This window comes from Capra hircus, chromosome 3 (genome assembly GCF_001704415.2).
Source record: "Capra hircus breed San Clemente chromosome 3, ASM170441v1, whole genome shotgun sequence".
Taxonomy (NCBI): Eukaryota; Metazoa; Chordata; class Mammalia; order Artiodactyla; family Bovidae; genus Capra; species Capra hircus.
In genome coordinates this window covers 98,699,265-98,771,353 of record NC_030810.1, presented here as the reverse complement: position 1 = coordinate 98,771,353, position 72,089 = coordinate 98,699,265, and the positions used below count along the sequence as shown (strand labels likewise).

General features: G+C 41.9%; 1 long non-coding RNA gene across 1 annotated transcript; it reads left to right on the top strand.

Annotated features, from left to right (window-relative positions):
• On the top strand, positions 32,325–56,377 carry LOC102189262. The gene is made up of 3 exons (XR_001295446.2): positions 32,325–32,421; positions 50,743–50,935; positions 56,261–56,377. It is a non-coding gene; the product is annotated as an uncharacterized LOC102189262 (long non-coding RNA).

The window sequence follows — 72,089 nt, the reverse complement described above, 5'->3', positions numbered from 1 at the left end:
AGTATTTCCTTTGCTCTCAGACACTATAATCAGACAGCCTGTCTCTGAACCTCCCACTCTCTAGCTCTGTGATGTTTGGCAGATTAATTCTTTGAAGTCTCAGTGTTATCATCTGTAGATGGGGATGACTGTTCTGGGGATTTAACAAGATAAGTCTCTGTAGAGTACTTGGCCCGATGGCTGGCACATGAATGGCCACTCTCATTATCTGGAAATGCAGTAGAGTGTCACAGCTAAGCCAGCTGGCTCAAATCTGGACTCTGCCACGTACTAGATGTGTGATATCAAGCAAACCATTTAATCTCTCTGTGCCTCAGTTTCCTGATCTATAAAATGAAGTTTAATAATAGCACCTGTGTAATAGGGTAATTGAGCGACTTCATTTTCACTTTTCACTTTCATGCATTGGAGAAGGAAATGGCAACCCACTCCAGTATTCTTGCCTGGAGAATCCCACGGACGGGGGAGCCTGCTGGGCTGCCATCTATGGGGTCGCACAGAGTCGGACACGACTGAAGCGACTTAGCAGCAGCAGTAGCAATAGGGTAATTGTTAGGACTGAATAGTTAATGCATGTAAAGTACTGAACACAGTTCCTGGCACAGAGTAAGTACCCAAAGGAGGCCAGCCTTCATTGCCTGTGGAGCTGTGGGTTAGATCATCCAAACTCTTTTGAATGCCACGATGTATGTTTTAGGGGAATTCTTTTGGCTTCATTTGCACTAAGATGAATCTGTGTTTGTTGCTTATACAAGTATTAAAGGCTGGGGCTGGGGACTCAGTACACAGCCGAGGGAACCTTGTTAAAGATACAAGGTTTGATGCAGAGAGTTCAGAAAACATCATTTTGAGCTGTTCGCATGGCACTTTTTCATGGTCAAACTATCAGTGGTCCTGGATAGTTTATGTCTTACTATATATCAATGTGTGAAGACAAATCTTATTGCCATACCAGTTTTGCAAGTGGACAAAGAGGTGAAAGAGACAGATTATGTGCCCTGCTCCAAACTTGCAGAGGCAGGATCTCTGCTCCACCCACACAGCAATTGCATTTAAAAATAAAATTAATCAAAGCAACTTTTGGCACTGGCTGACAGGACAGGTCATGGACAGTGTGTATGACATGTCATTCAGCCGTGTTGGCAGCCTCGGGCACAGCTGCAGTGCATCTAGGGTAAGGCCAGGAATGGAGCACATCTCAGGGCTTCTATCACACCTCCCTCAATACTTGTTTATTTTGAGAGTCTCTAACAGGAAAATGTTAAAAAAAAAAAAAAAAAAAACAAAGAAAGAAAAAGCTATGGGGGAGGAATCAGAAAAGACCACTCTAGAGAAATCTAAAAATTTCTTAAAATTAAAAAAATATGTATAATGAATTTTAGGGTGCTTCCTAAGTCCTGGGCCACTTTGATAAGACAGTCTGTAAATGATATTGCTATCTTCTAGAAGGAAGATCTTGAAGAATAGAAAGATCAGAATGGGGGTGATGGGTCATCAGTCATTCTAAAAAAGTGAGCAGAATATTTAAAATAGATAACCAATGAGGACTTACTGTACAGCATAGGAAGCTCTGCTCAATGTTATGTGGCAACCTGGATGAGAGGGGTTTGGGGAAGAATGGATACATGTATATGTACAGCTGAATCCCTTTGCTGTCTACCTGAAACTATCACAGCAATGTTAATCGGCTATACTTCCAACACAAAATAATTTTTTTTTAAAGTGAGCAGAATTAATCTGGAGAAACAACCTATTAGAGTTGACAGCTGTTTAAGTAAAACTGATGAAATGGAACTGGGAAGAAAATACTCAGCTGGCTTCTTAAATGAGATGATAATTCATTAGCGGAGAGAGTTAGGGGGTGTCTACAGTCCTATGATCTGTGGAGCAGTAACTGGGATTATCCAAAAAGATACTTACTTTTGGCTTTGGGAAATGTCATGACATTTGTCTTGACATTAGATTAATTTTCCAACTAAACTTGTTAGCCCGATAAAAAATAGTTTATTAGAGATTGATGGGCATATGGGTATTGTAACTTCTTTTCATTCACCAAATATTTATTGAGTACCCACTTTATACCAGGCACTGGGCTAGAAGCTAGAAATACAATGTTACATCAGTTAACACATGGTGTCAGTCCTCCTGAAGATTGACTTGAACCAAATAATATGGATAAGTAACAGACTAATTAGTATTTTCTCAATGGAGGAGACAGGGGGAGAGTTGAATATGCAAATAATTAAGAATTGGCCTTCCCAGAAGGTTAGAAATATGAAAGCCCTTTGAAAACTGTAAAGTGTTTACTGAATGATAGAGCAGTTCCCTGCGTCTGGACTCATGATAAGTCTCTGAATGGCCACCAGGTTGTTCCTGGTTAAAATCTGGGCCATTGTTTGTGCTGGAACTTTCTCTCTTGAAGGAGGCTAACTTTCTTCTCCAAATGGTGAATAAGAAAGACCCCAGGATTGGGTGGGATTAGGTTGAGAAATGATTCTGTCCATTACTGGAGCAGAGATACGGGTTCAGCTCTGCGAATTCATCACCTGGTTTGGCTGGAAATCTGACACAAAAAGAAAGCACGACAACATCTTGACCAAAGTTATAAGTAAGAAGGTCTGCTACTGTCCATCACTCATGCTATCAGGAACTGACACAATGTAGGTCTCATTTGCCATAACATTCTAAGAGTGAGACATCTGTGGATATGAACTTCAATGTTATTGTGAGGATGAAAAAAGTATATACTTATAATTGAAGAGTTTTTTTCTCTAATAGTTAGCACTTACTAAATGTACATTATATGGCTCGCACCTTTACATTTATCATTTCATTAAATCATGTAAGCCCTGCAAAGTAGCTCTTTTATTCCCATTGTACAGATGGGGGGAATGAAGTTTAAATATATTGGTTCACTCGTCCAAGGTCACAACACTAAGAGGTGGCAGAATCAGGATTTATACCCAAGTCCCCCTGAACTTTAAAGCTTGTGTTTTTTTCCATCACGTGATACTTTGGAGAATGCAGAGATAGAGATAAGAGCTGGAGTTCAAGACTCTGGTAACATTATTTGCTTTCCCTTGTTAAAGAGACAAGCAGGGGAGGGGAAGGAAGAGTCTACAACTAAGCTTTAAACTGGGGATTTGTGGAAGCAGATCCTACATCATTTTAAGCTCAGCATGTTTTATTAGGTGGGCACTGGAATGAAAGACTAGGAAATAAGATGTCTGCTCTGACATGGGGGTGGAAGATCCTGTACTCTTACATGCCCATTAAAGTGAGAGATAAAATGTAATCAGTCAGGAGAGGGCTCGGATAAAACAAACCGAGACACATAACTGGGCAAATATACAAGAGCATGAAAGGGACCAAGACCCAGAGGATCACAGAAAGAAGGGACACATAGCTCATCACTAAGCTGGAGTTATTTCTGTTTAGAGAGACACCAAAGTCCTCCCCTTCCCCTTGTCCCTTAGTCTTGGGAATGTGAAACTCTGGGGGTCATTCACGCTAACTCATCTCCTTTATGGCTCCCTGTATAATTAGATCCAGCCTTTTAAGGAAGAGAGCCCTGGCAGATATGTCTCATGGTTTATGCATAACCCGATTCCTTTCATGTTTCCTGCTGTAAATTTTTGCTTATAAATTGCATTTTTGAAACCCTATTGTAGCCATTCCTGGGGGTGGGGAATTCCTTTGTAACCAGACCAGTCGGCTGCTATTTGGCTGACTGCTAAAGTAGATTGGAAGAAGAGGCTGTAGAAGTACTGTGCAGGGAGAGCAAGGTAAGAACCTTGAGAAGATTATAGTGTCTGGGGATTTCTGGTCTCCAGTCTTCCTTCATTTTGTACTGTCCATAAGAAATCAACCTTGGACTGCCTTCTCCTCTGACTTCTCCCCAGATGCCTTATAAAATGTTAAACTTCCAACTGTATGATTTTGCCTGTTGCCATATCTTCTATTCTTAGAAATAAAAAAGCTTTTGCCCTGAAGGGATCTTTCTTCTCCCTCGTGTTAGTTTTAAGTTTAATAATTTTTATAACCTCTTTAAACTGGCCTTTTTTCCACTAGCATAGTCAAATAGAGTTCATGATTATACCTGCTTAGGAGTTAATTAGCTTAGTTTAAGAGTGGACTTAATGTGGCTCTAACTTTAAGAACCACTGAAATAATAACCACAGTGATGATAGCACTGAATATAATCAATGAAAGAAAATTGCAATAGGGGATAGTGGTGATACATTTGTAGTATTTAGTTTAACACACTTAGCTGTTGGTCTGACAAAGATCTAAAATCCATCATTCTTAACAATCTATTCAAAGTCTAAAGTGTTTACAATGAAGATGATCATCCTGGTCTCTTGAAAAACTTGATAAAAGAAAAAGTCAATTATCCCCTTGTTTGGTTGGTTGGGATAATCCCATCCTATGCATATCTCTATTATGGAATTTATTAAATTGCATTATAATTATTGATTAGTTTAACTAGCCCCTCCAATAAAATGCAAGTTCCTTGAGGGCATATTAATTAAAATTCATATCAATAAAATTTTACTAATCTTTGATTAAGTGGTGTCCAAAAATTCACTAACAAAAAATGGGGGGTCAAATTAATAAGGTTAATGAAATAGAAGAAATAATTGGGGCTAACCAGCTCAGTTAGCCAGCAGGGAGTTCCCATCCAAATTTATTAACACCTGGCTGAGTTTTGGCAATCCCTGGTGTCAGTTATCTTTTCTGTCTTAAATATTGCTGGGGATGCTTCTGTGATTTATTGTTGGAATTTCTAGGACAAAAACAGTAATTCTAGCAATCTCAGGGTCAGTAGTACCCATTTGTTGGCCTACTTCAAGAAAATACATCCGGAAGATACTGGGGATGTTGAGATTCACTCTCCACTTCTCTGCTTCCAAAGGCATATGTATAAATATATATATATATACTGGATAAGGAAATGGCAACCCACTCCAGTATTCTTGCCTGGAGAACCCCATGGACATAGGAGTCTGGCAGGCTACAGTCCATAGGGTTGCAAAGAATCAGACACAACTTAGCAACTAAAACAAACAGACTACTATATGTGAGAATAGGGGCTGGATGGCGGATAGGAGCCATGTTCAATTGTCTTAATTCTAGTTTATGTCATTGCAGGAATCTTGTTGTATTGAGTGCTCAAAAATTGTTTATTGAATGAATAAATATAGTTTGTCTCACTTACCATCACCAGGCAGTAACCTGAACTTCTTTGAAACTTAGATTAAAAAAAAAAGATATAAGTAAGCAACAGAAGGACTTCCCTGGGGGCTCAGCTGTAAAGAATCTGCCCCTAATGTAGGAGACATGGGTTCGATCCCTGGACTGTGGAGATCCCCTGGGGAAGGAAATGGCAACCCTCTCTAGTACTCTTGCCTGGAGAATCCCATGGACAGAGGAGCCTGGTGGGCTACAGTCCATGGGTCACAAAAGAGGCAGACATGACTTATTGACTAAATAACAACCAGTAGACGGAATCAACATTTGGGCCCATTACATCTTGAGTATCTAGAGTACAGACTAGTCAATAATGTACAATGACATGCTGCTGCTGCTAAGTTGCTTCAGTCATGTCCGACTCTGTGCGACCCCATAGATGGCAGCCCACCAGGCTCCCCCGTCCCTGGGATTCTCCAAGCAAGAACACTGGAGTGGGTTGCCATTTCCTTCTCCAATGCATGAAAGTGAAAAGTGAAAGTGAAGTCGCTCAGTTGTGTCTGACTCTTAACGACCCCATGGACTGCAGCCCACCAGGCTCCTCCATCTATGGGATTTTCCAGGCAAGAGTACTGGAGTGGGGTGCCATTGCCTTCTCCGACAATGACATACTAGCAAGTCTAAATTTAAAAACCTGAAAGACCTGCACTGCATTTATACCTGATTAGCCTAAATTCCATACTCAAAACTGTGCTTAATTTTAGCTTAAAGACAGGTTTGCATTTGGGTGAAATTGAAGATGGCTGTGGTTGTGACTCTGAATTGAATAATTGGTGCTGGAATAGAGCAAAGTGTACTAAAGCTTCCAACATTGTTGGTGGCAGAAGCAGAAAATAAATAGCAATGAAGGAGAAAATAGACCTTTACTTTTCAAATATATATTATTAGATCCTGGGGCCAAGAATTCATCAGATTATCTTGGCAAAGACTGTACAGGCATTTGTACATAGTGTATTGAAGAAGACATGTTCAGATGTACTGGAACAGTATTATCATAACAGATCAACTAATCCTGGCCAAAGATGAACTAATCTAACAATAATAATGAAAGTTAGTATTAATGATTAGCAGATAAATCGTCTGTGGCTTAAGAAGAAAAGTGAGAAAAAATGTGATGGTTGAAAAATGTGGAAGGATTTCTAATTATCACCTGAGTGACTACGGTGGTTTTGCCTCCACCAGGTGAGCAGCTTTGGAAACTGGGGTTTCATTACATGATACTATCAATTTATACAATATTCCTTTAGAATCATCCACATATTTATCGTTTCTGTTTCCTCTTTTCCTTTTTGCATCTCCAATATACTATCTGGGATAATTTTATTTCTCCCTAAAAAACTACCTTTATTTTTTCTCTCAGTGCTAGCCTACTTTTGATGAAATCTCTCTTTTTCGTTTGTTTGAAAATGGTGAACTTAAGCTTCACTTATGATAATTTTTTCTGATGGGTTATCAAATTCTAGACTGCAGTTATTTTTCTTCAGCATTTTAAAATATGTCATTGCCTTCTGGTTTCTATAGTCTCTGTTGGGAAGTCATCTGTCAATTTTATTTTGCTTCTTTGTAGGTAATGTGATTTCATTTTCCCCTTCCCTTGCCCCCTGCCCCATATTCTTTTCGTTTTTCCTTGGTCTTGGTTTTCAACAGTTTTGCGGTAATGTGCCTAGTTGTGGGTGTGTTTGGTTGGTTTGTTTTTGTATTTTGTTGCTTGGATTCACAGAGATTCTCGGTGCGGGGCTTGATGCCTTTAATGAGTTGTGGAAAATTCTCAGCTGATATCTCTTCAAATACTGCTTCTTTCCCATTCACTCTCTCACTTCCTTAAACACAAATATTGTGTCTGTTGGACCTTTCACCGTGTCCATATGTCTCATGCTCTTTTCTGTACTTCTCTCTCTTTTTCTCTGTGTCTGGATATTTTCTATTGATTTTTTTTTTCTGGTTTGTGAATCTACTTTCAACTGTCTAATGTGCTGTCAAATCTATCTGTTGAATTCTGAATTTAAGTTATTGTATTTATTTCAGTTTTAGAATTTCCATTCGATTCTTTAAAAAATATTTTCCAGTTGTCTGAGGAAACTTTTCCATCTTATCTATTTTTGAGTATATTATTCACAGTTATTTTAATTTGATAATGTCAGGATCTGAATCTCTCATGGATTTTGGTCTGGGTCTCTCTGGGTCTCTCATTTTCTGTTTTTTTTTTTCCCCTCTTGTTTTTCACACATTCAGTCTTGTCTCCTGTTGCTTCTGTAACTTTTGTTTGAATCCTGGGCATTGTGTATAAAATATCAGAAGCTCTTACTGACATTCTTTTGCTTCAGAGAATAAATACATTTGCTTGTAGCAGAAGTCTAGAGGGAAATTATCCCAATCCAACTGATGACTGAATTCACTGAGATTTATCCTTTTTGAGATTTATCATTTTTTTGTCTATTTCTAGTTGACATTCACTCCTAAAATGTTACCTTTTAGAGGTCCTAAGTGAAAGCCTAGGGTTTTATCAGAGTTCCTCTTCCTTGGTGGATCCTGACTCCAGTCTTTGCTCTCCCAGTGTTTAAGGCTGCCAGAGGCTCTGCTCATTCTCCCAGCCTCATAGTCCCCACTTTTAAATCAACAAATGTGTCTAAGATAGTAAAGTTGAAAGTTGTGCTCATTTCTTCATTGTCAAAGTCTTTGTCTTCAAGTGTTTGATGTCTTGGTAGCTCTCTGAACCTTCAAATTGATGCTTTTACTTCAAATATTTTATCCGGATTTTCTAGCTGGAAGAATTGATCTGTACAGATTCCAGTCACAGCAGGAAATCTCAATTATGTACATTTTAAATATGAATTTTCCAGGAACCTCTGATGTGGTCAGTCTGTATTAGCAAACTTGGCTTATAATGCTCATATTATATTAAGAATAAACAACAACAACAGTAACAACTGAGTTTGGATTAGGTGCCCAGGGTAGCATGAGGATGATTTTTCATGATGCACTGATACAGTGATCCCCTTACCCCTGGTCCAAGGCAATACTGCAAGGAAAGAAACATCCACCTTCCTTTCTCTACCTTTTTCTCAGAAAATCTCTAATCTCTCCATCAGGGTAGAATCCCTGCTTGAATTGTTCTTGTAGCTGTAGCACATATAGTATCATGCACAAGGTTTGTGCACCTGTTCAAGGTCTTGCCCTTCCATCGCTTTCAGTTAGTTGGTAGCTTGAGCAAAATCTCATTATCCAGTACAACAGTCTGGTGGTTTGCAGACTTGTGTTCTTGTCACTATGAGACATGGAGAAAACCATTTCCTTTCTCTGGGACTCAGTTTCCTTATCCACAAAATGAGGGGTGTGGAACAGATGCTTTCAAAGGGTTCCACCAGCTTAAATTATAAATATTTATAAATATAACCAACCTAGCAGTATTTCAATCTTTAAAATAATTTTAAAATACGAAGTTCTAAGTGACAAGATATGTGTGGAATGATTCTGAAAGAGTGAGTCCTTCCCCTAGGAAGTTGCTCCCGTCGTCACCATTTCTACTACTTCTACCTGGAAGGAAGAACATTTAACTGGGTGCTTGCTGTTCCTCAGACATGGGCTAGTGATTTTCAGCCTTCATTCTCCACTAGAAGCTCCTGTAGAAATTTATACATTGCCAAGACCCCATCCCTAGAGGCTTCTTTTTCAGGACCTATGTGGGGTAAGGGATTAGTATTTTTCAAAAGCTCCCATATTCTAATTCTAATGTATAATCAGGGTTTATAAGCACTGAGCTTGGCACAGTGATGCCTACTGCATCCTTACAGCAACCAGATGAGATAAATGGTATCAACTCTATGTTACCAGTATGAAAATTGAGTTTCATCAAAGGGAAGCATAGGGGTCACAGCTACACAGGCAGTAAGTATGACCTTTTGGTTGCAAGTTCAGAGTGCTTTCCTCACTCAGCAAACAGAGACTGAACATTCTGGAAGTTCAAGCATCTAAGTTAGGTACTTGGAGGGACGCAAAGATGACAGAGGTATGGCCTCTGCTTTCCAGGTGGAAAGAACCCTGGGCCAAATGTCTATTAGTTAACTAGCTAGGATTTTTATACACATTGTCTATTTTAAGTCTAAGAATTATTCTCTAATGAGGAATATTGTCAACCCAAATTTAATACGTGGAAACAGAGAGTCAGAGAAATTCAGCAATTCAACAATTTGCCTAACTCCAAATAGAAGTAGTATGTGATAGAGACTGAATTTGAATCCAGATCTATCTGTTTCCAAAAACTGTTTCACCAGGACTTGTATGTAGTAAAGCGGATGGGAAACATACACTAATAACTGTGCTATGAACTGGCATATGATTAAGTGTAATAATGGAGCACACAACCTGGGTTTGAAAAGGCTTCTTGAGGGATATAGCAGTGCTTTGGTATTTGACTTCTGAGGGATTTCCACCTGTGCCTTCTCTTATAAAATATCTTCCAGGATGTTTTAAAGAGTATGATAAAGGTAATCATGTCAGTGGTTTCCTACAGAATTGGTAAGAAGGATAACACTAATACCCAATTAGCAAATGGAAAATATATTCCCCAATATATCAGAGGGTGATTCTGGCATCAGAAAGCAAGTCAGTGTCACCTGGATTAGGGGCTTAATCTGTACTGCCTCTGGCCCTGGAAGGAGGCTGGACCCAGCTCAAATGAAGACTTTAATTAGCAGTAGATCCATCGCCTCATCAGGAGCACTGTCGCCCAGCCACTAGGAGATATGTTGCTTGGCCTTGAAGGCTCAGGGTCCTGCTATTCTCTAACCTGTGTAGCTAGGACCTTCCACGTTCCAGGGCAAGATGTGTCTTCCCTGAGTGGGAGGGCATGCCATGGATGCCTTCTGGCCAGCGGAGCCTAGAGAATTGCAAACTCAATTACTATATACACTTTGTGTATGATCATACTACAGTACAGAGGGAAAGAGCAGAAGTCTTAGAATTAGATCTGGGCTTGAATCCTCATCTTGCTCCTTACTAACAAATTATATTTACTCTCTGGGCTTCAGTTTTCTCATTTTAAAGTGCTAATAACAATACATAGCCTTAAGATTATTGGAAGGAATGAATAATATAATGTACTTAAGATACCTAGGCCGATAGGTCCATAACACATAGTAGATATTCAGTAAATATTAATGGTAATAAAGGTTATTTTTCAAAGTTTGGCTTTTGGTCCTGGGAAATCATCTTGCTCAGTTTCCCTTTTAAACAGAAGGATAAAGAGATTTTTCCCATCTTGTAAACTTTGCTTACTTGAGATTAGGAAGTAGCATGAAGATCTTGAATGAGATATTCTAAGTTGACATAGTCCCCAATATGTTCAGATGATAATTGGTTCACAAGAATAGAAAAGATTTCAAGTGACTAGACAGTTCATTCCTCTGTCTACAGGCATTCCCTGATTACATTTTAAAGTGTCCCAGGTAGATGAGAATCTATCTTATATTAAAAGATTTACAGGAGCGGGATACAAATTACAAAACTGCTGTGTTTAACAACTAAGCAAACCCTTTCTTAGAGCTTATCTACACCCTTAGTGCTAGAGCCCAGAATTATTTCTTCTCATCCCTTTGCTGATGGGTAAATTCCTTAAGGACAGAAACTGTGTTATTTTGCTCACTATGGTATTCCCAGCGCTCAGCACATCATAGGCATTTGGTATTTGTTAAATGAATGAATGAAAGAGAATCCCAAAATTCTGAAATTGAATTATAGAATGCTGCAATTTGATGAAAACATAGATGTTGACTGGCTCATTCCCAGCCCAAGACAGAACCATCTTCTCCAGCCTCTAGACAAGGACTCTTCCTGCTCCTATTTGGATACTTCAGTGACCATTATTAACTCACGTTTAGAGACAAACAACTCTGATATTAAAATAAATTTTTACTTAAGTAGAGCTCAACATTTATGTAGTTGTTATTAGGTATCTGTGCATTTTCTTTTCATGAGCCCCTCCAGACTTCTTATCTTCTAGTATAACAATATGTTAACCTTTTCTCATGGCTTTATTTTTCTACCTCCTTGTTCTGGGCATCTAATCTCTCTCCTCTTCAAGGTCTTTAATGCCTTTTTAGCTGGGAAACTGTGAAGTAGACTAAAGTATACTAAGAAATGTTTCCAGAGATTTAATCTGCAATCTGAACAGGCTGGTCCAGTTTCAATGTTCATCAATTCAATTGCTGTTCAGGAAATTACAGTCAATTTTTTGAAAACCCAAAATAAATAGAAAATCTTAAAGCAGCCAGAAGTGGGGAGGGGGGAAATTAGATGCAGGAGAACAAAGAAACAAACTAGAGCTGACTTCTCATAGGAGACAAAGGAGGCTAGAAGAAAATGGAATGACATGTGGGAAAAAACCATCCCTGTCAACCCAGAGTTCAATATTTTGTGATAATATCCCTCAAATCTTAGGTGGGATAAAGCACTTTTAGATAGAGAAAAGCTGAGAGAATTTGTTCCCAGAATTTATTAGGCTAAAGGAAAATGATACCAGATGAAAATTCAGATCAACTAAAATGAAAGACAAAATAAATATGTATTTAAATCAGAGGACTATCTTATTTTTAATATTTATTTTAATTACTTTGTTTATTTGACTGTGCTGGATCTTAGTTGTGACACACGGAATCTTCCATCTTCATTGCAGTGTGGGTTGTGGTTATATCTAGAGTAACTGCTAAGAGAAAAAATCCAAAGTGATAAAATTTAAAAGCCAATAGAGGAAATAAATGGGAATATGGAAAATGTTCCATTAATTAAAAAAAAAAAGCTAGAAGGCTGATAAGGAGAAATACAGGGGAAAAAATCTAGATGGGACAAATAGAAAAGAAATAGCAAGATTGGGCTTAAACCCAATGATCCTAATAGTTACATTAAATGAATATGGACTAAATACTTTATTTAAAAGATAGATTTTTCAGATGAGTAAAAAAATATCAAGACTCAAGTATATATGGTATCTAGAGGAGACACATTTTAAATACAAAGAACACACATATTGGTTTACAGTCAAAGGAAGGGAAAAAAGATATATAATTAAACAGTAGTACAAGCAATTTGATATGGCTATATTAACATTAGCAGACTTAAGTCAAGGAGTATTTTCAGAGATTAAGAGGGCTGTTTAAAAAAAAAAAAAAAAAGACGGCTGTTTCACAATGATAAAAGCGTCAGTTCATCAGGAAAACATACCATCTCTAAATATACATCTAATAACAGAAGGAAATGTGACAGAACTAAAAGGACAGACAAATATCCAATTATAGTGGGAGATTTTTTTGTTTTAGGCTACACCACATGTCATATGGGGTCTTAGTTCCCTGACCAAGGAGCCAATCTGTACTCCCTGCAGTTGAAGTGTGGAGTCTTAATGACTAGGCCACCAGGGAAATCTCTACAATGGGAGATTTTAATAACATTCTTTAAGTAATTTATAGGACAAGTAAATTTTAAAAATCAGTAAGGATAAAAAGCTTAGAACAACACAGTCAATAACTTGACTTAGTGACATTTATAGAACACTTTACCCTATGATAGCAGAAAAAACATTCTTTTCAAGAGCCCAGGGAATATTCAACTCTCAGTACTTTCAAAAGACTCCTATCCCATAGAATGTATTCTCTGACTATAATAAAATTAAATTTAAAACCAATAAAAAAGTATCAAGAAAACTTCTCAAATATTTGAAAATTAAACAACACATTTATAAATAACCTGTGTCTCAGAGAGGAAGTCACAAGAGATACCGGAAAGTAGTTTTCACTGAATGAAACAAAATGTTGGTATACATCTACAGAAAGGCTTGAAGGAAAATTTAAAGCTTTAAATACTTTTTTTTTAAGAAAAGAAAAAATGTTTAAAATCAGTGATTTCCATGTCTACCTTAAGAAGCTAGAAAAAGAACAAATTAAACACAAAGGAAATAGAAGGCAGGAAATAATGAAGAACTAAAGTTAATTAAATAGAAAAAAAGACAAACAATGGAAAAATTAATAAAGCTAAAAGTTGGTTCTTTGAAAAGATTAATAAAATTCATAAATCCTTAGTAAGGCTCATCAATTAAGAAAACTCCAAAATCAAGAATGAAAGAAAGAATATAAATATAGATGCTACAGATATTAAAAGGACAATAAAGAAAAATTTTATAAATAATTTTATGTCAATAAATATGATAATTGAGATTAAAATAGACAAATCCATTAAAAACATAACAAAATTGACTCAGGAAAAACAAAAAATTGAAAAAAAAGAAAAAAGTTCTAATTTTAAGCCTTTTCATGAAGAAGACAGCCCATCCATATGATTTTATGAAGAATTTTGTTAATTATCTAAGCAGAAAAAATGCTATTCCCTACATAAATTCTTTCTGAAAACGGAGGAGGTGAGAAAGCTTCCCAAATAATTCTACGAAATCAGCATTATACTGATTCCAAAATCAGAAAAGAGGACTTTATGAGCAAACTGAAGACTGTTTTCTTTAAAGAACATAGATATAGATATAAAAAAACAACTCCTCAACAAATTACTGTCATGCTAAATCTAACAATGCATGAAAGGAATAATTTTTAAAATTTTATTAAGGATAATTTATTAAGACCAAGTGGAGTTTATCACAAATAGTGCAAGGATAGTTTAATGTTTGAAAATCAATCAGTGTAATTCACCACATTTAGAGAATAAAGAAGAAAAGCCATATGATCAACTCTATAAATACAGGGGGAAAAAATTTGGAAAAAATCCAACACTCATTCCTGATCAAATTTCTCACCAGAGAGGAACATAACCTTTTCAATCTGATAATAGACATCAATGAAAAATTCTACAACTAATATCATATTTAATAGTAAAACATTGAATGCTTTTCTCTTTAGATCAGGAAAATGCTCTTTCTACTTCTATTCAGTAATGTATTGAAGGCCCTAGGCAGTACAGTATTGCAAGCAAAAGAAATAGAGTATAAACTTTGTAAAAGAAGTAAAACTACCTTTATTCTCCAATGGCATTATTACTGTGGAATCTAAACAAACAAAGAACAAACAAACAAAGAAAAAACCCTATTGGAACTAATAAGTGCACTTAAAAAGTTATGGACAACAAAACCAATATGCAAAGATCAGTTATATGTGCCTATGCTAGCACCAAAAATTTGGACAATAAAATTTGAAAGTATTATTATAATAGTGTCAAAAGCATCAAATACTTAAGAATAAATTTAATAAAAGTGCAAAATATCTACTCTGAGAAGTACAAAACATCATTGAAAGAAATTAATGAAGACCTAAACAGAGAACTTGGAGAAGGCAATGGCAACCCACTCCAGTATTCTTGCTTGGAGAATCCCAGGGACGGGGGAGCCTGGCGGGCTGCCGTCTAAGGGGTTGCACAGAGTCGGACGCAACTGAAGTGACTTAGCAGCAGCAGCAGCAAACAGAGAACTAATGGATTCGAAGAATCAGTATTGCTAAGGTGCTCATTCTTTGCAAATTCATCTATAGACTTCAGTTCAGTTCAGTTCAGTTCAGTTCAGTTGCTCAGTCGTATCCGACTCTTTGCGACCCCATGAATCACAGCATGCCAGGTCTCCCTGTCCATCACCAACTCCTGGAGTTCACTCAAACTCATGTCCATTGAGTCGGTGATGCCATCCAGCCATCTCATCCTCTGTCGTCCCCTTCTCCTCCTGCCCCCAATCCCTCCCAGCATCAGAGTCTTTTCCAATGAGTCAACTCTTCGTATGAGGTGGCCAAAGTATTGGAGTTTCAGCTTCAGTATTAGTCCTTCCAATGAACACCGAGGACTGATCTCCTTTAGGATGGACTGGTTGGATCTCCTTGCAGTCCAAGGGACTCTCAAGAGTCTTCTCTAACACCACAGTTCAAAAGCATCAATTCTTCGGCACTCAGCCTTCTTTACAGTCCAACTCTCACATCCATACATGACCACTGGAAAAACCATAGCCTTAACTAGACGGATCTTTGTTGGCAAAGTAATATCTCTGCTTTTCAATATGCTATCTAGGTTGGTCATAACTTTCTTTTCAAGGAATAAGTGTCTTTTAATATCATGGCTGCAGTCACCATCTGCAGTGATTTTGGAGCCCCAAAATAAAGTCTGACACTGTTTCCACTGTTTCCCCATCTATTTCCCATGAAGTGATGGGACCAGATGCCATGATCTTTGTTTTCTGAATGTTGAGCTTTAAGCCAACTTTTTCACTCTCCTCTTCACTTTCATCAAGAGGCTTTTTAGTTCCTCTTCACTTTCTGCCATAAGGGTGGTGTTATCTGCATATCTGAGGTTATTGATATTTCTCCCGGCAATCTTGATTCCAGCTTGTGCTTCTTCCAGCCCAGCGTTTCTCATGATGTACTCTGCATATAAGTTAAATAAGCAGGGTCTATAGACTTACTGTAATCCTAATCAAAATTCCAACGGGTTTTTAAAAAATGTAAAGTGGTTTTATGTTAATTCTAAAACTTATGTAGAAATACAGAAGACTAGAACAATCAAGATAATCTTAAAAAAGGAACAAATTTGGGGAATTCCCATTATCTGATTAAATAAATATTTTACAATTATAATATTTAACACAGTGAATTGATGTAAACATAGAAAAATAGATCAATAGAACAGAATATAGAGTTTAGAAAGAGATCCATATGTATATAGTCAGTTGATTTTTGACAAATCAGTTCAGTAGAGGAAAGAAAAACCTTTTCCAACATAGTGCTGGAACAACTGGATAAACATGTGAAAAAAAATTTACTCTTACCTCATATTACATACAAAATTAATCTGAGATGTACCGTAGACCTCAACATGAAAGTTAAAACTGTAAAAATTCTAGAAGAAAACCTGAGAGGATATTTCTTGTGACCTTGGAGTGGAGAATATTTCTTAGAGAGGTTACAAAAAGCACTAACCAAATAGAAACAAACTGTTGATAAATCAGATTTATCAAAATTCAAAACTACTTATCAAAAGACATCATTGAAATGAAAAGGCAAACTACAATCTAGGGAAGAATATTTGATAAACATATCTGACAAATAATTTCTTTCCAATATATATAAAGAACTCAATCTAACAATTGCCAGAATGGGCAAAAGACACTTCAGGAAAAAAAAGTTTAACTGGCTAACATACACATGAAAATGCGCTAAATATCAGTAGTCATTAGTAAAATGCAAGTTAAAACTGCAATGAAATGTTACTATGTACTGACTGGAATGGCTAAAATGATAAAGACTGACAACACCAAATGTTGGCAAGAATGTGGAGCAACTGGAACTCACATACACTGGTAGTGGGAGTGTCAGATGGTACAACCACTTTGAATTAGTGTTTGGAAGTTTTTTAAGAACTTAAACTTACTCTGTAAGCCAGCAATTTAATGCTTCAGTATTAACCCAAGAAAAATAAAATCATGTTGGCGAAAAGACTTTTGCAAGACTGTTCATAGTAGCTTTATTCATAAAAGACCAAACCCACAAACAACCTAAGTGTCCTTCAACAGGAGAATGACTAAATAAATGCTTGTATTTCCATACAATGGAATTCTAGTCACACTTCCCATGTGGCTCAGTGATAAAGTATCTGCCTGCCAATGCAGGAGCCACAGGAGACACTGATTTGATCCCTGGGTTTTGAAGATCCCCTGGAAAAGAAAATGGCAACCCACCCCAGTATTCTTGCCTGGGAAATCCCTTGGACAGAGGAGCCTGGTGGGATCGTCCATAGGGTTGCAGAGGTGGACACAACTGAGTGACTGAGCACACACACAATGAAAAGGAACAAACTAGATACACACAACATAAATGAATCACAAAAGCATTATCCTAAGTCAAAGAAGCCAGGCACAAAGGACTATGATTGTAAGATTCTGCTTATATGAAAATTAGTAATAGAACAGTCCAAATTAAAGTGATGGAAATCAGATCCATGATTGCCAGGGGTCTGAGTATATGGTCAGAGGAGGGGATTGACTGTGAAGAGGCTGGAGGAACTCTTTGAGGTGAGGGAAATGTTTCATATTTTGATTGCAGTAGTGAATATATGACAGTATATCCTTTTTGAAACTTAGAGGATTATATTCTTTAGTGGGTGAAATTTATTGTGTGTAAATTATACCTCACTTAGAGATTATTTAAAAACACAATCTTGTGAGGATAAGAATGTTACCCCTATTTTACGGATGGGAAAAATAAGATCAGAGAGGTATTAACTTGCTTAAGTTCATACAGCAGATAGGTAGTAAAGCCAGAGTTTAAGTGTCTATATGTCTTTTATGCCAAAGGTCAAGATCCTTATGTCCATAAAGAACTTAAAAATGATTTTGTGTGTGTGTGTTTGTGTTTATACATGGAGGCATCTTCTGCTTCTTCTACTAGCATGCAAGCTCTTCAAAGGCAGGGGATTTCCTATATTCCTATTTTTCTGGGTCTAGCATGCAGACTGCTCTGTAGCAGTCAGGCTGTCTGTAGACCTGAGCTTACCCATCACTCCTGTGTGCAGTGACTTTGAATGGATTACAGGTGTGTCTGAGGAACTGCTCCCCTTGTCCTACGGGCATCTGGGTTCCTGGGCTAGTTGCCCTGGCTGAGATCAGCTTCATGTATTTAACCCTGGGTGCAATGGAAATATTTTTTCTTTTATTCCATGAAAAAGATTAAGAAGCACTGACTTAGGAAGTGCTGCTGAAGTTGAAAAGTAAAGAGAGGGTGACTCTGACTGAGATGCTCTGGGTCAAGGACCCATGGGGAAAAGCTTACTAATCAGAGAGGAAGGGAAGAGAAGGGTAGAAGGTAGAAGGGGAAGAGAAGGTTGGATTGGAGTAAGACTGTGTTTGACACATCCTTGGGGACAGTGAGCAGAGTGGCCAGGTTAGAGCTGGGTTAACAGAGATGTGTTTGAATGAGCTAGATGGATGCTTTTCTGGTGAGGGTCTAGCATTGGGTCTAAGGAGTTAGAATGTAGTTTGAAGTACAAGCTCCTTGTTCAGCTTTCACACGAGATTTAATATGTGAGGCTGGGGTAGGGAAGGAAAAGTGTGTGTTTTTAAGAATAACATGCTATTCCTGGACTTTGTGGCTGAGGGTCCTGCCGGCTGCTGGGACGAGCCAGCCCTTCAACCTGGAGCCTCTTATGTAGTCCGGCTTTCCTTTCACACAGCATTTGTTCCCAGCCCCTGGCTGCCTCCCCCCAGGGAGGACATCCGTGGGGACAGTTCCTGTTTCCCTGCCTTTGCAGCCCTTGCCTTCCTGAATGCGATATGATTGTTTCTCTGGGCACAGTGAAAAGATGCCAGTGGAGAACGGAAGTATCTCATGCTTCAGCAATTTTTTTTTTTTTTTTAAGCAAAAAAGAAAAGGCTATTGAACTTGGGAACCCTGGACCTGGAGTCCTCTCTTCCTGGTGTGGGAGCGGGAACATTGTACCGAGTCTATCAATCAGCTCTGTGGGCCAGATATCCAACATGGGAACGATTTGACTCCCATCCATCAGCTAAGCAGTGACAATAGTATTAAATTCCTTCTTGCTCTCAAACTGCTATATTTATGCTTTTCCCCTTGGGGATCTTGGGGCATGGAAATGGAGGACTTCATCCTCTGACCCCTCCCCCCTCCTCACTTTCCACATCTTTATCCTCTGTAAATATTCTTTCTTTTTTTTTAGCTTTATTTAAAGGAATTTAAAAAATAATTTTATTTAGTTTTGGCTGTGTTAGGTCATCATTGCTGCACAGGCTTTTCTGTAGTTGTGGTGAGTGGGGCTACTCTCTAGTTGTGACGTGCAGACTTCTCATTGCAATGTTTTCTCTTGTTTCAGAACACAGGCTCTAAGGGCTGCAGGCTTCAGAAGTTGTGGCTCCAGGGCTCTAGACACAGGTTCAATAGTTGTGGCAGAAAGGCTCACTTGCTCTATGGTATATGGGATCTTCCCAGATTAAGGATCGTACTTGTGTCTCCTGCATTGGCAGGTGGATTCTTCACCACTGAGCCACAAGGGAAGCCCTAAAAAAATTCTTTTTATTTTTGATTATCTTTTTTGAAATTAACTTTTATTGGAGTATGGTTGCTTTATGATGTTGTGTTAGTCTTTGCTGTATAGCAAAGTGAATCAGCTATTTGTTTGCATATATCCCCTCTCTTTTGGATTTCCTTTCCATTTAGGTCACCACAGAGCATTGGGTAGAATTCCCTCTGCTATACAGCAGGTTCTTGCTAGTTACCTATTTTATATGTGCATGTGTGCTAAGTTACTTCAGTCATGTCTGACTCTTTGTGATCCTATGGACTGTAGCCCACCAGGCCCCAATGTCCATGGGGTTTTCCAAGCAAGAATACTGAAGTGGGTTGCCATGCCCTTCTCCAGGGGATCTTCCTGATCCAGGGATAGAACCCAGATCTCCTGCACTGGAGGCAGATTCTTTACCACTAGCGCCACCTGGGAAGCCCACCTATTTTATACATAGTATCGGTGGTTTATATATGTCAATCCCAATTTCCTGATTCATTCCACCCGCCTTCCATCCATTAAAAATATTCTTTCATCCACTTTTATTCACTTGTTCAACAAATATTTCTTGAATATCTATTATGCATGAGATACTGAGGTAAGTATTGAGAATAAAGCATTGCTTGAGACCCCCATCCTTGACCTCATGCATTTACAGTTCAGTGAACTGTGTGTTTACAGTGCGTTTACAGAGCTTCTACTGTATGAAGGTAGTTATCGTAGACATGGAAAGAGAAAATACAGAAAAAGAGATATCATATAGGAGTATACCTCAAAGCTTTTGAAGTCTGGGTTTCTGTCTAACTGATCTTTAGCCCTCTTACACTACATATGAGCATGGCATGTAGTAGGCACACTATGATTGTTTGCTGAATTAGTAAAGATCAGCAAACAATCATAGTTTTTTAAGAAGTCACATAGCATAAAAAGAACATAGGCTTTGAGTTTCGCAGACCTGAATTTGATGTCCAGCTCTACCACTGCTGTGACCTTGAATATGTTGCATAACCTCTCTGGGTCTTAATTTCCTCTTGTGAAAAATGAGGATAATACTATTGCTAACATAATAATATTATTGCATAGTAATAATATTATTGCATAGTAATAATACCATTACTATGGGAATTTGGTAAGGATCAATGAGTATGTAAAGTATATAAGGACAGAAAGTATCTGGCACATAGTGATTAATAAATAGCTTGGTGGCTCAGGTGGTAAAGTGTCTGTCTATAATGCGGGAGACCTGGGTTCGATCCCTGGGTTGGGAAGCTTGCCCTGGAGAAGGAAATGGCAATCCACTTTAGTACTATTGCCTGGAAAATCCCATGAACAGAGGAGCCTGGTAGGCTACAGTCCATGGGGTCACAAAGAGTCGGACACAACTGAGTGACTTCACCTTCACTTACTTTATACAATTCTTTGGTGTCATCAACAATGAGTAATAAAGGTGAAATGAACAGTAGTGATAAAAACTTAGATAAAAACATAGGTCTGTAGACCTATAGAGAAAGGTGTGGCTACAGAGGGCTGAGGCTCACATGGAGATGGGGAGGCCCTGAGCTGTGCCTGGAAGGTCACCCACACGTGGATAAGTGCAGAGGAGGCCGAGGCAGGGCAGAGGGCATAAGCAGCAGTGAGGTGCTACCCTCCGGGACATGGGAGAGGAAGGGGTGGACTAGCAGGGAGGGTTCCTCCAGGACTTGGCTCCAGACCGGTGGAGTATTAAGGGTGGAGCTGGTATGTGCTAAGTGGTGTTTGGAATAATGAACCTGGAGCAGTATGTAGGGTGCCAAGAAGGGGAGGCAGGGGGAATAGTTAGGAGATGACACAATAATCCAAGGGGTGTGGGGACCTAGATTCAGGGGACAACAAAATAAAAAGGAAAGTGTGGATGTGACAGCCCTTGAAGTGAAGTCGCTCGGTCGTGTCCGACTCTTTGCAACCCCATGGACAGTAGCCTACCAGGCTCCGCCATCCATGGGATTTTCCAGGCAAGAATACTGGAGTGGGCTGCCATTTCCTTCTCCAAGGGATCTTCCCAACCCAGAGATTGAACCCAGGTCTCCTGCATTGCAGGCAGACGCTTTACGGTCTGATCCACCAGCTTTAGAGAAGTTTGTCTAGGATCACAGAGTCAATAGCTCCTCCGCCTAAAGATATGGAGTCCACAGGACCCTTCAGAGGTCTTTTCCAAAATCTCTGCCATACTGAGTCTGATTCTGATACTTTTTAAAAAGTTTTGTCTCTTCAGACAATGTTTTTCTAACTTTAAGTATGCCTTGTAATTTTTTTTTGTTGCTGAAATTGGGCATGATAAATCTGGGAAAAGGAACCAAGACAGATTGGTCTTTGGTGTGAGACTTTATGTTTATCTGGCAAGAGTTAGGCTGTGCTGACTGTTTATTGTAGCTTCCTGTCAGAGAATAAAATGTTCTCTGGTGTCCTTGCCTTTGTCTCCCTCGTTGTCTTTTGGTTTCTTTAGCATTTGTGTGCATGCTCAGTTGTGTCCAGCTTTTTGTGACCCTGGACTGTAGCCTGCCAGGCTCCTCTGTCACTGTGATTTTCTAGGCAAGAATACTGGAATGGGTAGCCATTTCCTTATCAAGAGTTTCCTTAAAGAGCCTTTCTTAAAAACAGTTATGGAAGTTTTTAGGGGGCAGGAGTTGAGCGTTTTCTTTCCCCAAGGTTAGGTAGGCTCTGGCAAAATAGTTTTCCTTGAGGGAGGGAGAACAGAGAGCTCTGGGCATATTGGAAAATGGCTACTTTCTCCACCCTCCACTCCCTTGCTGGAAGCATGAGATTTTTCTCTAATTGTCCCAGTAAGAATCTAGTAAAACTCAGGAAAGTTTAGGGACCCCCTAAGACTGCCCTTCCTTCAGTTTTCAACTCTTGCACCATTCCTCATTACACTTCCAGCAGTTCATCGGTGATCATTTAAGCGCTGGCTCCATCTGTGGACTTCTGCTCCCAGTTAAGTAAGTGCGTAGTGGTCTCTCCAGCTTTCAGGGCAGCAGTTTGCTCTATGACCTTATTCTCTGATGAATCTGAGAAGAGTGGTGATTTTCCATTTGTTCCCCTTTGTTCTTGTCGTGAGGAGGGGAGCTATAACATTCAAACTCTTTCAATGTTGGACCAGAAACTGGAAGTCCCAGAGGTCTTTCCCCTTTGAAATAAACTTACTTTGGTTGGTCTAAAATCCAGAGAAAAACAGTTACCTAAGTTTTTAGAGGTAAAGGGGAGGAATCACTTTGTTTTTAAATAATGATTATTCATCATTCACTTATTTATTCAAAAATATTTCTTGAAGGCCTCAGGGTGCAATTGCATTGTGCTGGGCTTTCTGGGAGTTATTAAAACAAACGAACAAACAAAAAACTGTAAGACATGGTTCCTGGTCTAAAACTCATGATTATCCTCCTAGTTTTATTCTTCCCACCGAAAGTTGTCTTCCACATCTGACAATTGTTTTTCTTCTCCATTCCAACCAGTGTTGCCTAGGAATTAGCACATTACTGCAATCAGAGAAATCTCAGCCCAAATGGTGGCTCTGCTACTCATCAGCTGTGAATCTTGCGAACATTTCTTAGCCTCTCTCAGGATAATAGCCCATCTCAATGAATTTTCATAAGGATTACTTTATAACCACATGGCATGTAGGAGGTAGTTAGTAAATGGTAGCTATTTTAATTATTTTCTCTGATTGTACCAGAAGGCGATCATGTAAAACACATGTAAGATAAAATTTACCATCTTAACAATTTTCAAGTGTATTGTTCAGTATTGTTAGGCATATTCACATTGTTGTGCAACCAGTCTTCAGAACCTTTTACCCTGAGAAGTTGAAATGCTCTAGCCATTAAACAATCCTTCATTTCCCCCTGCCCCAGTCCCACTGTTACACTTTCTGTGTTTAAGAAATAGCCTCTTTTAAGAAAAAAAAAAAAAAAAAAAACCATCAATATGAGTATTCATCTTGCATGGGTCTCTAGAATGAGACCTGAAGACTTTATATCACTCCCTGGGCTGGTCTTTGGTATATTCATGCAAGACAACTATACACCTTTGTCGGTGCCCAACTGAATCCTGGGCTGAGCCCTGGAGCTCTCAGCAGGATGCCAGACTCCTTGGCATCATCAGTAATAAGCCAGGGATTCCCCCACCTTGTGATATTCAGTTTCAAGATGAAGAGTGGGGATGTGATCCCTGAGCTGCAGCCTCACCTTCTCATGCTGTGTGTTAAGGTTGTTGTTGGGTGACTTGAGCTCTAATCTGCAACTCATGTCCCCGGTAGGAGTAGATTCTGACCTTCACACAGGTGTCTCCCAAACTTCTGGCTTTGACTTCTTGAGTATCACACTTTTCAGATGTTTCGATAGCAGTCCAAACTCAGTAGGTCCCAAATGAACCCATTGTCTTTCCCTCACTACTTTCTGTGCTTATCTGTCTGTGCTTTTCATTTCTTAAATGATTTTTCCACATTCCTATTTTTTATCCTTTGAAATTTTCTTTTAATTTCCTTCCTCTCCATTACTCCTACATTCCATCAACAGCCAAGGCCAGATAAGTCTAATTGATTTCTTCCCTGTCCTCTCATTGCCATTATTACAAGTCTTCTTTCCTTCTTGTCAGGACATCCTGTGCTCATAGAGAGTTCTGTATACATTCTTTTTTTTTAGGAATTTGTTTTCTTATATAATTTGCTTGACTACACTGGGTCTTGGTTGCAGCACGCAGAATCCCTAGTTCCCTGACCAGGGATTGAACACACGCTCCCTGCACTGGGAATGCAGTCAGTCACTGGACCACCAAGCACATTCCTGTAAATTAACTTCGGAATCTCTTCATTTTCCAACTCCTCTTGTGAATCACTGCCAGAACAATGTTTGAAAAACCTGTCTCTGGTCACTCATTACTTACAATCTTTAATATGTCGCAACTGCCTATCAGATATTGGCAAGATATATCAGGCATAGCAGTCTGTGACTGAATGTCCTCCAAACTTTGTCTCTAATCCTTTCTATGTATATTAACTACCTGCTGCTGCATAACAAATTATTCCAAAACTTAGTGGCTTAAAACAGTACATATTTATTATCTAATAGTTTCTATGGGTCTGGAATCTGGGTATGATGTAAATGGGTCCTTCAGTTCAAGGCATCTCAGAGTCTGCAATCAAGGCATCAGCTGGGACCACAACCATCTCGAGGTTTGCCTGGGAAGGAGCTGCTTCCAAGCTCACCCGGTGGTGGTTGGCAGGTTTCAGTTCCTTGTGGACTATTGAGCTGAGGGCCTCAGTTCTTCACTGGCTGTAGGTCAGAAGCTACCCTCAGTTCCTCATAAATTGCACTGTTCCATTGGGCAGCTCATAACATGGCAGTTGGTTTCATTATTGAGAGGGAGGTAAGAGGGGGAGATGATGAACATGATGGAAGTCAGCCCAGTCTTTTATAGTCTATTGCGTGGTGAGGGCAGGGAGAGATTTCACAGGGAGGGAGTGGCTATTAGGAGGTCATCACTGGGAGCCGTTTCAGAAGTTTCCTACTCTACCAGGCTTCTTGACTCCTCCGTCCACTTGATGCCCTGGGTTCTGGCCCACATCTTGTGCTGGCTCTGACCTGAATACCTCCGCTCTTTTATACCCCTAGGCCTTTACTTAGGCCATTCCTTCCACCTCAATGCCCTCTCCACCTCCATGGCTATCTATGAATCCTTAGGTGCATGTGTACATGCTCATGCTAAGTTGCTTCAGTTGTGTCTGACTCTTTGCAACCCCATGGACTGTAAGCCACCAGGCTCCTCTGTCCATGGGTCTCCAGGCAAGAATACTGGAGTGGGTTGTCATTCCCTCCTCCAGGGGATCTTCCCGACGCAGGGATGGAACCTGTGTCTCTTATGTCTCCTGCATTGGCAGGCTGGTTCTTTACCACTAGCGCCACCTGAACAGCCAAAAGTGAAAGTGTTAGTCGCTTGTTGTTTTTGTTTAGTCATTCAGTTGTGTCCAATGCTTTGGATGCCATGGACTATAGCTGCCAGGCTCCTCTGTCCATGGAATTCCCCAGGCAAGAATACCGAATTGGGTAGCCATTCCTTTCTCCAGGGGATCTTCCTGACCCAGGGATTGAATGGGGATCTCCTGCCTTGCAGGCAGATTTTTTACCATCTGAGCCACTAGAGAAACCTTGATTCAAACGCCACTATTCCTGTACCAGGTCTGGAATAGATCTTCTGCTCTGGAGTCCTGGGGCACACCCAGGGACATATCTGTATATTGGCTGTTATCACATTCTGCTCTGTGGGAGACTGGTTTGTATAAGTGTACTCCCCAACTCTCAGTAGGCTGAGTTCTTTGAGTACAGAATTATGTCTCAGTCAACTTTTTAATCTTGGCCCTAGCACAGTTCCTGAAACACAGTAAACAGTCAAACATTTGTTGAATTGCCAACAATGATGAGGCCTGAGAGCCCAGGTTCTGTGCGGATGGAATGCTGTTAATAGCAGTGGCAGGGGAAAGACACCCCATGCTTCGCAAATAGCCCTTCAGGGCTGATCAAGCAGCTGCCTTGCTGTGACTCCAGGGATTAGTCAGGGACCTGGAGCATCTGTAGGGACTGCGGGCTGCTGGGGACTAGAAGCCACTGATATCTGATCCTATATAGGAACTCGGAAAGAGTAGAGTCAGGTTGTCTTATTATTCCATTTAAAGAAACTCTCCTCATGACCCCAGCAATGCCAATGGCCTAGAAATCAAGGAGGACAGGAGCTAATATTACTTACCCCCTAAATTTTGCTAGTATTTAGTACTCAGAAAATCCCCTATAGAGTGATTACTATATGTCCATTTTAAAGATTAAAAAATCAAAATTCAGAGAGGAATAGTAACTCGGTGGAACTTAGTAAACAGTGATTCAAATTCAAATGTGACCACAAAGAGTGTGCTCCTTTATGACAGCATAATTCTGCCAATATCTACTGAGTAAGTAGTTTGTGCAAATCTCTGTGGTAGAATATTGAAGATTTCAAAACATATAAGCATGGATCATATCTTTCAAAGGGCTCTAAGATAGAGTTGAGTTTGGATGAGTTGATTGGTGCAGGGTAACTGAATTTAATTCAAGATGGTGGACAGTCCCATACAGCGACATAGATGCAAACATACATCACCCCCCCCACACACACACACGTCATATATGTAATAGGGAAAATGGCTTTAAAATGATTGATGGCAACTGGGAAGACTGAGGAAGTTTCTTAGAGGAGATGAACAGTAAAAAAAACGGTAAGATTCTGAGTTTAAGAAAGAAATCTCATGTTTCATGCTATGCCTCCCTGCCTAATCCTGAGCAACATATATACCATTGACATCTATTGATGTGCTTAGGTGTGACAAGAATTAGAATCCAGATTTGCTTGGTAATATACATGAATTCAGAGTTGTTAAACCTAAATCAGGAAATACTGAATTTGTAATCAAAAGGATAAATTAGAGTAAATTTTTTCTAAACATATTAGATTCACTAAAGCTAACTTCCTGAGTGATTAAATGAAATGCAAGGGCTGTGAGCAGTAAAATGCTGTTTATTTGTGAAATACTTGAAGAATGGTCAATCAATATTCCTGTCTTTTCATTTGTGCTGCTGTGCAGTTAATTTTGTGAACCTAAATACAGGACTTTATATTTATCTTGAATATATTTCATCTTGTTATCCTGGGGAGATCATTTTGGATCCTGACTCTGTCAATTTCTGTGTTTTCTGTTCCCAGCTTCATTGTGCTGTACATTGATAAACATATTCTTGTGTTTTCATCCGGTTTATTATTAAAAACTTTGAGGGAGTCAGGGCTGAGGCCAGCGGGTGGAGGCCAGCGACATGGGTCTGCCATGTCTGCGTACAGCCGTCTCCTACAGTGGTTGGTGGAGCTTGGCAGGGACACCACCGGTAGGCAAGTGACACACTTGGCTCCCTCCAGCCAGAGTGGTCAGAGGAACAAAAACAATCAGCCTCTGCAACAATAAGAACTCATATGAGTCTGCCTTTTCTAATTGCTTTCATATTGATTATCTCATTTGGGCTTCACAAACACCTCATGAAAGAAGCTGTAAAAATGTTGATTTTTCAGAGAACTCTGATGAAATCAAGACTGTCAGAAGTAACTTCATGTGGCTGTAAGGGGAGCTGGATCTCAAATCCTCTTCTGACTCCAAGACCTGTGACTTTTTCTTTAACTTGCCTGATAATAATGGCCATTTTCATCAAGGATGAAAACATATTTTTTTCCTCTTATTGTCACTCACCACATGGGTAAGGAAGGACTGGCTAGTTGTGTCTCCCCACTAGCCTCTGTGCTGCATGAGGGCAGGGACCAGGCTCTTCTGTTCATAGCGGCATCCTTTGTACCTAGATGGTGGTCAGCACAGTGTACATGCTCAATGAATACATTTTCTAACAAGTAAATACATGAGTAAATACAAACTATCAATCATAATGTAATTGTTAATAATAGCAACCTTCATCTTATTTAGCAGAGTTAAGGTTTAAAATTGCTCCCTTCCACTAAGCACTGAGTAAATACAGCAATATGGCTACACCCTGATCTCTTAATAAAGAACTCAAGACACTTTCTAAGTACACTCTGTTTATCCTCACATGCACCTTGACAATAGGTATGGGTTAGAGGTGTTATCATCATATCACCCACAAGAATAGAGAGATTCTTTATCTCACCCAAGACTGCACAGACGTTTTCAGAGCAGCTGTTAATAGATTTTATGTTTTTTATCTTCAGTCTGTTGCTGAGGCTGCTAAATCCTACTAAAGCTATCAGGCACCAGAGCCTTATGCAGCTTTTCAAGGGTCTACAGTGCTCCCAAGTTAATTCATGGAAATGGCTGCAAGACTGTGCAAAAACAGCTGGTTACCTCTCAGCAGAATTAGCTGTAACCAGTTTAGTCACTTGCTGAGAGAGAGCAGGAAATCTCATGCAAAAGTCAGCAACATTCCTCATCGTGTAATATAGCAAGTAAATCTATTTCTGAGCAGACCCAGGTGCCTGGCTGGTTTAAGAAGATTCAAGGGCAGACAGAGATCTGTGGTCTAAAGAATGGGAGAGATTGTTAGAGCCAGATCTGGGTCTTTGATTTGGTGACTCTGGTACAGACGGGCCAAATATTTTGAGAATGGAGAGAATGATTTGTCAGTGAAGTTAGAGCAGAAATGTGGACAGATGGAAAATGTTGAGCCCCACTCAGGCAGCTGCTGTTGTGCTGACAATAGCAGCTCCTTTCCCCAGTCTGAGATGAGCAGCAAACTCTTGCTCTCTAATCCCACAGGTCAGTGATGCCCTGCAAGGCAGAGACGGAGGACAGTCTGCCCAGGGGAAATCAGACCATAGCTTATTTTTCAATAGTATATTTGGAAAAAATTATGGAAGTTCCAGAAAAGCTATAGAGAGGAAGTAACTATTTTTCCTTAACCATTTGAGAACAGGGTTACCAATCTGATTCTCTGTTACTCTGAAAAATTTGGTGTGTATTTCCTATAAATAATGACATCCTTCCATGTACAAGGAACAAATCAGTGGACAAAATACAATAAACAAAATCAGGAAATTAACCTCAAAGCATAACTACTATCAGACCCCATTTAAAGTTTGTCAAGGGTTGCAATAATATTCTTTACAGTGGAAGGATCCAGAGCAAACTCATGTTGTATGTCAAATCTCTTTGGTTACCTTTGATTTGGAAAGATTCTGTAATCTTTCTTCGACACCTCTTTGACACTTTAGAAAATTATAGCTCAGTTATGTTACAGACTGTCTCTTCATTTAGGCTGTTTCCTCAGACTAGATTTGGGGTATGCATCATTGGAAGGGTTGATGCAGAAGCTGAAGCTCCAATACTCTGGCCATGAAAACAGCGGACTCATTGGAAAAGACCCTGTTGCTGGGAAAGATTGAGGGCAGGAGGAGAAGGGGACGACAGAGGATGAGATGGTTGGATGGCATCATCAACTCAATGCACGTGAGTTTGAGCGGATTCTGGGAGATGGTGAAGGACAGGAAAGCTTGGCATGCTGCAGTGCATGGGGGTCTTGAAGAGTCAGACATGACTTAGTGACTGAACAAGAACAAAAATGCATCTTTGGAAGGAGTAGGACAGAAGTGATTTTATGTTCTTCCTAGTGCATCATACCAGGTGGTAACAAATTTCATTTTTTCTGGTTACTGATGCTAACTTTGTTTGCTTTATTAAAAATAATGTTTCCCAAGCTCTTTAGTCTCAAGTTACTTACTTTTTCACTGTAATTAATAAATATTTTGAGTGGGAAAAAATGAAACTATCTAACTATTCCTCAACAAACTTCCAATTTATTCATTTACTGTTTTACATCTGTAAGGATTTACTGCTTCTTTCCCAATTTATTCAATGAATTATAATCCTTTTCTATCATTATTTATTCTGACATTCATATTGTCTTCAGTTTGACCACTAAAAGCCTCTTCAAGTTGCATTTGTGTGGTTTTTACATATCTCTATCATTTTTGAGTACTTCGTTGTCTCTGGTAAAAGAAAGAGATGTTATAGGCTGATCTTATATTTTCCCTACCCCAGTTTTAAACTCACACATTTCTGTAAAGAGCCCTAGCTCCTTTAAGTGGAGAATGATATTTAGAAGCCAGGATCTGGGCAATATATGTGCTTATTACTATGGGATGTTGCTGCTCCCAAGACCCCTCCTCAGTGGACAGAGCTAAGAAATAGATGTATGTTTATATATACACGCTCAACTGTATAACTATACATATTGCAAATTATACCTCTAATTCCAATCCAACATTACAGAGTCTATTTTAATTTTTTTCTATATTTGTAATTCTGTTTTTTGATGATGGGAAATCTGGCTCCCACTGTCTATAACATATTTAATTACTTGATCAGTACCTCTGTGTGAAGCCAGTATTCCATCTCCATGGCCATCCCCTCACCTGCAAAGATACCCATCTCACTCTACTTTGGCTCTTCACACAAGGTTTGGAAGAGGGTACCAAGCCTGGAAGGAGACTGAGAAAATTATGCAGCTACAAATGTGTGCCACCTTTCATGAAAAAGAAAGGATGACTCAGAGTCCAAAAACTGAAAAGCTATAGAGGATTTAATCCCATGTCTTGAAACCTAATCAAGGAAGCCTAACATTTGCCTAGCTTAAAGTCAGAACTGTGATGAACCAGGGATTCTTTTTTTTTTTTTTTTCTTAACCTATTTTCCTTTTTTATGGGCCAGAATGTCTATATCTATCATCCCATGACTGTCCCACTATTGTATGTTGGGAGTGAATTATCTGTCTCTTTAGTTTCACAAGTCCTTAAATGGAGAGTAATTGTGTCCTAGGAGTGGTACTTGATTGGTTATACCCAACATCTTCATTAGTGCCTGATTTGAATGATGAGATTTTGGACTTTAAGGTGATGAGATGGTGAGATTTAGATTTGGATTATGAGATTTTGTTGATGACGTAATGAGATGAAAATTGTGGAATGGTGTATTAGTCAACCAGGGCTGTTATAACGAAGTGCCATTGACTGGGTGGCTTAAACAACAGAAATTAATTTTCTCATAATTCTGGGGGTTAGAAGTCCAAGATCAAAGTTCAGCAGGGTTAGTTTCTCCTGAGGTCCTTTCTCTTGGCTTGGTCTTCACATGGTCTTCCCCTATATATGTCTATTCCCAGATTTCCTCTTCTAATAAAGGAACCAGTCATACTGCCTTAGTGCCCATCCTAATGACCCCATTTTAACTCAGCTACTTCTTTAAATGGAGAAGGAAATGACAACCCATGCCAGTACTCCTGCCTGGAGAATTCCATGGATGGAGGAGCCTGGTAGGGTACCGTCCACGGGTCCGCAAAGAGTCAGGCACAACTGAGCAACTTCATTTTCTCTCTATAGTTCCTTTTGGAGAAGGAAATGGTAACCCACTCCAGAGTTCTTGCCTGGAGAATCCCATGGACAGGGGGGCCTGGTGGGCTACAGTCTCTGGGGTTGCAGAGAGTCAGACACGACTAAGCAACTAACACACACACGTACACATACACACTTCTTTAAAGACCTTATATCCAAATACATTCATAATTCTGAGATACTGGGGGTGGGTAGGACTTCAACATATAAATTTTAGAGGGACACAGTTCAGCCCATAACAGATGGGCTATTTTGTGTGTGGGAGGGACATGAAGCATTGGGGACTCAGTTGACCATGGTAGGCAGAATTCTAGGATGGTTGCCAAGATTCCTGCCCCCCTGGGATATATACCCTTTATAATCCTTTCCCCTTGGTGTGACTGGGAACTATGACTATGATAGGGTAGTCACTCCTGTGATTACCTTTTATTTTATAAGGCTCCATTTTAACAGACTGGAGGGGATTAGCTTTTCTTTCCAGCCTTAAAGAAATAAGTGGCCAGGTTGTGCGAGAGCCACAAGGCCAGGGAGGACCTCTAGGAGCTGAAATTAGCCCCCAATGACACCCAGCAAGAAAGCAAGGACCTCAGTCCTACAGCCACAAGGAACCAAACTCTGCCAGCAACCATATGAGCTTGGAAGGAAAAGCAAATGTTCCATAATGAAATGCAACCCAGCTGATACTTTGATTGCAGTCCTGAGCAGGGGACACCACTAAGCCATGCCTGGACCCCTGGCCCACAGGAACTGGATGATAATAAATGCATGAGGTTTTAGATGAAGTCTGTGGTAATGTTACATGGCAATTTTTCAGAAAACTAATATACCCTCTGCAGTTGCAAATCCTTGTTTGCTGTTGGCTATCACTCTCTACACTTGCTACACTTCCCAAGATCTAACCAGCACTCGACTTCTACCAACAAACAAACATGCAAACGAACAGTTTTTGCAATGAGTATTGGGATTCCTTAAGTGTCCATTAAGCTCACTTCTGCTTCTGGGGAGTCTCTAGGCTTGGATTTCATGGAAGGAGCCAGCAGCTGGTACCAGTTTGTTATTTTGTCTCCATAGTACCCAGATATGCATTTGAAGAAGATCCCCCTTGATTCTACATGGTGAGTGAATTGGCAAGACCAGCTGCAGGACAGCAGTTAGGAGCCTGCTGTAGAAGGCCAGGTGAGAGATGACAGTGACTTGACTAGGTGATGGCGTGGAATCTGGGGAGAAGGGCTTGGATTTGAGAAAAGGCAGTAGAAGTCACTCTCAACCTCAGTGCCCAGAGATAACCAGTGTTAATATCAATATTAACCATGTTTATATTTTGGTGCATTTTCTTTTGTCTTTCTTTTCTAAATGTGTATATATGTAATACTTTATTTTTAAAGTGATGGGATGACATTGTGTTTATAATTTTGTATACTGATAATTACCCTTATCTTGTGGTCAATTATCTGAAGAATTCAATATTGTTTTAAAATATTATATTTAATAAGTCATTGTCTTTTTCGTGGTCCCTGCTGCATGTGGGCTCAGTCACTCAGTCAGACTCTTTTCGACCCCATGGACTGTAGCCTGCCAGGCTCCTCTGCCCATGGGATTTCCCAGGCAAGAATACTGGAGTGGCTTGCCATTTCCTCCTCCAGGGGATCTTCCTGATTTAGGGATCTAATCCAGGCCTCCTGCATTAGTATATGGATTCTTTATCATTAACGCCACCTGGGAAGCCCTCATGGTCCCTGGGGCCATCCTAAAACATATTAATGGAAAATACCTAGAAGAATTCAGGAGAGAAAAATGGAGTGAATGATGCTGAGAGCTAGGAGGAGCATACACCCATAGATGTCCCCGGATTATCTGACTATGAGAGAGGGTAAGAGTTGATACCATCTGTATTGAGCTTAAAGTTGGCAGCTGTGGTTTGGAAATACTGGAGTGGGTTGCCATGCCCTCCTCCAGGACATCTTCCCAACCCAGGGATCAAACCCGTGTCTCCTGTGGCTCCTGCATTGCAAGTGGATTCTTTACTGGTGTGCTACCAGGGAAGCCCATTACAACTATTCTGTGCTGCACTGTGCTGTGCTTAGTCACTCAGTCATGTTTGATTTTTTGAGACCCCATGGACGTAACCCGCCAGGCTCCTCTGTCCATGGCGAGTCTCTAGGCAAGAATATTGGAGTGGGTTGCCATTCCCTCCTCCAGGGGATCTTCCCAACCCAGAAATCAAACCAGGGTCTCCTGCATCGCAGGCAGATTCTTTATCATAATGCCATTTTTCGACCCTGTGGACTGCAGCACACCAGGCCTCCTTGTCCTTCACCATCTCCCAGAGCTTGCTCAAACTCATGTCCATTGAGTTGGTGATGCCATCCAACCATCTCATCCCCTACTGCCCACTGCTCCTCCTGCCTTCAATCTTTCCCAGCATCAGGGTCTTTTCTAATAAGTCAGCTCTTCGCATCAGGTGGCCAAAGTATTGGAACTTCAGCTTCAGCATCAGTCCTTCCAATGAATATTCAGGACTGATTTCCTTTAGGATGGACTAGTTTGATCACCTTGCAGTCCAAGGGACTCTCATGAGTCTTCTCTAACACCACAGTTCAAAAGCATCAATTCTTTAGCACTCAGCTTTCTTTATAGTCCAACTCTCATATCTGTACATGACTACTGGAAAAACCATAGCTTTTGCTTTCTTGCATACAGGGTTATTGTTATCATATTTCTAAATTCCATATATATGTGTTAATATACTGTATTTAGAACAGACTTTTGGACTCTGTGGGAGAGGGAGAGGGTGGGATGATTTGGGAGAATGGCATTGAAACATGTATAATATCATGTAAGAAACGAATCACCAGTCTAGGTTCGATGCAGGATACAGGATGTTTGGGGCTGGTGCACTGGGATGACCCAGAGAGATGGTATGGAGAGGGAGGTGGGAGGGGGGTTCAGGATTGGGAACTCATATACACCCGTGGCAGATTCATGTTGATGTATGGCAAAACCAATACAGTATTGTAAAGTAAAATAAAGTAAAATTAAAAAACGAAAAAACCATAGCTTTGACTAGACAGGCATCTGTCAGCAAAGTAATGTCTCTGCTTTTTAATATGCTGTCTAGGTTGGTCATAGCTCTTCTTCCGAGGAGCAAATATCTTTTAATTTCATGGCTGCAGTCACCATCTGCAGTGATTTTGGAGTCCAAGAAAAAATAAAGTCTGTCACTCTTTCCATTGTTTCCCCATCTATTTGCCATGAAGGGATAGGACCAGATGCCATGATCTTAGTTTTCTGAATGGTGAGTTTTAAGCCAGCTTTCACTCTACTCTTTCACCTTCATCAAGAGGCTCTTTAGTTCCTCTTCATATTCTACCGTAACGGTGGTGTCATCTGCATATCTGAGGTTATTGGTATTTCTCCAGGCAATCTTGATTCCAGGTTGTGCCTCATCCAGCCTGACATTTTGCCTACTGTCCTACAATTCTAGTGGGTGCTTAATGTGATCTGGAGTAGATAAGGGTAAATTTTCAAATAGTCTTTTTTAGTATATATCTAATTTTATTTATTTGCTTTTGGCTGTGCTGGATCTTCACTGCTGCAAGAGCTTTTCTCTAGTCACAGCGAGGGGAGGTTACTCTTGGTTGCTGTGTGCAGGCTTCTCATTGTGGTGGCTTCTTTTATTGCAGTTCCTGGGCTCTACAGCACAGGCTCAATAGTTGTGGTTCATGGGCTTAGTTACTCTGTGGCATGTGGCATCTTCCAGGACCCTAGATCGGATCTATGTTTCTGGCATTGTCAGGCAGATTATTTACCACTGAGCTACCAGGGAAGCAAGAACAAGTTGGATAGTAGAGAAATTGGCTGTTTAAATATTTTTTTAAAATTAAGTCCACTAAGCGACAAATCAACTATCCTTCAAGAATCTATACATTCTACTCAGGTCCCACTAACTTCCCTGCAACCCTCTTCTCAGAACTTGCTTTCTGGTTTCTAGAAGTCCTTACATAGATTACACAATACACACACACACACATATACACAAAACCTCCCGCCGCTGCACCCGCCCCTCTCCCATGAGTGCAGGGCAAGGCAAGTGGTCAAGTTAGTGGAGACTTATCTTTGGTCTCGTCTAACAAGTCTCTCCTCCCACTTTGCATTCCCCAAACCTATCTCCACTCTTCACCTTCCCCTACCAGGGACAAAGCGGGGTCTTTTTCCCACACACACTTGGAAAGTTGTCAAATAATTTAAGCCAAGGTGTTTGCTGATAACAAATGTGCTATGGCTGATAAGGAAAGTGTTAGCTGATAGGCTTAACATCCTAGAAATATTTGCATTTTCATAGGGGCCTTCTGAAAGGAGAAGCTGTCTGGGGCCTCAAGGAAAGAAGTCACGTGTTGGGCTGGCTTTGGGGGCCTGAAATTTGGGGGCAGAACTCCCTAATATAGTCTCAGACCGTGTTTTCCACCCACCTGCAGTGTCCCTTTCAGATAAATGCCTGACTGCCCCTAGATGGACAGACAGATACCCCATTGGCCCAGCCAGACAGACTCCTGCTCTGCCCTCTGTCCTGCTTTCCTTCTGGTCTCTTTGGGAGCTTTGGGAAGAATGGTGAGAGTGGGAGGCTGGGGAGGGCTTGTTTCACCCCAAATTGGGAGATGTGCTGTTAGAAGATTATTTCCTTTATTGGCTGCATACATATAGGAGAAACAGTTTTCTATAAAGACTGTGATTTGAAATGAGCTACTTAAATGAGCTAGACTAGCAAATGACTCACACAGTAAAGAAACCACCTGCAATGTGGGAGACCTGGGTTCGATCCCTGAGTTGGAATCCTGGAGGAGGGCATGGCAACCCACTCCAGTACTCTTGCCTGGAGAATCCCAATGGACAGAGGAGCCTGGCGGGTTACAGTCCATGGGGTTGCAAAGAGTCGGACACGACGGAGTGACTAAGCACACACACTTAAACAAGTTGGACTAGCAAATTCTACTTACTGCACTGTTGAATATGTACATCTCCAAACTGGCAAAAGATTACATACAATTTAGTGTTGTAAAATAACAATTGATCTTGTACCTTTCCTGTGTTCTGTTGGTATAGGCTCTAAATACTCTTTCATGGGAAGAATTTACTTTTATTCCGAGATTCTTTCCTATCCTTTAAAACATCCTTCTTTTCCATGTTTGGTATTTTTCCTATGTTTGGTATTATTTCCAATCCTCTTTCTTGTGTTTCATATTATTAATATTTCTATCTTAGAAATGATTTTCTCATTTGTCACAAAATTGGCAACTCTATGTCAGTTCCTAAATTTTAAAAAAGTTACTGATTTATGAAATCCAAGGGTTAAGAACATAAAACTGAGAGTCAGAACAACCTGCATTCTGTTTCGGATTGATCTTGTGCAAATTGTTTGATCTGTGTTGGCCTCGGTTTCCTCATCTGTGAAAAGGGAGTAATTCTAGTAGTTACCTCAGAGGGTCATTTGAGGATTGCAGGAGATGGCATGCAGGTGCTGGGTTGAAACAGTGGCTCCGGGCAGGATTATGAGACTACCTGGGATGGGACTGGGTGCTTATCAGCCCAAGCAGTGGTGTGTGACCTTGCATTCTTGTTTATGCTTGGAGTCAGCCTCTTTGGAGGGAGCCTTTCCCCAACTAATAGTAATTCTTCCCCTAACATCTGATGACCATAGATGTCTCTTGCTCTCTCTCTCTTTTTTATTGTGGACTATTTTAAAAATCCTTATTGACTCTGTTCCAACATTGCTTCTGTTTTATGTTTTGGCTTTTTGGCCATGAGGCATGTGGGATCTTAGCTCCCCGAAAGGGAGAGTGTTAGTCGCTCTGTTGTGTCTGACTCTTTGTGACCCCACATACTGTAGCCCGACAGGTTCCTCTGTTGGTGGGATTCTCCAGGCAAGAATACTGGAGTGGGTTGCCATGCCTTTCTCAGGATCATCCAGACCCAGGGATTGAACCTGGGTCTCCTGCATTGCTGGCAGATTCTTTACCGTCTGAGCCACCAGGGAAGCCCATTAGCTACAGGGTTTGAAACCTCACCCTCTGTGTTGGAAGGCAAACAAAGTCTTAACCACTGGACTGCCAGGGAAGTCCCCTGTAGTGGTATCTTGACTGTAGAATTACCTGACACTAGTCTTTCCTTAGTTGTAGATAGTGGGAGTAAACAGAGCATACTCTTCAGCGAATTATGATTTTTCACTCTTAAAAGTTTAAAATTTACTTTAAATGTTCAATAAGACATATTTTTATTATTCAAAAAACTAGAGATTTAGTATTAGCAATTTTATTACCCCATATGGTTTTTTAAACTCAGAATAACCTGGAAATATTATTGCTATTTTATGGTTATGAAAATGGAGCTCGGAGAGATTAAATGGCTTTTTCAGAGCCTCTAGTTAGTAGGCTGAAGAGCTTAGGTTGGATCCTAGATCTGTTTGACTCTGAAAAACATGCTGTAGGGACTTCCCTGGTGGTCCAGTGGCTAACACTCTGTACTCCCAATGCAGGGGGCTGGGTTCAATTCCTGGTCAGAGAACTAGATCCCATGTGCTGTAACTAAGAGTTTGCAGGCCTCAACTAAAGATCCCACATGAAGATGGAAGATTTCAAGTGTTGCAACTAAGACCTGGCAAAAAAAATACAAATAATAACAAACCATGCTGTAACTATACTGTGCAGCTGCATGGTAGAGAGAGAGCATCTGCTGTCTATTTCAGTGGAAATTTTGGAGCTAGGACCCTCTTTATCACCTTGCTTGGTGAGATGAAAGTAAAATAATCCATCAGCCTTTTAACTAAATCCTTTTCCCACTCTGAGTGCTGAAGAACAAGCTTTGTCACTTAATAGCTGGGTGATTTTGAATAAATTACATACCCTCTCTGAACTTCAGCTTCTTTTCCCTGTAAAGTAGGAATAGTAACTACTGCTTCTCTCTCTAGGTTATTGTATGCGAAGATAGCTTGTTAAGCGCCATAAAGAGTTGAGATTTCCTTTTGGTGGTGGATCCCCATGATTTCCTAGCTGACTTCTCTTTCATGGATCTGTTTTATTGATTAGAAAGTCGCTTGCAAGGCTATTCCTTTTATATTTCTAATTAATTGGTTTCTACTTTACCTCTAATTGTCCACTTTCTTCAACTTCCCCTTTCTACACCCCTCCCCATGCCGCCCCCCTACCCGCTGGCCCAGTTAGGCTGTCTTTCCATTACACTCTGCTGAGTACTCAGGGAGCAGAAGTTTCTCAATAGGCCATCATGGACTTCCCAGGTGGCACTAATGGTAAAGAACCCCCCTGCCAAAGCAAGAGACTTAGATGTGTGTTCGATCCTTGGGTTGGGAAGATCCCCTGGAGGATGGCATGGCTACCCACTCCAATATTCTTGCCTAAAGAATCCCAGAGATTCTGGTGAGCTACAGTCCATAGGGTTGCAAAGAGCTGGACATGACTGGGTGACTTAGCAGAGCGCAGCACAGAAGTTTTTCAAGTGCCTGGTATTTTGGTCCATTTCATACTCTCTGCCCCATCCTGCCCCTGTCCTTGGCTTTTGGTTAGTTGTGCTTAAATAATCTCCAGGGCTCTAGGGCATTACTGGATTTTAAAATTCTGCCTTCTAGTATTTTTCTTAACACTCCTGTTTTCTTATAAACCCGTTTTCCAGGCAAGACAGGTGATTGCACGTGCAAACAGTGAGGAACAGTGGTTCCTGACCTTGGAAGGTGGCGTGCTGGAATAGGTGATGTCAGTGGTGTCAGAAATGTCACAGCATTCAATGGGCTTCAGTCCTCCTTCTAAATGGGCTTCAGTGTTCTAAGTCTGCATTTGGGATCAAAAACATGGAGACATGCTCTCCTCAAGATGGTCCTCTTCTAAGTGTTAAAGATATTCTCAAGCTACCACTCTCCTTTCCCTGAGGAGTGACTGTGCCCAGGTAGGCATTGAGGGAGTGTCAGAAAGGAGACACAGTCTTGACCAGGAGGGCTATTGGGGACAATACTCACAGATGACAGAGCAACAGCTAAGGAGAGGCATTCGTCCTCACTGGGCTTCTTCACACCCCACTCCCAAAGAGGTCAGTGTCAACTTGCGCCAACCCCAGGCTTCTGGAGGCCTCATAAAAATAAAAATGAATTCCTCCTTTCCCTCCTCAAATAAAAGTCAGTCTCAAAACAGCACTTACATCAGTTCATATCTAATCTCCAGTATGTACTAGGGACAATCTTGTCTAAGGACAACTCCCTGCATAAAGCCTGGTGTCTCAGAGCTCCCATTACAGCCTTGCATTCACCCCAGAGAGACCCTTGGCCTGTGTGGGCCTCACACTCCTGCACCCTGTCCCCAGGGCACCCCAGGGAGTCAGGCTGGATGAGGAAAGCAGTTGCTCCCTGGATCCCTGCAGAGAGAAGGAAGACTTTTCCCATTTGATTTCTCCTAAGCTCTGGCCCTGGAGAAGGAACAGGCAACTCACCCCAGCAATCATGCCTGAGAAATCCTATGGACAGAGGAGCCTGGCGGGCTACAATCCATGGGGTCGTAAAGAGTCAGACACGACTTAGCAACTAAATGACAACAACAAGCAGCTCTGGCCCAAGCGGCGCCCTTACTACATCATCTCCCTGGACTGAGCTGGAAGCATCTCTCCAGAGGCTGTGTGGTATGAGGAACATGTCTTCTATCTCTCGAGAAGACTCAGTCCACTGTATTAGTTTACCAGGGCCGCCATAACAAAGTACCGACAACTGGGTGGCTTAAAGCACAAGAGTTTATTCTCAAACAACAGAAGTCTTTTTATTTTTATTTTAATCTTTTGGCCGCACCATGTGGCATGCCCATGATCAGGGACTGAACCCTCGATCTCTGCAGTGGAAGCGTGGAGTCCTAATTGCTGGATCAGCATGGAAATCCCTCAAACAATGGAAGTTTATTCTTAGTTTTAGAGGCTTAAAGTCTGAGATCAAGATACTGGCAGCATTGGTTCCTTCTGATGGTGTGAGGGACAATCTGCCTGTGCTCTAGCTCTGGCAGTATTTGGTGATCCTTGGCGTCCCTGGTGGCTCAGACAGTAAAGAATCTGTCTGCAGTGTAGGAGACCCGGGTTCAATTCCTGGGTTGGGAAGATTCCCTTGGAAATAGAATGGCGGGTCACTCCAGTATGCTTGTGTGGAGAATTCCATGGACAGAGGAACCTGGTGGGCTACAGTCCATGGGGTCACAAAGAGCCGGATGCAACTGAAGTGACTAACACACTGGCTTCTTTGTCACCCAGTCTTTGTCTTCAACATCACATGGCATTCTCTGTGTCTGTATCTTTGTCCAAATTTCCTCTCTTTATAAGGACACAGTCACACTGGATTAGGGCCCATCCTGCTGATCTCATCTTCACTTGATCATCTACAAAGATTCTATTTCCAAATAAGGTCACTTTCACAGGTACCAGAGGGTAGGACTTCAACATCTTTTTTTGGGGGCGGGGGGGGGCGGGAAGTGACACAATTCAGCACATAACAGCTACCTACCTCAGATCACTTAGCTTCCCTTCAAAATTCCTTGCTATTTCCACCCTCTGGCTCCTCCTTGGTGCCAGAGGAGTCTCCCTCTTCCTGTCCCAGGCTGGCTCCTACCCTGGTTCCCCTAATTCCATCCTATTTAACCTCCTCCCGAGACCTCCTAAGTTGGTCAGTCTGTCCTGGGCCCCTCTGTAGGATCTCCCAGGTTATAAATTTATTAGGTTTTATATCTGCTTCCATTGACCCGGCCATTGCTGTTTTATGTTCTTGTGTTTGTTTTTTCTCCTTCACAACCTGCTTCCATTTTCCTATCACTCCCTTCCACCCCTCTAAAGTTGCTCTGTAGAAAGAACTCTTATAGGGACTTCCCTGGTGGCGCGATGGATAAGAATCTACCCGCCAGTGCACGGGACACAAGTTCGATCTCTGGTCCAGGAAAATTTTACATGCCTTGGGATACATAAGCCCAAGAGCCACAACTGCTCTGCAACAGGGGAAGCCACCATAACGAGAAGCCCGGGCACTGCAACTAGAGAAGGCTTGTGCAGCAACAAAGAGCCAGGGCAGCCAAAAATAAATTCATAAATATATAAACAAATAGATAAAAGAAACAGCCCTTGTAGATGCAGGAGAGCCTGGTAGCCAAGACTGTAGGTTTTGGAGTCAGACTTCTGGGTTTCAAGTCCTGGCTCACTTAACCTCTTTCATCTGCAGTTTCGTTCTTCTGTAAGTGTGCAAAACGACACAATGACAGCATCTACTATATGAGGCATTGTGGGGATTAAGTGAGGAAATGCATGTGTTACCTTAGCACAGCTCCTGGTATACAAGTGAAGTCTCAGTTATGTGCTAGCACTTAAATTTTTGTTGATTTTGACTATTTCTTTTGCAGTGAAGATGAAAATTGTGCTTAGTTGCCCAGAAGTGTCTGACTTTTTGGGACCTCATGGACTGTAACCTGCCAGGCTCCTCTGTTCATGGGATTCTCCAGGCAAGAATACTGGAGTGAATAGCCATTCCTTTCTCCAAGAGGTCTTCCCAACCTAGGGATTGAACCTGCATCTCTTGACGGGGGTAGATTGCATTGACAGGTGGATTCTTATTCACTGTACCACCAGGGAAGTCCCAGTCCCCAATATCTTTCTATCCCTCTGTGGCCCTTAACATAATCTGTCCTATATTCCCTAGTGGGTGAGAGGACAGAGACATTCCTGTCTCATTTTCATATCTCCTGTAGGACTTTCCTGGTGGCTCAGTGGTTAAAAAAAAAACAAAAACCCGCCTGCCAATGCAGGAGACAAAAGAGACATGGGTTTGATTCCTGGGTCGGGAAGATCCCCTGGAGGAGGGCATGGCAACCCACTCCAGTATTCTTGCCTGGAGAATCCCATGGACAGAAGAGCTACAGTCCATGGGGTCACAAACAGTCAGATACTACTGAAGTGACTTAGCATGCTCGTACCCTCTAAATCAGCACTTCATACCCATAAATTCACACAATTATTAGGACTCTTGTGCTGACTTGAAGAGTACTCAACTTTCCACATCAAGCTTCTTTTTCAAAAGGACTTCATCAGCTAAGAGAGAAAGAGCAAATGTGAATGAAGGCTGAAGTGAAGCATAAAAGCAGATCTTTCCCCTGCCTGTCACCATCCATATGACTCTGAGTCTGGGGCTGGGCTGGAAATGAGAACACAGAGAATCAGACTGTGGGGAAAGAGTGGCCCCCTAAGCTGGGTCATGGCCCCCTCAAGCTTCCTCCTTCTCCAGCAGCACCAGGCTTCCTCCTTGTCATCTTGCTGCCTTACTCACTAACTCAGAATCCTCAGACAGGCAGCAACCTCTTTGTTCTGTTGGCCAGAGTTAATCAAGAACAGAGAGGCTTTCAAAGTGATGACTTTGTTCACAGAGACCTGTGGAATGCAAAGGACTTTCTTCTTCCATTTTCAGAGCAAACAGCTGAAGGCCAGGAATTTGGCTCCCCCCACCCCCAAGTTCCGGATAGTCTTCCCTTTCCTCCCCCTGGCGTCTCACCTCCAGGCCCCTCTACCCCACAAGTGCACTATCATATGACTGTACCCCTAGGGAGCTGCAATTTAATCTACAACCTGTTTCTCCAAGGAGATGGCTTTTCTGGAGCACATTTTTGGGAGACCATAGATGTTTTAGGTGTGATCATCCAGCATTCCTCGTTCTGCCCGTGACCAGCCACTCTATTAAAGCATCCTTGTGTTTCCATCAGCAGTCTCTTTGTAAACTTGTTATCTCTAGCTGCACTAGTAACCCTTCCCTCACTATCATGATTTCTCAATCCTAGTTTACCCCAAATCACTCGTGTGTTTAGAGGCCACTGCTCTGGGCATGCACATGGCTTGCTTGTGCACGTTCAGGTGCACAGCCGCCCCTGCTCTGTCATTGAAACAATCCCAACACTCCGTGCACTCCACATACTCTCAAATTAACCAAGTCTTTTTAGTCACCTGTAAAGCTGAGTTCTGTTTCTGCTGCAAATATTTTCAGGAACTAAGGGGACACTTTGTAGAGTATTTCAAGTTCACAAGAAACATTTGTAAATGAATCAAGGTATTCTTTATATCCTTATCATTTGGATTAATCTGATTTTAGTACATTAAACAGAAAGGCAGTATCTCTCCTGTGCACTAGAATTAATCCAAATTTCATGTAAGTGGAACAAATATCTAGAAATTTTGTTTTCTCACCTGACTTCAGTAATATGATATCAGTAATTCCCAGGAACCCTGGGGACAGCTGGTGTAATAGTCATCTTTCGAAAGTGGTTGGTCAACTACCACCATACCCAATAACATGGATGAATTTCCTGGACAAAATGTTGAGAGAAAGAGGCCAGGTCAAAAAAATAAAATACTATATGATCTCATGTTTTAAAGTCAAAAAATAGGAATAACAAATCTATTATGCTAGCTGTCAGGGTAGTGGCTGCTATGGGGAAGTAGTGACTGATACGAGATGTGGGAGGTGCCGTGGATGCTGGTAATATTTCTTGAACAGGTTATGTTCACTGTATGAAATTTCATTGTGCTCTACATTTGTGATTTGAGTACTGGGCTTCCCTGGTGGCTCAGAGGTTAAAGCATCTGCCTGTAATGTGGGAGACCTAAGTTCGATCTCTGGGTTGGGAAGATCCCCTGGAGAATGAAATGGCAACCCACTCCAGTATTCTTGCCTGGTGAATCCCGTCGATGGAGGAGCCTGGTGGGCTACAGTTCACGGGGTTGCAAAGAGTCGGACACGACTGAGCGACTTTACTTCACTTCTGTATATGTGTTATTTTTTTTTTTTAAAGGGAGGGTTTGTCAAGGTTCTGGATGTTGTGCTTGGGAGCAGTGTGAGGTGAGAGCAATACCTTACTGCAGCACTAAGTTATCAACTTTAATGACTTTTGAAAGTGGCAACTCCCTTATAATTCCCTCAAATGGGCATAGAAGGGCAAGTAAAAGGACATGGTATAGTGAAAGTGAAGTTGCTCAGTCGTGTCCGACTCTTTGCGACCCCATGGACTGTAGCCTATCAGGCTCCTCCGTCCATGGGATTTTCCTGGCAAGAGTGCTGGAGCGGATTGCCATTTCCTTCTCCAGGGGATCTTCCCGACCCAGGAATCGAACCTGGATCTCCCGCATTGGAGGCAGATGCTTTACCGTGGGAGCCCAGGGCTGGCCAAAAAGCTCTCAGGTTTTTCTGTAAGATCTTATGGAGAAACTCAAATGAACTTTTTGGCCAACTCAATGAAATTTAAGGAGTTTTAGGAATTGTACTGAGCATTCCTTATGTTCTTAGATATCTACTTCTGAATCCTAAAATAAGGGACCAAGGTGAGAAAGACAGTTCTCCCATTAGGAGAGCCAAAGAGAGGAAGGTAGTCTTCTTTTTGCTCCCTGGGCTGGGACATGGCTACGGCCAGGCTGTGGTCCAGGCTTGGCCAATGGCTGCTTTGGTCTCTTTGGGGCCAGTTGGAAATGCTTAAGGCAGCAGAGGCAGAGATTCAGATACCTAGGGATTCAGTGTTGAGTTTCCAGTAGAAGCAAGAGTCCATCAGCAGTGGGGTCTGCCGCAACTTTCTAGAGAATTTGTTTTTGTTGCTTGATCTAAATGAGTTCTAGTGTACCTACCCTTTCTTCAATTATGTCTGGCTTTCAAGCCTCCTTGTTGGTTGAGGATAATACCTGATACCCTTTCTAAATACCTTTTCTGATGAAAGTAATCAGAGTAAATTTCTGTTATTTATCTTCAAAAATCTTGACTAGTACAAAAGCTCCCCGGCAAAAGATATTTCCAGTTCTGCTTGCATTTCTTTACCCCAATTGTGTCATATGGCTTCTAATTCACTAACTAGAGATTATTTAGGGTTAACTATGCTCCCATTTCAAAAATACCAGCATATTTTCAGAGTAAATTAATCATTCATACTTCATTCCAAATCTAGCTGCTTGGTCCCTTACTTCTATCTAAGATCAGTACTTTAATAGGAGGGAGGAGGGAAGGGCTCAGGAAGTGTGTCATTTTGGAAAGTGGAGCATTTCAGAGAAGGCAAGAATGAGATAAGATATTAAGATGGAGATCCTTGGGAGGTCAGAGGGTCTCATGAGGTCACAAGATTCAAATGGGGTGAGGCAAAGAGGACACTGTGAAATAGGAAAGAGCTCAGAGCAGTGTATTAAAGAACCAGAGAAAAATTTTACAATTTAACTTTAGGCTGGTCTTTTTCATTTAAGTATTTTTTGTTTTGTTTTTTGTTAGGATAAGGAATTTGGAGCTCTAGCCTGTTAGAGTTCTGGGAGTGATTATAGGTGATTTATCATGTTATTGCAACTCCTAGTTTATGTACAGACACCATCAGGAGAAACAGTGTGGTTTCAGGATCCACCCTGCCAGACTAATCTTTGTAAAACAACAGGAGTTTGCTCAGAACCAGTTATGCCAGACTAAGCTCATTTCCTTTGTTGATGGGGTTACCGGGCTGGTGGGTTTCAGCAGGATATAGACCCAAGAGCCCAGGGCAGTTAAGTGGATTTGTAATTGGTTGAACAATCACACACAAAGACTCATGATTAATGAACCTGTGTCAACTTTAAGGGAGGTCTCTAGTCATTTGCTGCAGGGTCTCAGTCAACGTTTTATTAATGACTTGGATGGTTTCACAGAACATACTGATCAAATTTACTGAGAGGGTTAGTGACTGTGTTGGGTGATAAGATCAGGATTCAGAAAGCTCTCAGCAGAGGAAAGGATGTCCCAGATATAACAAGATGGGATTTGATAGGGATAAATGGGAAGCTTACACTTAGTCCTAAAGAGCCAATTATATGTGGAGAGGCTGGAGGTGACTCAGCCTAACAGGGGCCTGTTGAGAGAGACACCCTGAAGCAGGGGCGGGACATGTCTGAGTGGGCACCACTGCCCACGTCACAGCTGGGGAGTGTGGCTCCTTCTGGGTGCTGCCTCTGAGAGCAACAGGGACAAAGTGAAACGCATTCAGAGGTGGGGTCCGAAGCCATTTTGTAGGCAAGACAGCAGCTGAAGGATGTCTAGTCCAGAGACAAGAGGGCTTGGGTCAGGCCAACCATTTTTGATTATTTGTAGGCTGGTAGAGTTGAAGGTGAATTAGGTATCTATTGGTGGTCTCAAAGGGTAAAACACAGAACTGTGGGTGGGAGCTGCAGCTTCCACCTAAATTATAAAACTTTGGAAAACTTCCCCACAATTAAGGAAGAAGGAAGGCCTAGTAGTAAGCCCACAGGCTTAGGAGTTAGGGCTGGGCTTGACTTTCTCAAATATGCCACTTATTAGCTGTAGCTTTGGGCAAGTTTATTTTACTTTTGAATTTTTATGAGGATTAACTGAGATGTGATGGCACCTATGTGTGGTGTGCTACACCCAGAAACTCAATACATGAGAGCCCTTTTTAAGATGGCTGATAGTTGTTTAAAAGTTGAATGAGTGGTCTCAGATGGGAGTGAATTTCAGTACAGATGAAATGATGGAAAGGGGATTTTATGTTTCATGTGGTGGTGGTGCGGAGCTTGGTTAGTAGGGCCTCTTTAATTCTGATGTCTCTTGTACAAAGTGAAGTGGGTGTCCCAGTACATGAGGGAACAAGTGCTGTGGCTCATATCTGTATTTTATTTTCTTTCTTCCCAGAATAGCTAGGTTTTGTGATTTACAATGCCCAAGAAGTTGTTTTTATCCCCCCTCAAATTATGCACACTTAAAACTTGACCTACAGATCAGATATAAAGTGTAATTCATAATCTTAATAATAGCTTCTCTTTATTGAGGCTGGATTATAGGATAGTGGATTTGTAAAACATCTTTCATATATCTTTATGGTGACATAAGAATATTATATAATAAATAACATTTAATATGACATAGGAACATTGTATAATAAATATTATATAACATTTTAATATAATAATGTGGGAATATTCTATAATAAATGTCACAGGAACATTGAGAGGGAAGCAATTAATTCTAACTAGAGGATTAGAAAAGGCTTCTTGGAGAAAGCGACATTTGAGTTGGGTCTTAAAGAATGAGTAAAACTAATTGATGGATGTCAATGGGGGAAAGGCCTTCCAGGCTGGGAAATGGTTTAAACAAAAGCACAGAAGTAATTAGTGGAGATAATGAGCCATCTTCCCAAGGCAGACTCTGCCTTGCCATCACTGATGGTGTATGTTAGCCTGAAAGTACACAAAAGGTTTCGTAGTCAATGACTTGTTACCATTGCCCCCATACTGAGGTTATTTTTTTTGTTTTGTTGTTAAAATAGATGGAATGCCTATAATACCTATAGTCTTCCCAGGTGACGCTAGTGGTAAAGAACCTGCCTGCCAAAGCAGAGGATATAAGGGACATGGGTTCGATCCCTGGGGTTGGGAAGATCCCCTGGAGGAGGGCATGGCAGCGCACTCTAGTATTCTGGCCTGGAGAACACCATGGGCAGAGGAGCCTGATGGTCTACAGCCCACAGGGTCACGAAGAGTCAGACGTGACTAACTCGACTGAGCATGCACAATGCATATGCAGAGCCCTGAGGTCTGAGGCAGAAGACTTAGGGCAAGGTAGGGAAGGAGGTTACTTTGCCATCTGCACAGCAGGAAATGATCTCTGATCTTACACTGATGTGGGCCTTCTCCACCTTCCTGGGAGAGGTTTCTGTGGCTTTGAGAAGGCCATTTCTGGCTGGGTTAAATCCACGACCTGGAAGGGGCGCTATGGATGGGAATCCATTGACACTCAGATCTGGAGGTCTGTCACTGATTTTTCATGTATTACTTCATCCACTGGACATGGCTGGAAAGATGAGAGTGACTAGGGGCCAATGTCAGGTCACGGGAAACAAGACCCAAAGCCAGGGTGACTTTCCTATAAATGGAAGGAAAAAGATACCCCCCCTCTTTAATCTGTTTGTTCCCAGAAAACTAGGCCTTCTGGGAGCAACTATACCTATCTCTTAGACCAGCCTTAGGACAGGACCACAAGTGGTAAGAGTGGGGTTAGTGATGGCTCCAGAATTTGCATATTAGAAATTGGTGGCACTTAGGGCTTCCCAGGTGGTGCAAGTTGTAAAGAATCTGCCTGCCAATGCAGGAGACTCAAGAGATTCGGGTTCAATCCCTGGGTCAGGAAGATCCTCTGGAGTAGAAAATGGCAACCTACTCCAGTACTCTTGCTGGAAAATTCCTTGGATAGAGGAGCCTGGCAAGCTACAGTCCTTGGGGTAGCTGAGTCAGACACTGCACACACACACACACACACACACACACACACACACACACACACACAGAGGGACAGAAATCAGTTTGGAGGGGATGATAGGATTCTTTTTTAAAAAAACCTTTTTATTTTGTACTACATTATAGCCAATTAACAAACAATGTTGTGACAGTTTCAGGTGAACAGTGAAGGGATTCAGCCATATATATACATGTATCCATTCTTCCCCAAACTCCTCTCCCATCCAGGATGGCACATTTTTTATTGTTCAGTCACTCAGTCATGTCCAACTCATTGTGACCCCCATGGACTGCAGCACACCAGGCTTCCCTGCCCTTCACCATCTCCCAGAGCTTGCTCAAACTCATGTCCACTGAGTCAGTGATGCCATCCAACCATCTCATCCTCTGTCGTTCCCTTCTCCTCCTACCTACAATCTTTCCCAGCATCAGGGTCTTTTCCAATGAGTTGGCTCTTCCTAGATGCCGCATGGCCTTCCAATGAGGCTGCCGCATAGGTGTTAGGATTCTTGTCTTGAAACTGCTTTTGCATAGAAAGCACTGTTTTAATTTAGATTGTATAGCACAAACCATTAAATAAAGTGATACTTTTAAAAATACATTTTATTTAAGAGTAAGAAAATGACCATGGTCCACCTCAACGGAAGAGGTGCTGACAGAGATAAAAAGAATTGGAATTTAAGTCATCCCTTTGTGGATGGGCCATATAGAACCTGAGGCAGAGCACTGATGCCTGGGATTGTTCCTGGGCTTTAGCCCCAGACCAAAATGGGATTCAGGGATAGGACTGCAGTGTCTTTGGTGGAGAAAATGTTTAGACCTCTTTGGAGAACTGGGAAACCAGAATGGAACTCAATCAGAAGCCCAGTTGAAGAGAAGTTGTATCGTAGGTAATGACTCAGGAGCCCGGGAGTCAGCCCCACTATACCTTATCTAAGTCAGAGTATTAGTCCCATTCCACCACCCAGCATTTATTGAGCATGCACTTTTTATTAGATGTAGGAAACTAAATAGGTTGCCACAGATAGGCATATTAAGATCTTGACCTTAAAGTGCTGCAGCTTTAGGGAGATAGCGATCAAAACTAACTCTAAGATTGAGGTGGGAGTCAAGAACTAGGGAGGTGAGAGCAAGAAGCTGAGATTGTTTAGATCAAGAGTGGTAACAGCCACCATTTATTGGTCACTTACCATGTTTCATGCCCAATACTAAACCCTTTGTACATTATCTCACTCACTGTCACAATACCCCAAGAGGTAAGTGTTTATTGGATCTATTTTACTAAAAGGCTATGTGACTTGTTCAAGGTCACACAGCTAGCCTCCAAAGCCTGTGCTTGTGATGATCACACTAACAGCCACATCACAACAGGGTTGGGTGAGAGAAATGGGACAGGGTTAAGACTGGAGCAGAGTAGGCAGAGGCAGAAGCTGCCCTACCCCTTCAGTGAAGTGATGCTAACTGATGTACATATATCCAGCAGAATTTACCTCCCTAAGAAAGCATTATGATCCAGAGAAGTAAGATCTTGAACCATGATGGAAGTGGGAGAGGACGCAGCCAGTGTAGTGAGAACATATAGGGGAAGAAAGAATTTGAGACACATTTAATTAAATTTATAATCTTTATGAAGAGATGGTCCTGACTGCAGTTAAGACTTGTCCAGCAATTGGGGAGAATTTGAGAATTGAGCCAGCTGAGAGGGACGTCACTGTGTTTCTCAGTCTAGTCAAGCTGGAGCCATTCCTTCTGAGGATGAGAAAGCAACTGTAGAGAATTCTGTGTGGATTTTGGGATTAGCTCCATGAAGGATGGTGCCAGCCAAAAAGAAAAACTACAGGTCACCCAGCCTGGACTTTGACATCAAATTTGTTAGTGAGTAATTCATTAGGACTTTCATTTAATCTTCAAGTTGAATTGTTTATTGGCTAATACAGACCTTGCCCTTGAACAGTTTTTCTCTGAAATGGTAGGGAGGGTGGAGGAGATGAGAATAGGGGTAACCAGTTTTCTTACCCTGGCTGAAACTTGTAAGAAGTGAGACACAAATAAGCCATAGCATTAAACCACCCAAGGCAACAGAATAATATAGCAATTTGACTTATTTCTCAACCATACGTCTGTTATGTTCCTATTTTTGGAGGATTTCCTCCTTACTTCTTGTCACTTGAACACTGACCTCTTTCTTTCCAGGCATCACAGCTCAGTCACGCTCACAGTGTGTGTCACAAGACCCATGGGTCTGAAGAAACAGCCGCACACAGCCAGAAACCAAAATGTCGCAGGCTCCTGGGCACAGAAAGGTCAACCTACAGCGGACGACAGGGAGAGAGCATTGTTGGCAACTACCTCCAAACATCCTTGCTGATCATCAGTAAATGAGAGGGTGTGTCTGTGATGACTGTGCTGTCCCTGATGTCAAATAATCAAAGATTTTTCTTTTTTTTTACTAAATTTGATTTCTTTGCCTGTAATTTCATTCTTCAAAAAGATAGTTCTTTACATATATAATGGAATGTAGCTTAATTTTTTGACTTTTGAGAGACTTTTCACATGAATCAGTTAATTTATCTGAAGTAGGAAAAAAACCCAGTCATCCATACGGTAAGGCCCTGCATTCATAATCTTTGGTTTTGGAAAATATGGTTAAGGGACAGTGAGGAAACACATCTAATTCCCCCCACCCGTAAGGGGCAGCTCCTTGTCAGAAATGGAGTTTAAGGCAATCAGAAGCCAGGAATGAAATCTAGGAGTTTGGGCAGAGTAGTTCCCCAAAGTGAGTTCTTGGGTACAGTCTGTTGACAGAAATGGGAAAGGGAGCTAATATCCATGGTCATCTCCCTGTTCGTGACTGTGGCTAAGTGCTTCACACCTTGCCTCATCTAATCTTCCTAATCACCCTCTGAGGTAGGTATTACTAACTGCATTTGTAGATAAAGACATTGCAGTCCACCATTCAGTTCAGTTCAGTTCATTTCAGTTGCTCAGTCGTGTCCGACTCTGCGATCCCATGAATCACAGCACACCAGGCCTCCCTGTCCCTCACCATCTCCCAAAGTTTGCCCAAGTTCATGTCCATTGCATCAGTGATGCCATCCAGCCATCTCATCCTCTGTTGTCCCCTTCTCCTCCGGCCCACAATCCCTCCCAGCATCAGGTCTTTTCCAAAGAGTCAGCTCTTCGCATAAGGTGGCCAAAGTACTGGAGTTTCAGCTTTAGCATCATTCCTTCCAATGAACACCCAGGACTGATCTCCTTTAGGATGGACTGGTTGGATCTCTTTGCAGTCCAAGGGACTCTCAAGAGTCTTCTCCAGCACCCACCATTAGGGCCCCTTGAAAAGACCAAACAGTGGTTTCCTTAAGTTCAAATTTTCTTTCTCCAAGCTGTACCTATTAAGAAGCTACATTTTCCCAACAGAAGAAGTAAAAAAGCAAGGGGAAGTTTAGTTTGCTTAGAAACAATAAGACCTCCTTCTCCTCTCTGCTCATGTAACAGCCCCCACCCTTCCTCCAGTAAATCTATAGGTGATATGTCATTTGGCTTGATGACAGCCTTGGAGATGATCTTCTATTTGCACCTTCTTCACACCAGAAAGGGAGCTTTGAATCTGCCCGAGGGCTCTGATATCTTGCGTGTGAGTTGTTTGAGATAACTCTCTGGACTTAGTGTGATAAATCTGTCCTGGAAGCTTCTGCTTTGACTCAAGAGAAGCCAAATAAAAGCTTTCCGAGTACCATTGTGTACTCTCCACACAGTTTCAAAAGCATCCCAAGTGGAGGATACAATATATTGTTTTAATTACAAGGGGATAATAGGCTAAAGTAAAGGAGTTTTACCAAGAAGAAATGAGTCTCACAAAAGGAGCAATAAAAGCTACTGCTATTGTTATTACTGGTTTCATTCAGGCCTAGACCTCAGGAAACTTGGGACGGAGGCCAACTTGTACTTGAAAGCCATTCTTCCCTGCCCCATACATTCCATTCTTCTCTGGGCATCGTTTCTTTCCTCCTCTTTCATGATTTTCAGCCCCCAGAGGAGCCCAGTCCTTTCTATTGAGAAGAAAGCCTGTGTTAAATTCATTTATACAAAAGTAATAGGGATGTAATGTGTTATTCCTCCCAGAGGTATTTACATTTTAAAACTTTGGCCCAGAGAGAGTAATGCTTAATTCAAAGAAGCAAGCCTCTGTGATGGGACTGTAAGCCTTCTGGAAGCAAGAATTTCAAGAGAGATTTTTTGAGAGCTTGGACAATAATTCCTTATTTTTAATGCCAAAGCATAACAGCTTAACATAAGGCATTTGAGTAGGATGAAACTGGTTTCCTCATTCCCCCATATCAAATTTATGAAGGTGCCTGTTGGCCTTGCCTCTACAGAGGTACGGCCCTGGTTTCACTGACTGCTTTCTAAATCAGAATGACTCATTTGAGAAGTGGCATAGCTCAGCTCAAGACAATTCACTTGAGGATGTAAATTCACGTCAAATGGTGATACAAAGGAGTGAAATGCCATCGTTACCTTCAAAGTATGAAAGTCGCTCAGTCGTGGCCAGCTCTTTGTGAACCCATGGACAATGCAGTCCATGGAAGTCTCCAGGCCAGAATACTGGAATGGGTAGCTGTTCCTTTCTTCAAGGGATCTTCTCAACCCAGGGATCAACCCAGGTCTCCCACATTGTAGGCGGATTCTTTACCAGCTGAGTCACTAGGGAAGCCCAAGAATACTGGAGTGGATAGCCATTTCCTTCTCCAGGGGATCTTCCTGACCCAGGAATCAAACCAGGGTCTCCTGCATTGCAGGCAGATTCTTTTCCAACTGAGCTATCAGGGAGATTATACTTCCCCTGGGAGAGAGTGATGCTTAGACCTCAGTCTAAGCTAGGGCATTATTGAGGGCCATTAGCTTTGAAACATGAAACTTGAAAACATCTTCTGTTTTTTCCCTCTGCTCCCTTGTAGCAAGATTGCCATTTCTCTCTCTTTTTAAAAAATACTCTTTTGGCCAGCAGGTGGGGTCTTAGTTCCCCAGTCAGGGACTGAACCCATGCCCCCTGCAGTGGAAGTACAGTGTCTTAACGAGTGGACCACCAGTGAAGTACCAGGATTGCCAACTCTAATATACTGTGTAGAAGATTTGAGCCTCTGCTTGGTGGTACCAATTCATTGGGACACAAATGTACTTACTAAGCAGCTTATAGGGTCCCTTTCTCTGCAACAAATCAGCTAGATGCCATCAACAGTTCTTCCATTTATATGGTGTGATATTGTGGTTCATAGTAAGGAATGTATATTTAGTCTTCCCTGTTTCTGGCACAGAGCTCCTAAAACACTTGGGATTTCTGAGATAAAAGTGATAAAGGGGTCATTTGTTATTAACGACAAGCCCCTTTCAAGGACCCCTGAGTTTCTGTTAATAAAGTAACTTTTGGAAAGTCCCTGTTGGTATCTGTCTCCACCTCCCATTAACTCTCTCTCTGTCTTATATATTCGAGTTGCAGCCCCTTTGCCTCATATTTCTTTCTGGACCACTGTGGGCTAGACACTTGAATTGGACTATGTCTGGATTTGAGGCCACCTTCTATACCCCCATCCCCAAAGCTGATTTCTTTTTCACAGTTACTCAGTAATCTTGCTACAGTTGCCTCTGTTCTTTCACCCAGTTCAAGTTTTAGAAGGCCGGTGCAGTTCAGAACCCTCAGTTCAGTTCAGTCGCTCAGTCATGTCCGACTCTTTGTGACCCCATGAATCGCAGCACGCCAGGCCTCCCTGTCCATCACCATCTCCCGGAGTTCACTCAGACTCACATCCATCGAGTCCGTGATGCCATCCAGCCATCTCATTCTCAGTCGTCCCCTTCTCCTGCCCCCAATCTGTCCCAGCATCAGAGTCTTCCCCAATGAGTCAACACTTCGCATGAGGTGGCCAAAGTACGGGAGCTTCAGCTTCAGCATCATTCCTTCCAAAGAAATCCCAGGGTTGATCTCCTTCAGAATGGACTGGTTGGATCTCCTTGCAGTCCAAGGGACTCTCAAGAGTCTTCTCCAACACCGCAGTTCAAAAGCATCAATTCTTCGGCGCTCAGCCTTCTTCACAGTCCAACTCTCACATCCATACATGACCACAGGAAAAACCATAGCCTTGACTAGACGAAATTAAAAGATGCTTGCTCCTTGGAAGAAAAGTTATGACCAACCTAGACAGTATATTCAAAAGCAGAGACATTACTTTGCCGACTAAGGTCAGAAGCCTAGGCCCGTGTTTACTTGGGAGGGGGAGTTAGGCAGTGTGACCCCGCTTTACAAATGCGGCAGCAGCAGCCACTGTTCTTTGCGGTTATTTAGATCAATCAATGGGGACTGAGTGATTGGATGAGCCCCTGGAGAGTCCTGAGATTCTAAAATAATTTTTGGAAACCATGTAGTTTCTCCAGGAGGTATTGTGGAAGTCCGGAAACACTCCCACACCAATCTGGAAGGATAGAGTGAGGGATATATATGTATTAAGTGTAGGGAATGTGTTGGTCTTTGTACAGACAGGATTGATGATCAAAACAGAAAAGAACTATGCATCTGAGGCATCCAGCTGAATCAATCAAGGTCATCCAGCTCATGAAATGTGTTTTTCTCCAAACAGTTTATGGTGTTTGCCATCATTTTAGAGACAAGTTTCTCCAAATATGATTCCTAGACCACCTGCATTAGAATCACCTAGGGAGCAAGTTAAAATGTAGACTTCTGGGTTAGGGCCAAGATAGGATGCTCTCAGCTGCAAATAAGAGAAAAACTCAACTCAAAGTGACTCTAGGAACTGGTTAGTTCAGAGGTTCAATGATCTCTTCAGAGACATTCTTTCTATCTTTCTTCTCTTGCATCACATTTTCCCACAGGTTTGTTCCCCTCGTGCTTGGAAGATGGCTGCCAAATCTTCCAAAAGCAGCCACAGTGATATCCAGCGAAGGAAAGACTCCTTAAATGAGAGATGAACACTTTTCAAGGAATCTTTCAGCCTGGGCTGGCTTCATGGGCATGAGACATGTGCAGTCACATGGGACCCTGTGCTCAGAAAGGTCTTGTACTTGGTTTAATGCTTGCTTAAGACTCTAACTGTCTTGAAATTCCTAGTAACTTTATCTCTGAACTTGCATTTTGTAAGTGAAGTTTGATGAGGCAATGGAGCACATATGTGAGCAGAAGAGTTATGTGTCTCTGCCCTTCTTTGCTGCTGTACTCTGTCTGCAGGTAGCACAGAACGCCCAGGAGCTCAGCAAGACTCAAAGCCTATACAATGTGAGCTTGTTATGGAAGCTGCTTCAATGGAGTGTTCGTAGAATGAAAAGTAAAATAAGAAGTAAAAAAAGGTTTTTTTTTTTTTACCTTTACTTTATTTTCCCACCCAGTTCAAGTTCTAGAAGGCCAGTGCAGGTCAGAACCCCAGGCCCATGTTTACTCAGGAGGGGGTAAAGTAAAATATTTTTTTACTTCTAAGAAGTAAAATAAAACAGTTGAGTTTTGTACATACCTTTCACTGTTCTGGTAATAGCAAAGTATGTCTATGAGCTATATAATACAAATTGTGTGATTTCAGTGGTTCTGAATACAAGTTATACATTCTTATATTTGTATTTAAAATTGCTGTTACACAATATAAAAGTAAATGCATGATAATAATACACTAATAATTTAGAATTTTAATTTTTTTTTTTTACTTAGGATGAAAGTAAACAGCAAATAAAGAAATACATGACAAGATTAGAGAACCATCACAGAAGAAAGGAAGACACTTAATATTCTAGGACCTTAAATGGCAATTTTTTCTTGATTTTTGAACAAGGGGTCCTGTATTTTCATTTTACACTGGGCCTCACAAATTATGTAGCCAAACTGGAGCCTAGAAGACTTCCTATGTCTCCCTGGCCACAGTGGTCATTGGCAAGAAAAATGGGTTTACTATGATTAGTGAGAGAATGAAGCCAATGGCTATGAGGAGAAGGATTCTGACAGGAAGGAGGAAAGGGAATGAATGACTGTTGGATGGTGCAATGGATTGAAGGTGTCCCCCTCCTAGCTCATATGTTGAAGCAGCCCTAATCCCAACATGAGAGGTGAAGTATTTGGGAGGTAATTAGCCTGTGAAGGTGGAGCCCTCATAGATGGGATTAGTGCCCTTCTCAGAGGAGGCTGGAAAGCAAGCCCTCTTTTTGCCACATGAGAATCCAAAAACAAGCCAGCTCTCTGTAACCTGGAAGAAAGCTCTCACCAGAACTGGACCATGCCAGCACCACGATCTCAGACTTCCAGCCTTCAGAAGTGTGAGAAATAAACTTCAGTTGTTATTAAGCCACCCAGTTTATGGCATTTTGTTATAGCAGCCCAAACTGGCCAAGACAGGTGGGCAACCAAACACATGTGCTTAACCTGGGTGAACGTGTTTTAAATACACACTGCAGGCAATTCTTACATATGCTAAAGAACTTTTCCACATTGTGTCTGGCTGAGAAGAATTAAATGGTAGTTTGCTCTTCCACTGGTGCTTCCATTCCAATGGTAGCACGTTTGATTAAGTGTTTCTTTTTATTTTTTGAGCATCTTTGGGACTAACTGCACATACTTTGAGAATCAAGAACACCAGTTCTGTGAGTGGCTTTTTTCTTTCTAGGCAGTACATTGAAAGTCGAGGGCAAAGACACTAGAATAACAGAGAGGCCTGTTTATGACAGTGCGGGCCAAACTACAGATTTTCTCCAGCTGTTGAGAACTGAGTTCAGAACATATAGCGTGTGTTTTTGCCATTTTCTTCTGGTAAAATAGGGCTCCATGAGAATATCTGTACCTTTGAGCTAATGTGCCAGTCAACTGCTCTAACCTCTTCATCACACGTGCTTTCAGAAGTTTTCTTGTCCTCTCTTCACAATTATTCACAACTCTTGCCTAAGACTTGCGTGTGCGTGTAGTCGCTTCAATCATGTCAGACTCTTTGCGACCCTATGGACCATAGGCTCCTCTGCCCATGGAATTCTCCAGGCAAGAATACTGGACTGGATTGCTGTGCTCTTCTCCAGGAGATCTTCCTGACCTAGGGATCAAACTTGCGTCTCCTTTCTCCTGCATTGGCAGGTGGATTCTTTACCATTAGTGCCACCTGGGATTGGCCGCTTATCCCTTGACTTCTATTAAAAAACACCTGTGGGACTTCCTTGGTGGTCCAGTGGTTAAGACTCTTGAGTTTTCAGTGCAGGAGAGTGGGTTCGATCCCTGGTCCAGGAACTAAGAGCTCACATACTGTGTGGCACAGCCAGAAAAAAAAAAAATTGAAGTCATCTTAAAAAATAGCAAGAAATAAATAAAACACTTGCAAAAAAAATTGAAAACAAGAAAACAGCAAACATCATTTAAGGTCTAATTATGGAATTTATGGGAAAGAATTTCCAGTCTGATTTTCTTACTGTAAGGATAAGGAAACTGAGACCCAGAGCAGAAAGTGATTAATCAAGGTCATGCTGCAAGTTAGGCACAGCATTCAGGCTAGAGTTCAGGTGTCTTGTGTCATTTTTTGGCTGGAGGCTGAACATCCATGTGTCTTTTATCATGGCCCCTTTCTCCAAACTCTTCCTGCTAGCTGAATCTCTCAGTTCTGAATCTCTCAGAACCAATTCAGAAACACACGTAAGTACAAAGACTTCGTTGGACTTCTCTAACCTGTTTCTGTTCCTTTGACATGATTTTTAAACTTGAAGTCATCTTCACACTCTCTTTTTCTTCTTTCTAATATTTATCCTCTGCATTCAGTTTCCCCACCCTCTAGCCTGTCATTTATACCTTTGATTCTTCTTCTAAAACATTTCTTATGAGGCAGAATTAAAGCAATCTTAATAGCTGGTATTAGAATTCCTGTTAGGGAGGCAACTGACTTTTTTTAAAATATAAATTTATTTATTTTAATTGGAGGCTAATTACTTCACAATATTGTATTGGTTTTGCCATGCATCAACATAAACCTGCCACGGGTGTACACGTGTTCCCCATCCTGAACCCCTCTCCCACCTCTCTCCCCGTACCATCCCTCTGGGTCATCCCACTGCACCAGCCCCAAGCATCCAATATCATGCCTCGAACCTGGACTGGTGATTCACTTCACATATGATATACATGTTTCAATGCCATTCTCCCAAATCATCCCACCCTCGCCTTCTCCCACAGAGTCCAAAAGACTGTTCTATCCATCTGTGTCTCTTTTGCTGTCTCGCATACAGGGTTATCATTATCATCTTTCTAAATTCCATATATATGCGTTAGTATACTGTATTGGTGTTTTTCTGGCTTACTTCACTCTGTATAATAGGCTCCAGTTTCATCCACCTCATTAGAACTGATTCAAATGTACTCTTATTAATGGCTGAGTAATATTCCATTGTGTATATGTACCACAGCTTTCTTATCCATTCATCTGCTGATGGACATCTAGGTTGCTTCCATCTCCTGGCTATTATAAACAGTGCTGTTATGAACATTGGGGTACACATGTCTCTTTCAATTCTGGTTTCCTCAGTGTGTATGCCCAGCAGTGGGATTGCTGGATCATAAGGCAGTTCTATTTGCAGTTTTTTAAGGAATCTCCACACTGTTCTCCATAGTGGCCATACTAGTTTGCATTCCCACCAACAGTGTAAGAGGGTTCCCTTTTCTCCACACCCTCTCCAGCATTTATTGCTTGTAGACTTTTGGATCGCAGCCATTCTGACTGGCACGAAATGGTACCTCATTGTGGTTTTGATTTGCATTTCTCTGATAATGAGTGATGTTGAGCATCTTTTCATGTGTTTGTTAGCCATCTGTATGTCTTCTTTGGAGAAATGTCTGTTTAGTTCTTTGTCTCATTTTTTTATTGGGTCGTTTATTTTCCTGGAATTGAGCTGCAGGAGTTGCTTGTATATTTTTGAGATTAATCCTTTGTCAGTTGCTTCATTTGCTATTATTTTCTCCCATTCTGAAGGCTGTCTTTTCACCTTGCTTATAGTTTCCTTTGTTGTGCAGAAGCTTTTAATTTTAATTAGGTCCCATTTGTTTATTTTTGCTTTAATTTCCAATATTCTGGGAGGTGGGTAGAGGCTACTGTCTTAATTTAAGAAAATCCCTTGATAGATTTGGGGATGGGAGGTAAGATCCTGAGTTTGGCAGGAAACCAAAAAACCAAAGAGATTGCTTAAGAAATATGGGAGGGATAACAGAACAGAAGGAAGGCCCAGGAAAAGTGAAGTGAAGTCACTCAGTCATGTCCGACTCTTTGCGACCCCATGGAAAATAGTCTACCAGGCTCCTCTGTCCATGGGATTTTCCAGGCAAGAGTACTGGAGTGGGTTGCCATTTTCTTCTCGAGGGCTGCAGCAATTTAGAGGGAAGAAAATGAGAGTTGCTGGAGAATTGCAGAGGCACTTTCTAAGAACATGGGCTTTAAAAAAATTTTTTATCACATATGTATATCAACATATATATTTATATTTTATCACATAAATATGTGGTACATTTTTATTATATATGTGATAAAATAAATCATACATATATGTTATATCACACATATATATCATACATATATATATCGGCCACACTCTGTGGCATGTGGGATCTTAGTTTCCCAACCAAGGATCAAACCCGTGTGCCCTGCATTGGAAGCACAAAGTCTTAACCACTAGGCCACCAGGGAAGACTCTGGACTTTTTAATGTTGCATTTTAATTGGTTTGCATTGCTGCAAGGTAAATCTTCCCTCCATTTTCCTCAAAATGTTATCAAAGGCCTTGTAAGATTTGTGGGGTGTGTCAAGGAAATGGGCTGAGTTTCACTTCTGGGTTAGAAGAGTGGCCACAGGCATAGGAAGGTGAGAGCTGATAAAGGGAACTAATTCCAGAACCAGAGACCACAAAAATGTAAGTGTTCCGAGAAAGTGCAGACATCTTGGGGAGGCACTGAACTTTCCACAGGATGTGGACTGGAGATGCAAGCCAATCTTATCTGGATCTCAAGTGGCAGGGTGCCTGCAGCTGACATTTGGGTTATGGAAGGTTTTTATTTTATTTATGACGTCAAATTCATTTCCTTGGCTTTCTACTATCTTGCCTCACCCTACGAACCCAGCCTCAATACAGAATCCCTCTGCTCCAGCTAAGGTAGTGTTGGTATCAGCTGAAGAAAAGGCTTTGGTGACTTGGAGCATCCAGCCTTGCCTCCATTCTCCCGAGATCTCGAATGCCCTTCCTTCCCCATTATGCAGACTCCAAATCCCTCAGTGCTTTGCCCAAGCCTCCTTGTGAAGGTCTGATACCCTCCTGTCCACACACTCTGTTTCTGGTTGCTTTTTGCTACTACAGTTCATACCCATGATGTCTCTTTTTTTCCAATGGATTATTTTTTAGCACTGTTTTAGGATTATAGCAAAATCAAGTGTAAGATACAGAGATTTCCCATTTACTCCCTGCCACCCTCCCAATATCAACATCTCCTTCCAGAGTGGTACATTCGTTATAATTGATGAACCTACACTGACACATCATAATCACTCAAAATCCATGGTTTACTTTAGGGCTCACTCTTAATGTACATACATGTGATGAATGACATGTATTTATCATTATGATATCATACAGAGTATTTTTACTGCTCTAAAAATTCTGTGTTCCACCTACTCATCTTGTCTCCCTGCACCAACCACTGATCTTTTCACTGTCTCCATAATTTTTCCTTTTCCATAATGTCATATAGTTGTAATCATATTCCCTGGTGACTCAGATGGTGAAGAATCTGCCTGCAATGCAGGAGACCCAGGTTCAATCCCTGGGTTGGGAAAACCCACTGGAGAAGGGAATGACAACCTACTCCAGTATTCTTTCCAGGAAAATCCCATGGACAGAGGAGCCTGGTGGTCTACAGTCCATGGGGTCACAAAGAGTCAGACATGACCGAGTGACTGACACTTTCACATGGTATGTGCCTTTTCAAATTGGCTTATTTCACTTAGTCATATGCATTTAAGTTTCCTCCATGTCTTTCCATGACTTACTAGCTCATTTCTTTTTAGTGCTGGATAATATTCATTGTCTGGATATATCGCAGTTTGTTTCTCCATTCACCTACTGAAGGACATCTTGGTTGTTGGATCTACTTTTAGTCAACATACTGTTTTCAATATGTTGCAAATTACTACTCAGATTTGCTTGGCTTTCAGCCCTGCCCTGCTGTGGTCTCATTAAAGCCACAGCCCTTCTTGTTCCTTGGATGCCCCACAGTGCTTCGTGTTTACACAGGACACTGGCATCCTGACTTACCCCTTCCCCTTTGGGGCAGTCAGTGCCTCACATGCCCTGCTTGTTCTGTTGCCGTTAGCCTCTCAGTTTTGCTCCTACACTCAGGAGCAAGGACCTTCCTCTTTTGGACGGTTGAACTTCCTGCTCGGGTTTACTCCCAAATCAAATTTCTCTGCAGGTGCTCTGACACCCCTGAGCTGAGGAGGTGGGCAGTCCCCCACAGAGCCCATAGGCCCCAGTTCATGAGCCCCCAGCTTGCCCTTCCTGAGTGGGTGGGATCAGCTCCTGGTTTGGAAGACCCTCTGCTGCAGCCTGTAACAGGTACTCCTCTTTGATAGACAGACTGTCAGTTCAGTTCAGTTCAGTTGCTCAGTCGTGTCCGACTCTTTGCAACCCCATGAATCGCAGCACGCCAGGCCTCCCTGTCCATCACCATCTCCCAGAGTTCACTCAGACTCGTGTCCATCAAGTCAGTGATGGCATCCAGCCATCCTCTGTCGTCATGACTACTGGAAAAACCATAGCCTTGACTAGACGGGCCTTAGTCGGCAAAGTAACGTCTCTGCTTTTGAATATGCTATCTAGGTTGGTCATAACTTTTCTTCCAAGGAGCAAGCATTTTTTAATTTCGTGGCTGCAATCTCCATCTGCAGTGATTTTGGAGCCCCCCAAAATAAAGTCTGACACTGTTTCCACTGTTTCTCCATCTATTTCCCATGGAGTGTTGGGACCGGAAGCCATGATCTTCGTTTTCTGAATGTTGAGCTTTAAGCCAACTTTTTAATTCTCCACTTTCACTTTCATCAAGAGGCTTTTTAGTTCCTCCTCACTTTCTGCCATAAGGGTGGTGCCATCTGCGTAAACAAGCTGGAAACACAAGATTCCAGCTTGTGTTTCTTTCAGTCCAGCACTTCTCATGACGTACTCTGCATAGAAGTGAAATAAGCAGGGTGACAATATACAGCCTTGACATACTCCTTTTCCTATTTGGAACCAGTCTGTTGTCCGATGTCCAGCTCTAAATGTTGCTTCCTGGCCTGCATACAGATTTCTCAAGAGGCAGGTCAGGTGGTCTGGTATTCCCATCTCTTGAAGAATTTTCCACAGTTGATTGTGATCCACACAGTCAAAGGCTTTGGCATAGTCAATAAAGCAGAAATAGATTTTTTTCTGGAACTCTCTTGCTTTTTCCATGATCCAGCGGATGTTGGTAATTTGATCTTTGGTTCCTCTGCCTTTTGTAAAACCAGCTTGAACATCAGGAAGTTTACGGTTCATGTACTGCTGAAGCCTGGTTTGGAGAATTTTGAGAATTACTTTGCTAGCGTGTGAGATGAGTGCAATTGTGTGGTAGTTTGAGCATTCTTTGGCATTGCCTTTCTTTGCGGTTGGAATGAAAACTGACCTTTTCCAGTCCTGTAGTCAGCACAATACTGCAGAGAGGAGTATTGTGCCCTCACCTGGGGAGAAGTGCTGGTTCCTGGAGATCACTCTCCTGGCAGTCTCCCATGACCCTGCAAAGTCAATGAAGGTAAAGATTTGGCATGAGGGGAGTCTGGGTCCCCTCACTAGCCTCTGGGCCAAGTGGCAGCTTCCCATAGAGTGACATCCGAGAATGGGCCTGGGGTTCTCCCGTGGGGGCTGGACGCCCCATGCCCTACTGTATTGTGAGCTCTGTGGACGTTTAGGGCAGTGCCCAGCGGTGTGCAATAAACACGTATTGGAGGGATAATTGAAGATGACCTCCTGTTTCCATAGTTCTTTGTTGGTGGCTGCTGACAAGGGAAAGGCACCGGGGAGAGGAGGATGGGAAGGAGGGCGGGATGAACACCAATCCTCACCACGAGTGATGCTTCTGAATGGTGAAGTGTTCAGTGTCCTCCCTGCAAAAGGCCACGCTGGCTAGGGCGACCCCTGGGCTCCTTCTACACCCAGAAGGGAACCTTCTCAGTCAAGGACACATGCTTTCACGGCCTTTGCCCGTGGACAGGACTCTAGCAGCTGAGCAGAGGAGGGGCTGTGTCAGGCAGGACGAGGGAGGTCCTCAGGAGATTACACTGGCTGCGGCATTTTATCAGAGATGCTGCCCACGAAAGGAGAGGTGATGAGGAAACGTTAAAAGTCAACAAGGTGCTGCTGATGGGCTCTGGGCCGCCCTCCTCCTGCTGGTCATGGCCACACAGCGGGTCCCCTGTACCCTCTCCGCAGCACCAATCTCCCCAGCTCCCAAGGAGAGGCTTTCTCTCTGGACCATGGCATGGGACCCTGCCGGCCCTCAGGGTGCAAGGACGCTCTCCACGCTGCTGCCCTGGGAAGCAAAAGAGGCACCTGCTGTGTCTCCATTGCAACCTGGAGGGCCTGTCTCTCCTTGTTCGGGACTGTGGATGGCCCTGAGCTCGGTGACTTATCAAGTTATTTTAATTCTCTTTAAGTATCCTCATCTATTAAATGGGGCTTGGCAATACAACACAGTTCTGGTGATGATGAAAATGAGATTAATTTATATAAAATCCATAGCCCATATTTTCTCAATGAATTAGTTAATTCAACAAATACTTACTGACTAGCTGTTATATATCCCTCTCTATTTTAAAGGCTAGGGATACAGCAGTGAACAATCCTGGCTGTCATACAGCTTATATTCTAAAAGAGGGAGACAGATAATAAATAACAAAATAAGTAAATATATAAAATGTCAGATTGAGAGAAGTGCTTTGCAGAAAAGTAAATCAAAGTAAAGGCCCCAGAGGGTTGTTGGGGAGGGATTTTATTTTACACAGGCTGATCAGGACCAAATGTTTGTGTTCCCACCACATTCATATGGCGGAGCCCTAATCCCTGATGTAATGGTACTTAGAGATGGGTCTTTGGTATACAATTTGGTCATGAGGGTTGGGCTTCCCTGGTGGCTTAGATGGTAAAGAAGCTGCCTGCAATGCAGGAGACCCAGGTTCAATGTCTTGGTTGGGAAGATCCCCTGGAGAAGGGAATGGCAACCCACTCCATTATTCTTGCCTGGAAAATCCCACGGACAGAGGAGCCTGCTGGGCTACAGTCCACGGGGTCACAAAGAGTCAGACACAGGGCAGAGACCTGACAGGATTAGAGCCTTTTTAAAATGAGATGCCAGAGAGCTTGCTTTCTCTCCTTCTCCTTCTCATGAGGACATAGCAACAAAGTGGGCTTTGTAAGTCAAGGAGAGAGCTCTCACCAGAACCCAGTCAGGCTGGCACACTGATCTAAGACTCCAGCCTCTGGAACACTGAGAAAAGACAATTCTATGACTTAAGCCACCCCACCTGCCTGGTATTTTGTTATGGCAGCCGGAGTGGACAAATACAGAAGGTCTTTCTGACAGGAAGACGTTTGAGCAGTGACCTGAAGAAGAGAGCAGGTCATGGAGACTTTGGGGCAGAATATTCTAGAAAAATGGAAGGGTAAGTGCAAAGACTCTGAGATCACGATATGCTTAGTGGATTCCAAGACTATCAAGGTGACCAGATTGCCTGGTTAGGAGTCAGAGGAAGAGAAGTAAGAGATGAAGAAGCAAGAGATTTTAATAAGTAAGAGATTATCAAGAGCCCCTTTAAATAGTCAATTTTTTTTTCACCAAATCTTTTCCTGAGCTGGGAATTTGGAACAATAAAAGAGGTTTATGGGAAGAGGATGGACGGAGGGTAGGAGTAGGAATCAGAATAGGGTTGACATACAGTTTCCATGCCTTCCCTTTTGTCTCCTTCCTTCTCTAAGACCACTTGCAACTCAGTTCCCTGTGAATCTGTTTATTGGCTCAAGAGCAGTGGCCAACAAAAGACCATGTGTGAAAGACTGCTTTACTTGTTGACAAATCTGTGTGCCCCTGCATTTTTCATGCTTTTCTGCAGATGACATCCTATCCATCAGCTTCAGGATGGGCCATGGGACATACTTTGGTAAGTAGAACAGGAGCAGATGCGTCAGAGCTGAAGAGTTAAGTGTGCTGGTGCGGTTGGCTCTGTCCTCTGGGGAGTCTGTTCTCCTCAGAGAGCGGCTACCATTTAATCATGGGTCACTGATGAGAAGACAAGTGAGAAACCAGGGGAGTTCCACAGAGCCAGAGCCAGTCCACAGGCCTCAAGAAAGAAATGTCTGTGTTTGTAAATCACTGAGACTTTTTGGCTTGTCATTGCAACAAAAATCTGACTAATAAAACTAGATTCTGTGCTAAGTACTTTCAAATGTTATTTCATTTAATCCCCAGCCCTTGCCTGTCTGGACAGTGGGTATTCTCATCTGAATTCTGTAGGCAAGGAAGCTGAGGCCCAGCAAGGTCAAGCAACTTACCCCACTTGTACAACCAACAAGAGGCAACCACCAAACATAGATCTCGCTGAGTCCCCATTCCATGTGCCACTTTTTTTCTTTCATACATGATCCAGTGGAAGATTAATAGACAAAGATGTCTCCATGACAAGCCCAAATCCCCTTTGAGTAAGGCTGGACCTTTCCCCTACAAGATCAGTAGACCCTTTACCTCTCTGCAGATTCTCCCTCCCCCAACCCCACCCCCTCCACCTCTACTGCTGAAAGTCTTCTTTGCCTCTCACTTTCTTCCAAATGGCTATTTGAAACTGCCTTTTTGGGTGAAATCTTTCCCAGTCGACAAAAGGAAAAGTTTGGTCTCTCTTGCCGTTATTATTTCCAAAACTACAATAAAAAATTTCTTGGCAGTTTCCTCTCCATTCTTCATTCCCAAATGCACTAATTTTTCTCTTTATATTGTAAATGTGTAAACTGCCACGTTTAGTGAGTGCCTACTGTAGACCAGCCACTGTACTGGGGATGGTGTGTAGGAGGTGAGTAAGGTAATTTGCCGGAAGACTTTAAAACCTAGTGGGAGCCAGCACATAAGGAGATTGTTTTATTGAAAGTGCTATAAAATAAGTACACCTGAAACTGACTAACAGGGTTATGATTGCACAGAGGAGGGCTCAGTGCTCAGCTGGGGAGCAATGATTAAGAAACTTCTCTGGGGATGATGACACATAAGCGGAGTTTTGCAGGACGAGTGGGAGCCAGCCAGATGAAGAGGCAGGAGAGAGAACAGCATGAGAAAAGGCTGCCATGGATTGGAAGAACCTTGAGAAGCTGCGTTAGCTGAAGAATAAACTTGAAGTGCAGTCTGCAGTGGGGTGTGAGGTGGAGGCAGTGGCGGAAGCTGGCCTCAAGGGACAGAGCAGGTGTTGACCCCCGAGGCCCTGGTACTTGTAACTCAGTAGGTTAAGTGCCCAGTGAAGGTGAACGTGTCATCCCCCACCCTGGTGGGCCGCATTGCTTCAGTCAGAGCAGCACTGCTGTGCAGGCCCTACGGACAGGTGTTTGTTGTGTGTGTGGGTTTTGTTATTTTTTTTTTGAGCAGAATTTTTATTTTATATTGGAGTATAGTTGATTTACAATGTTGTATTAGTTTCAGGTGTATAGCAAAGTGACTCAGATATGCATATACCTATATCTATTCTTTTTCAGTTTCTTTTCCCCATATAGATATTAGAGATTATTAAGTAGAGTTTCCCGTGCTGTACAGAAGGTTCTTGTTGATTATCTAGTTTATATATAGTAGTGTGTAAATGGTAATCCCAGCCTCCTAATTTTTTTTTTTTTTGCCTCTGTTTTTTGCTTTATTTTGGAATTCTATAAACAATTTTTTTTCCTCTTTTTTTTATTATTTTTTTATTTTTTTAATTTTTTTATTTTTTTTTTAAAATTTTAAAATTTTTAATTCTTACATGCGTTCCCAAACATGAACCCCCCTCCCACCTCCCTCCCCACAACATCTCTCTGGGTCATCCCCATGCACCTGCCCCAAGCAAGCTGCACCCTACGTCACCAGCCTCCTAATTTATCCCTCTTTCCCACCTTTCCCCTTTGGTAACCGTAAGTTTGTTGTCTATGGGTGTGGATCTATTTCTGTTCTGTATGTAAGTTCACTTGTATTGCTTTTTAGATTCCACATATAAACGGTATTGTTTGGTATTTGTCTTTCTCTGTCTGATTTACTTCACTTAATTTGAGAATCCCTAGATCCGGTTTGTTTTTGAAGCTCCCAACCTCTCACACACTTTCCCTTGTTGCTTCCTGTGTGTTCCTTCCCTGACCCCACAGCTTATCAAGACCTTTTCTGATAACCTTCCTTCACCATAGAGTGCAAGGTTAAAGCATCCCTTTCCCCAGGCATGTCTGTATTCTCACAGGGGGTTAATGGCACCCACAACATCAACAAATATTTCTTGATTCTTTACACACCATGCAAGCACACATTACATCATCTGATCCTTTCAACCACCCTGTAAGTAAGGCACTAGAGTTATCCCTGTTTTAGCAATGATATGACAGAGCCTTGGGGAAAATCCTAGGAAGAAGAGAGACAAGAGGTGGGAAAATTTGGGTGAAGGGTTGGAAGGGGGTGAGTAGGATCAGGGGGTGTAGAGAAACTTCCAGCTCCAACATCCCATCACCCAGGCTGACTATCAACATACCTTCCTGAGCTCGTCTGTCCTCTGTAATTTCAGTGCTCGGTGTTAGGAATGAGTATTAGGAAAGAGGTGCTCCATGCTGGCATGCTTTGGGTGAATAACTGTTATTTTCAGGCTCATGACTTGGCCAGTTATGTATGGGTCATATATAGTGAGCTATATAACGTGACTCTGTATTTGATTTTTTTTTTTTTTTGGTCTTGAGAGAGGGAGAACTAGAGAGGACTGGGTCTGCACTGCCTGCCAGCCTCTGGCCCTTTAAAACTACCCAGCCCTTTAGGAACCCTGTCCTCACCAGCGTCATAAAGGCCGCAGAGGCCAAACCAGGAATTTGCTGAGATTACACACAGCCACCTTTGCTTGTACCCAACTTGCCCTTGATCTGACCCCTTTTACCCAGCCCGTAACTTGACTTACTCAGATCCCTCCTTCTGATTTTCTGGTTTCAGACTTCCTCTACTTTCCCCAAGGGATTCCAAGTTGCTTACCCTGGTCCCTTGGTTCTCGTGCTCGCTAGATCTGGCTCTCCTCATGCAAACCCAGCTTCTTACCCCCATCAGTGGCAGGCAGACAGGAGCAGGGTTGCTGATGCAGCTGGTGCTCAATAAAGCCCACCGATGCGGGAAATATGATATTAATAGCTGACATCACTGAGAACTCCATTGACCACGTCTCATGCATTATTGTCAGTGAATTAACATGTTGCTAAATCCCATGGTTAGTTCTGTCCTCATCTTTTTTTTTTTAACTTTTTATTTTGTACTGAAGTATAGCCAATTAACAATGTTGTGATAGTTTCAGGTGGACAGCAAAGGGACTTAGTCATACATACACATGTATCCATTCTCCCCCAGACTCCCCTCTCATCCAGGCTGCCGCAGAACATAGTCCTCATCTTACTTTAAATGTTCTATAGGCTTCCTTTCCGAGACTCACACTCTCTGAGTTTTCTTCTTTCTCAGTTTCCTTTAAGAATTCCTCCTCTTCCTTCTGACCTGTTAGTATTAGTGTAACCAGGACTTAGTCCTCTATCCTGTTTTCTATTTATTACTCATTTCCTTGGTGACCTCATTCTCTCCCATGACTCTGAAACCACTTTCCTGAACTTGTATATCCAACTATCTACTTGGCATCTATAACAAACATCTCAAAGTCACATTCCTTGATCAAACCTGCTCTCCCCTCAGTCATCCCTATCTCAGTTGAGTGTAGTTGATGGCAACTATATGTTTCTGTGGGGTCATCACCCCCCCACCACACTTCTACCCTTCTGTAAATGCTGTTGGCTGCAGCTTCACCTGACCACTCCTCACCATCTCACTGCTACCACCTTAGTTATCTCTTACCTAGATCACTGAAATGTCTTCCTAACTAGTCTTTCTGCTTCCACTGTCTTCCTCTGCAGTGTCTTACTCACACTGTAACCAGATAGACCTTATTAGAGAGCATAAGTCAGACCATGCTGTTCCACTGCTCAAAATCCTTCAGTGAGAAGTAGAGACAGAGAAGTAAAGAGCAAATATACGTATATCAAGGGAGAAAGGGGGTGGGAGGAATTGGGAGATTGGGACTGACATATGTACACTATTGCTACATGTATAAAGTAGCTAACTGAAGAGAACCTATTGTATAGCACAGGGAGTGCTCTGTGGAGACCTGAAAGGGGAGGAAATCCAAAAATGAGGCATGTAGGTGTATGCATAGTCGATCCACTTTGCTGTGCAGTAGATACTAGCACAACATTATAAAGCAGCTATACTTCAGTAAAAATTAATTTTTAAAAATCCTGCATTGGCTCTAATTCTCTCTGTGTAGAGCCAAAGTGTTCACAATGGCCTGGGACACCATCTAGTCCTGCAAACTTTCCCACCCACCCTCACCTTCTAACTTCCTTCTCCCTTACTTGGCTCCAATCACACAGCCTTGCTAATAAAGGGGATCAAAATATGCCACCCCAAAATGTGCTACTGTGAAATATGGATTATTCTGAGCAGTAGACAATAGAGCAGGCTGAGCTCTATCCTCTCTCTGTTTACCTAAAAACGGTATAAATTTTCCCTTGGGAGGGTGTCGCCCAGTCCTCCTCCCTTGTCAGGAAAAGGAGACAACGCTCATTGTAGATAGCTTTGACTTGTATCTGCATAAATAAATGTTACCAAAAGAACACTTATCTTCCATTAGCTTCTCTCTATGTGTTTACCTTACCACAATTTACTGCCCTGAGAAGCTCAGATCTTTTCCTGTCTTTCCACAGATTTATTGCTCTTTTAAAAAATGGTATATAAGACCTCGCACCAGGGCTTCCCTGATAGCTCAGTTGGTAAAGAATCCGCCTGCAATATAGGAGACCCTGGTTCAATTCCTGGGTCAGGAAGATCCGCTGGAGAAAGGATAGGCTACCCACTCCAGCATTCTGGCCTGTAGAATTCCATGGACTATGCAGTCCATGGGGTTGCAAAGAGTCAGACACAACTGAGCGACTTCCAAAAAAAAAGACCTGGCACCTAACTACTTCTTCGGGTTTTCACTTCACTTTCTGTGAGACCTCCATGTATGTGTAAACACAATTAAAATATTAACTTCAAATAAAATTTGTTTGCCTCTACTCCTGTTAATTTGTCTTTTGTCAGTTTAATTTGCAGACTGCCAGGTACATAGCATAAGAGAATAGAGGAAAGTTTCTCCTCCTCTACACTCACTGTTTATCCAACACGCTAAGTGCACACCCCCAACTTAGGGCTCTTGTACCAGCCAATCTCTCTTCTATTATATTTTTTCCCCAGGTTTAGGCTTGAGTCACTCCTTTTAACTCTCAATTCTTTGCTAAAATGTCACCTTGTCAATGAAGCCTTCCCTATCCATCATGTTAAAGATTGCAACCCACTCCAGGCACTCTGGGTTTTCCTGGTGGCTCAGATGGTAAAGAATCTCTACAATGCAAAAAACCTGGGGTTTGATTCCTCAGTCAGGAAGATCCCCTGGAGAAGGGAATGGCAACCCTCTCCACTGTTCTTGCCTGGAGAATCCCAAGGACAGAGGAGCCTGGAGGGCTACAGTCCATGGGGTCGCAGAGTCAGACACAACACACACATACCAGACACTCTCAGTCTAGCTTTCTTAGTTTTATTCCCTGCCTGTAACACTTGTCACCTTCTACTATGTTAAAATAGTTTACTTATTTATGATTTTTTTTGCCCCTTTCCATTAAAATATAAGTTTCAACCAAGAATGCAATACCTAGAAAGATAGCTAATAGTTATATAGTACTGTGTTCCAGGCCTTATTATAAGCACTTTACATATGTTAAGAAATTTAATTTTATATCAACTCTATGAGATAGGTACTATTGTTATCTTCAATTTATGGATGGAGAGATTATATGACTTACCCAAAGTCATATAACTAGTAAGTGGTGAATCCTGGACCCAGATTCACCTGGATGAATCCTGGTTCCAGGGTTCATGCTTTTAACCCTAAAAGTATACTGTCTTTTGTTGCATAGCACAAATTAGGTGCTCAATAAAGATTTGTGGAATAAATACATGCTGCTGCTGCTAAGTCACTTCAGTCGTGTCCAACTCTGTGTGACCCCATAGACGGCAGCCCACCAGGCTCCCCCATCCCTGGGATTCTCCAGGCAAGAGTACTGGAGTAGGGTGCCAATTCCTTCTCCAATGCATGAAAGTGAAAAATGAAAGTGAAGTCGCTCAGTTGTGTCCGACTCTTAGCGACC